We start from the raw sequence: 72,089 nt of genomic DNA, 5'->3' as shown, positions 1-72,089 counted from the left end.
AAGACACACCCTAAACCAATATAAGATGCATCGTAGTAAACTTTGAATCTCCCAACGTTGTCAGGGAGAATTAACACAAGAGCAGAGGTGAGACGGTGCTTTAGTTCCATGAAGCATTTACTACACTCATAATTTTAGACGAAAGGTACCCCCTTTCGGGTGAATCGGGTCATAGTGGCAGCAATCTTGGCAAATCTGTCAATGAATCGTTGGTAGTAGCCTGCTAAGCTAATGAAACTATGCACTCAACTATATTGGTGGGCAAAATCCAATTGACCACCTTTTCCACCTTGCATGGGTCTACAGAAATCCCTTCACTTTAGATTACATGACTGAGACAAGAAACTAGATCCAACCAAAAGGAGCACTTGCTTCGTTTCACATACAGTTGGTTTTGGTGGAGAGTCTCCAACACTTCAGCCAAATGTATAATGTGTTCCTCACGAATTTTGGAATACACTAGAATGTCATCAATAAAAATGATAATGTACTGATATAGTCCATGCCAAAAAACTCGATTCATTAGAACCATGAAAGTTGCTCTGAACGGTATCACCCTTAACTCATACAAATCGTACTTGCACTGAAAGATGATTTTTAGAATATCTTCTTCTTTAATCTAAATGGCTCCTTGCAATTGATCGAAGAGACCATCGATCCAAGATAAGGGGTACTTGCTTCTAACGGTCACTATGTTGAGTTCCCTGTAGTCCACATAGAGGAACCATCCTTTTTCTTTGCGAGCAACACCGGAGTGCCCTAAGGGGAATGGTTAGGGCGAATGAATTTTCAGGTGATAAGGTTAGAAAGGTGATGTTCCAGCTCTGTTAGCTCAGTGCGACTCATGCAATACGCGGGCTTCAAGATTAATTGGGTCCCATGCAACAATTTAATTAAGAATTCTACCTCACGTGGGGAAGGTAGACCAGGAAGTTTAATGGGAAAGACATCCGGAAAATTGCAAAATATTTGGTATGGAACACACAATAGGATCAACGTCCATATTCCTGTTCATACAACCGTTAGAAAAATGATAACAATAACTTTTATTTCTTTTTTGGGGACTGTAAGGTTATAATTTCACTTTTACAGTCTATTATAGCTCTATACTTTTATAACCAGTGCATTCCTAATATTACATCAAATCCTACAAAATCTAATAGTATTAGGTTTACACATACCTCTATCTCTGAAGTTTTTATCCTACAATCCTTATATACACAATGAACTTCTAGTATTCTTTTAGAGGGAGTTTCCACCACTAGCATTTTTCTTAATGCTTCTGGTCTAAATTCTAGGTTACAAGCAAATGTATCAGAAATAAAAGAGTGAGTTGCACCAGTATCAATCAAAGCCTTAGCAGAAGTATTATGAATAGAAAGCATACCCTGGATGAGGACAGGAGCAGGAAGGACATCTGATTCGTCTAAGTGGTACACTCGACCTTGTGATACGGGTTGGGCTACATCATTTGATCGCTAAGGGAGTCTTTTATAAGGTGTTGTGTGCTTCTGCACCAATAGCAGATGTTATTGATATGCCGACATGGCAGGTCACCATACGAGCGACCACAATGTTGACTGGGTTGGTTAGCTCGGGCAGGTGGAGCTGTAGGTTGGGGCAAGGCAGGAGGAAGGACAATTTTGGTTCGTTTGTTTAGAGGGTTACTTACTGGGTCAGGTAATCTTCTTATAAGTTATTAGGTTGGACACAGACTCAAGCAAAATGTTGCTGCTTGGACGAGATAAGATCTTTCGCTAACTGGGCATGTTCAAGCACCTCTGCATGCAAGCTAGGTCTCAGCATCGCTACCCAATCATAAATGTCAGCACGAAGGCCCTTGAGAAACTTTCTAGCTTTTCGACTTTTGGGGGTGACTATCAAAGGGGCAAACTTAGATAGTTGAACAAAACGGGGTGCATATTGGGCTACAGATCGGCTTCCTTGGCAGAGGTACTAGAACTTCTCCTCTTTCTTTTTCTTAACATAGGTAGGGAAGAAATTATCAAAGAAAGCATCTGTGAAAATTTCCCAGGTTGTAGGGGTAGATAGGACTTTTTTCTTAAGTCGCCACCAGTGTTCGGCTTCACCATTTAACATGAAAGTTGTAAGGGGGACCTTTTGTTCTTTGGTCAAATGTAGGATAGAGAAGAGCTTCTCTATTTATAAGATCTAAGCTTCGGCTACTAAAGGATCAGGGTCACCTTCAAAGTGTGGGGGGATTAAGTTTCCTAAACTCTTCTCTATTGTGGGAGATAGATCGATCTGTTTTTTCAAAATTCAGGGGCAAGTGGTGGACAAGGGTTAGCCTAGTTCTGTCCTATGACTGCAGTTAATCTTTGGATGGCAAGAAAAAGTTCTGCAAATTCATCCTTGGTCGGATGATCCAGGGCTTCAAGTCACTCAGTACACTCCACAGATGGTCTTTTTCGCGTCATTCCTACAAAAGAAAGACACGAGATGGAGTTTTAATCTTTGAAAAAATGAGTTATTTCTTTCCTAAGTAGTCTAAAAGGTTCATCTACGTAAGGCCTCAGTGCAAGGGATTTGATCCGCGAAATTCTGCTTTGATAGCATATGTGACATCCCAAATGCTAATTAAGGCAAACGGGTGTCAGATACATATTCAAAATAACAAGTGCATGATAAAATTTATGCAGCAGAATAAAATCATTACAAATCCCTTACAAATATATATGAGTTTCAAGATATACATAAATTGAGATCAGAAGTAGTTGCAAAATACAAAACAAAATATAAGAGTCACTTCTTTCACTATGCTATTTGGACTCATCAGAGTGCGAGAACAATCAAGCACTCAGACTTGTGGATCCACAGGATCCTCATAGACTTCCAAGGGTAAGTCAGATGGTAATTCCTCACTTTCTTGCTCAGCTGGGGGGGGGGCATGGAAAAAGTGAGTTCCATATGCTCAGTTAAAAAAATAGTATTAAATTAACATTGTAAGATTTCAAAAGTTAGTTATTTCATCTTACCATTTAACTTCCTCACTTACTTATCTCACATTATGAAAAATCATTTATTTGTTAAGAAAATGACACGTTAATACAGACAATCAAACATATATCATGCTAAATAATAGAGAAAATCAAATAAATCATGAAATGCTCAGATTTCTATTCAGGTTCGAACTGCGCGCCGTCCGCGCGGACGGGACGGGCACGCTGTGTACACGTTCCGTGCGTGCGTGCGGAGGGGACCTGCATGCTTAGCGCACATCCTGTGCGTGCATGCTTGTAGAAGGGACGTGCGCGTCGTGGGCACGTCCCGTGGTAACTGTGCTCGCATGCGCGCGGGCAATCAGATTTCTTGCTGGATTTTTCCCGCGAGAATTTTTCCCTTTTCGCTGTTTTCAATTTTTTTCTAAATTTTCATTTTTAATTTAATTTAGTTAAATTAAAATTATTTAAAATAAAATAAAATTATTTAAAATAAAAATTAAATAAATATAAATCAACCAAAATTACGAATTACGATAAATGTTAAATAGTGTAAATTAATAAAACTTAAAGCACCTAAAGGCCCAAATAAATAGAGTTTTCAAATCATTTTAGCACAATGATGGGTAGGGTGTTACAAGGTTGCAGAAAAAACAACTAGACATCTCCTCGAAGTGGTTCGAGCCATATTTTTTGAAGCCAATATGCCTCTTCATTATTAGGGAGAATCACTTACTACACATTTTACTTGATAAATAGTATTCCATCCTGTAGCTTGGACTTCCATACACCTCTTGAAATATTAAATCACAACCTATCTTCATAACCCACATCAAACCTGGCTCCAAAAGTTTTTGGTTGCATTGCTTTTGCACACATACCAAATCATGCTCACCATAAACTTGAACCATAAGCTCTCCGATGTGTCTTTGTTGGGTATGGTATCCATAAGAAAGGGTATCAGTGTTTCCACCCACCAACTCATAACTGTATGTTACCATGGATGTACAATTTCATGAACACCAGATGTATTTTCTTTCAACCTAAACTATAAGTCAGGGGGAGAAGAGTATTGACCTACAGTCTCTTAAATATAAAAAATAAGAACATGATTCATACTTTAATTAAACCTAAAACAACAAAACCCACTAAACTTGATCTTGAACTTCGTGAACAAGCAAAACCCATTGAATCATCTAAACAAATAGATTCATAACATGAACTTGAATAAGCTGAACAAATAGATTCAACAACTAACTCGACAATACTTGAGCTTAAACCATGTGATCAGTATAATATAGCTAAATCAGAAGTATTGATACAACTTGAGAACAATGGTGTAATCCAGAACTCATATAATACTCATTAACGCACCAAAAAATTAAATCCTATAAAAATCCTCCGTACTAAACCCGTTATCAATAGAGTGATAGGAACTAAAATCATTGAAATTTTTTTTAAAAAGAGCAAGAATAGTAACAACGCCACAAGAGATATAAGTTGATCCAACTCCTTGCTCAACAATAAGGATGAAGACACCTTACTAGTTGAAAGAAACTTTATAATTTTATTAATTGAAACTTGAATGATTACAACGAGAATATGAAAGCCTATTTATAGAGTAAGCCATGTACAATACAGGAAAAAATAAATCTCCTAAATTAATTGTAGGAAGTTACATAAGAAATTAAATAGGAAATTAAATATAGACTTAAATGAGAAAATATTAAGAATCAAGAGGATTGCAATCAAAATAACTTAGATATAATATGCCATCTTTTAAATGGGAAAGATCTTAATTAATTATGGAGATGATTGAGGGAAGAATTAAGAAAAAAATTGACTGATTTATGAAAGGATTAATTGCTCCCATAATCTCCCCAGAGTCCATGAGATTTCAATCTTTCATTAAGGCATGAGAATTGATTTCCTCCTCTTGATTTTTTATGTAGTTTAGGAAGGAAATCCTCTCCTTGGCTGACCCTCCCTTTAAGGGAGAAGATTGTTGGCAGGTTTAGGAGAAGAAATCCCTTATGGGATCTTCCTCTTCCACTTGGATTGAGGTGTGTAACACTCCGAATTTTACACGTTAGTGTATGGTCAAAATTCTATAAATTTGGGCTTAATGGCCATTTTAAACTTCTAACAGTAATAAATTTTCCATTATTTTAAATTTTAATATTTTCATATTTTAATTGTTATCATGTTTTATTTTATTAAATTTGATATTTTTTTATTTAATTTAAATTTAGTATTTGGTATTTGTTTATTTTTTTATTAAAATTGGTATTTGTTCGTCTAAAATATTTAAATTTGATTCTATCTTTAATTTATAATTATGAGTTTTCAAAAAAGTAAAATAAAAATAGGTATTTGTCTAATTGAAATTTTAATCTTATCTTTAAATTATATTTTTGAATTTTGAATAAAATAAAAGATGAAAAAGATAGAAAAGAGTGAAAAGAAAGAAAAGAAAAGAAAACCAAAACAGAGGAAAAGCCACATGCTTTCCATTCTTCCCCCATGTCGCGGGTCCCATGGACATCATCATCTCACTCACCTTTTCTCTTCCTTCTTGGATGCTTGCAATATGGCGCACATTTAAGCCTTCTCAATGCCTATTTAAAGGGTCTCTTCTTCCTCATTTCCCATACTTCATTTCTTCTTCCATTTTCACTTTTTAGAGAGAGAGAATTTTAGAGTGGGAAAGAGGAAATTTTAGAAACAGAAAGAAGCAAGAAAGAAGGAGAAAAGTAGGAGTTTTGCAAAGATTGTCCAAGGAAAACTAGAAGTTCTTTCATCCCCTTTCCAAAAGACTAATCGAAATGGTTACGGTAAGAGATTTTTTAGTATTTTCATCTACATTTCTAGATGCTCTTTTTAGTTAATTAATTTTGTAAAAATGAACATCTGTTGAAATGGATTTGTATGCTTGTTTGGTGAATTATTTTTGTTAATCATTCATGATAAATATATTACAATGATGATTTAAGATACACGTGGGATTGACCCTTTGTCTTACCATTGGTAATGGTAAATAGGGTTGTTTTAAGGAGCTCCGGCTTTAAAGAATAACTTGATGGTCAAATTCAAGTATAATGGGCCTTTGGCTGAACATGTTATTGAACCCCCACCGGGTTCTAGACATGAGGTATGATACATGTTAGTGTGTCGTATGACTGTGATGCATAAATTCCTACAAGATGGATGTTTGGTATTGTTGAATGTATTGGATTGATATCTAAGTCTATAGTGATTGATCATTGTTTAACCATGAAAATATAATGATTGGAAATTGCATACGGGTTTGTCCCTTTACCTTACCATAGTAATCGTGAATTGGTTCAAAAGAGACCCAAAGGTCAAGTCTAGGTAAAATGGGCCTTCTAGCCAGAAACATGAAATGAGCATTCGGGTTGAACATGAGACTTTAGGCTGAGTATCTGAAAAAGAGGCCTACGGGCCGATAAGTTATAGAATCCCTATGGATTTGGAAATGGTTGCATTGAACATGTAGTATGCATATGAAAAGAATATGAAATTGTTGTGAGCATGAAATATACAAGTAAAAAGAATGGAAAAATTTGTTCGACCATTATCTCTAAGGGGTTTTTGTTTCTCCCTTCTCTGAATAAGTGTTCATGAACCACTCCCTGTGATGATCGACGTTTTCTTTGACGAGAGATGATACACATTACGTGAATATAGGGTCCCCATGACCAATGGATAGGCAGGGTTAGAGTCTAGATAGGAAAATGATAAGGACCTGAGAATGGAACCTTGATTCATAATGGTAGTTAAAGATCCCTTCTATCCTCAATTGATATATATTGTAACAGTTTCGTGCAAAAGTCAGTAAAAGACTTAATAAAACATACATAAGATTAAGGATATCTTTAGAAAACTCCATGATGATCTGTACAATGCTTCTTCTATTTACTAAGTATGCTACTCATCGTAGTTGAATCTCTATAATGATTCGTTTGATGCTTCTTCTATTTATTGAGTATGTTGCTCCTCCTATTTGAATATCTATAATGATTTATACAATACTTATTCTATTTATTGAGTATGTTGCTTGTACTAATTGAATCTGTACAATGATTCGTATGATGCTTGTTCTATCTACTGGGTATGATGCTCGTACTAGTTGAATCTCTACTATGAATTGTACAATGATTCTTCTTATTACTGAGTATGTCGTTTATACCAATTGAATCTCTATGGTGATTTGTATGATGATTTTTTTTTTACTGAGTACTTTACTTGTAATAGTTGAATCTCTATGATGATTTATATGATGGTTCTTCTATTTACTGAGTATGTTGCTTGCGATAGTTGAATCTCCATGATGATTTATATGATGGTTCTTCTGTTCATTGAGTAGGTTGTTCATTTGACTTCTATTGGATAATTGATACATTTGAGTATGTCAAATGTGATATAACATACCTGTCTAGATGTTGAATAATGGTACTCATAACTTGGTTATGTAAGCGTTTCATAAGATTTTCTTAATAAAGGCAAAAGAGTTTTATAAATGATTAAATGACTTCATCTTGCGACGATTCTTTGAGGTAAGAGGTACATAAAGTATTATTCAAAGTTATTTACTTTTTAAACCTTAGTTGTGTGGTGTAAATAACATTTCACTTACTGAGTTTACATGAAACTCACTCCTAATATGTACCCTCCAAATACTGAGGAAGTTGAGGATTAGCCCTCTCTAATTATCTCAAAGTTTGATTAGAACCATTCACGGATCCTCGTAAATTTTTTAGGACATAATTCGAGTGCAATAATTATTCTTCCTGATGTAAAAATCCTATAAGGACTCTACTTTTTGTATCTGATACTTAGGATTGCCAATGTATGGCTCTTGATGTAGATTTAGTTTGTTTTGTAAGAGATTTCTAATTTCCACTTCAAAGATAAAAGTTATTTTTGCACTTGAAACTACTTAAGTAGTTGGCTCCCTTATACCTATTACGTATTCGGGATGTCCCAAGGTCTATGTACCATAATTTTTTTAGATTGATGGACTCATTTTCTTCATCTTTTAAGCTTCTCTAAATAATCCAGACCTATCCCCCTCATTGATCCACTCTTGGATGAAGAGTTGAAAAGCTTGTTGTAATCTTTTTACTCTTACTCTAGTAATGGGCCTACTTGATACTATGATATTTTCATGGTCCATGCTCACATTAAATATCATAACAACAATTGTCTCTACTCGATGCTCCACTTCCTCATGATCATCATCAAATGTAAAATCTCAGGTAAACCTTAAACATTCACTCTAAGTATTTCCCAATCGTACCACAAGAGGAATTCCTATAGCTAGTTATGAGTCTGTTCTTAATTCTACCCCTAAAAATGCATTAAATAATTATATATCTTATCATTGGTTATCAAGGACATGTGAATCATTTACAAATCAATTATCTATTGTACATATTTTTAATAGTGTACAAGAAGCCATAAAAGATCCTAGGTGGAAGGATGCAATGAATGAAGAGATGAAATCATAAAAAAAAATGCAATATGGGAGGTTTTTGATTTACCTACTGAGAAAAATTATTGGATGCCGATCAATTTTTACACTAAAATACAACGCTGATGGTGATATTGAGAGATTTAAAGCTTGACTTGTGGCTAAAGGATACAATCAAAACATATGAGATTGATTATGCAAAAACTTTTGTACAGTAGCCAAGATAAATATAAAATGTATTCTCTTATCCTTAGTTGTAAATTTTGATTGGCCAATAAATCAATTTGATGTAAAGAATGCATTCTTGCATGAGGATCTCCAAGAATAAGTTTATATGGAGTTACCTTCAGGATGTAGGCTGTAGGTTGAAGGAAGTAAACAAGTTTGTAAACTTAAAAAATCATTGTATAGTTTAAAGCAATCAGTGAGAGCTTGGTTTGACATTTTTACAAAGTCAATAAAGGCATTTGGTTATCAACAGAGTAGTTTTGATCATACACTTTTCATAAAACACAATGAAGGAAAGCTAACAATACTAATTATATATATTGACGATATGATTGTGGCGCGTAATGATGTTACTAAAAGGAAAGCCTTATAGACTTATCTCTCTAGTGAATTCAAAATGAAAGGTCTCAGACCTTTAAAGTATTTTCTATGAATCAAAGTGTTAAGGTATAAACATGGAATATTCCTGTAAAAATTGAAATATATAGCTGATTTACTAAATTAAGTTAGCATGTTAGCTTACAAACTGAGTGATATACCAACAACTGAAAATATCAAGTTATGTACATTTTCATATCAGATTTCTATGAATAAAGAATGTTATCAAAGGATGGTAGGCTTGTTGATGTATTTTTCACATACTAGACCTGATTTGGTATATTCTTTTAGTATCCTTAGTCAATTTATGCACTCTCCAAGTGAAGAACATATGAAGGTAGTGATATGTATCTTATAATATTTGAAGTCTTCCCTGGGTAAAGAAATTATGTTCGTTAACGGAGATATTATATCTATTGAAGGCTATACTGACGCAAATTGGGCTGCTTCGATTGACAATAGGTGTTCAACTATAGGATACTTGATGTTTGTTGGGGGAAATCTAGTTACATGATGAAGCAAACAACAAGGAGTTGTATCTAGATCTAATGTGGAAGTGAAATACAGAGGCATGGCTAAAGGTGCGAGGGAGCTATTATGGATTAAAAATTTATTGTGAGAACCTAAGATTTCACTAACATCTCCTATGAATCTATATTATGATAACAAGGCCTCATGTGACATAGCTCATAATTCTGTTTAGCATGCTTGAACAAAACATGTGGAGATTGATAGATGTAACACCCTGAAAACTTTCGCACTTAATTGTTGTGTAAAACCTCTACTTATTCGGGTCCTAAGGCCATTATCTCTTTAAAGTTTAATTTATCTTATTTTATTTAAAATTTTGAATGAAAATGGGTTTAGCATGTTAATTATGTACTTCACGAACAAATTTAAAATTTTCACATTTATTTTGCCTAAATATGTGTTTGTTTTTTACCACTACTAAATTTTAAATTTTTGGGAAAAATGGAGAAAGAAAACAACAGAAAAATCCCGAAGAAAAGGCTGTGGGAAAAGTCTTCCCTGTCTGTGCAAGCCCCCCATGCTGCACGCACATGCACGTGCGCCCGGGGCAAGCATAGGACTTGCGTTAGCGCATACATCCCATTCATGCGGGGTGGAAGACACGCAGTCTGTGCATGTCACATCACGCGTGCAAACCCTCGGTAAGCTTGGGCAGTGTACGCCGCACCTTGGGGGCCGTGCGCCGCTAGTTGGGCAGTATGTGAAACCCTGCACCTTTTTGCTTCATGGGGTACTAAGACTCCATTTTATTCGGGCATTTGACTATTAAATTTTTGTGGTGTAATATTATTTCGTTTTATTTTATTTTGAATTTTTGTTGTTTTTTCCTAATTTATCAAAAAGTTTATTATTTTATAAATTTAATTTATTTATTTTATTTTATTTCATTTGTTAAGGTTTCCAAAATAAAAAGAGAAAGGAAAACTTTTGAGAGAAAGCCATAGAAAAAACCTAGCCAGCGAGGGCTTGCCTGCCTGCCCGCACAAAAGTGCTTGCACGCAGTTCGCTTGTGTGCATGAACGCCACGTCGAATGTGCATGCACGCATGCACACGACCCATCAGCCGAGTGCTCGTATCGCGCCCTGTCTGCGCACGAATCTCGTGTGCAGTCGCACTCGTGAGGCGCACGTGGTTCTTTGCTCGCGGATCTAGTGCGCAGAGCTGTTGTGTCAGTGACGGGCGTAAGGCAACCAAGGCACTCGCAGGCCCTACCTTGTGTGCATGTCAGCACATCATCTGGGGACGGTAGACTTGGGAGCCATGCCTCCCCCTTGGCCGATTGACATTGATGATATCATGATGACATCATTATTTTCTCTCTCCTTACGGATTCGCAACACTAGTCACCAATCCATCAGTTCTCTTCCATTATAACTAGAGACCTCGTCCAAACTCTTCCTCACCCATTTTCATGCTCAAAGATCGAAATTCTAGAGAGAGAAAGCTAGAGAGAAAGAAGGAAAAAGAGAAGAAAAGGGGACTAGTTTACCAAGAGTCGTCGGAAATCGGTAAGGGATTCAATATTTTCTTGCACATTCTAAGAGTCATTTTAAAAAAATAAAGAAATGAATATTGATTTTATTGCATGATTGTGGCATGATTTTTAAAGGAATGAATGTTTATTTTATTGCATGATTGTGGCATGATTTTGATGGTGTGATGAGTTATTAATTATATTGATTTTTTTAATTATACATGCATCGTTTAAAGGCTTAGTTGGTTATTTCATGAACGGATTGAAATGTAATTTATACAAGAAGGGATCACATGGAATTGTTAACATGATATGAATAGATACATTAAACATGAATTAATCCGTTTGATTATTTTATCTACTTCTGTTGTCTCCATCCTATCTGAAAAGACATGAGATGACCACTCCCTGTAGATGACAGCACAAAAGCTCATAGGAGATCCTAGGACCACTGTGGCAAAGTACGGTCGTGGTCATAGTCTTTAGCATCACAATGGTTGGCATGACCATGGCCATAGATCGTGTTATGGTGTGCCGAGCTACAAATTAACTATGGTGTGACAAACCACAAATAAGCTATGGTATAAAGAGCCATAAATATACTATGGTTGAGCAAGTCGTAAATTACCATTAGTGTCACCACAGTGGTAGTTGGGAGTCCGTATTACCTAATAGATAAAAAGTCGTAACTGGCTTCGCGCAAAGTATGGTAAAGACCTAATAACAGTTATTGTTATGATTTGTTTGATTTTTTGACTTAATGAGTTATTTTTATGTTATTTGATGATCATGATATTAAATGTTTTCTTATATCAATTCTACTCCTGTGGATCATTGTAAATGGCAAACAAAAAAATGTATTTTTTCTAAACGCTTTTAATTTTATAAAATTTCCTAATTATTCAATTTAATACTGTATGCCTTACTGAGTTTCATTGAACTCACTCTTTCTATGTTGGGCCCTCCCAGATGACATGGATGAGGATGTTTGCGATGCATTGTTCACCTAGTTACCTATTGAAGCTTGCCTGGATCACGTGGATCCATGATCGTTGATGAGTGCATGTCTTGTTCCGCACTATCATGAGTCCGTTTATATAGTGAAAGAAGTGGCATTTTTTGTATTTTGTATTTTGTTACCACTTTTGGCCTCAGTTGTATATGTAATTAGAAACTCATATTTTTTAAGGGATTTTATATGAAAAAATTTCTACTGCATATATTCTATTAAATGGATTTGTATTTTGTATGGGTATCTGGCACCCTTATGTTGCAATCAACATTGGGGATGTCACAAGTGGTACCAGAGCAGAATTCGTGGAAAATCCCTTACACTTAGGCCAATCTAGAGTTAGGAAAAATCTTAGCGTATAGGAAACTTCTTTCTAGAAATCTTATTTAGGAACTTCCTTAAAATACCTACTTATTGTCTCCCTTTTCATTTTATAAGAAATGATATGGTGGAGACCATTTGCAAAAAGAACCAAGGCCCAGGACACACCAACCAAGGTCGAATTTAATGAGTTTTTCCAGCCATTCAGGGCTTGACAATTGCTACTGTGAATAATCATACCAATAATTGTCAACCTCCTCCACCTCCTGAGTGTTGTCCCCTTGATCGTCCTATCTCCCAATACATCATGAAATTCAAAAAACTAAAACTTCCTCACTTTAACATCAACCCCGATCTTATGGTTGCTGAAGCTTGAACATAAGAAATGGAGAAGCTCTTCACAGTTTTAGATGTGACGGAAGAGTAAAAAGTTTCCTTGGCTCACTGGTGGCGAGTGAAGAAGGATTTATTACTGACTCCCACCACTTGGGAAATATTTATGGAAGCCTTTTATGAGAATTTCTTCCCAGCTTATGTACGAGATAAGAAGGAAGAGCAATTTATAGAACTTCGATAAAAAAATCTGACGATTAGCTAGTATGTAACTAAGTTTATTAAATTGTCAAGATTCACCCCGCTATTGGTATCCACCAAAGCTCGGAAGGCCTAGAAAGTCTTGAAGGGTCTTCGCCCAGATACCTTTGATCGAGTCACCATGTTTAAGCCCAGTTCTTATGGTGAGATGCTGAAGAATGCACAATTGGCTGAAGACCTTATCTCAGCCTGCAACCAGTGCATCATCCAGTTTTGTAGTAGGTAGCAACAGTAACAGAAGAGTAAATTTCCCGACTTTGACCTAACCGCTCAGACAAGAGACCTTGTGTTGTCCCAGCCCCTACTGCTTTGCCCTATCCTACTAGAGATCCCATTCAGACTTCTCCCCCTTGCCGACATTGTGATCGCTACCATGGTGACTAGTCCTATCGATGCCCGAACCAATCTTGTTACAAGTGCGGGAGTACACAACATTTGGTCAAGGATTACCCACAAAGGCCCAAGGACCTCGTCACGCCTATTGCCTAAGGATGTGTTTACCACCTAGATGAGCCCGATGTTCCCACCACACCTACTATCATTAAGGGTATGCTTTCTATTCATAATACTACCGTACATGCTTTAATTGATATAAGTGTCTCTCACTCTTTCATATCTTGTAATTTTTCTTATAAATTAGACCTTTGTCCAGAACCCTAGGAAACGATTTTGGTTGTAGAGACACCCTCTAAGGGACTATTAAAAGCCTTTTATATATACAAAAATTAAAAAGTAAATGCCTTAATGAAAGAAATCAGTGTAGATCTAATACTATTAGACCTTCTAGGTTTGATATCATCTTAGGTATGGACTAGTTAGAGAAATATAGAGCAATTATTGATTGTGAGACAAAAATTGTAAAACTACATTCACCTAGGCAGTAAACTTATCTTGTTTTGTATAACTTATGTAAAATAACTAAATAGTGTTATTTTTTAAAAAATTTCATTGCTTGGACAAGAACATGGATTACGACCCGACAATATCTTCAATCCTTGTTATATGCAATTTTTTGGACGTCTTTCCATAGGAGCTACCAGGTCTACCTCCTGAATGGGAGATAGAGTTTTCGATTAACCTGATTCTAGATACTTAGCCAATTTCAAAACTCCCTTATCACATGAGTCATGTAGAACTTGCAGAATTGGAGCACCAACTTTTTGGACTATAGGGATTGAGGTTCATTCACCCTAGTCATTCTCCTTGGGGTGTGCCTGTCTTGTTCGTCAAGAAGGACGGATCCCTCCGCATGTATATTGACTACCATGAACTTAATCAGGTGACCATAAAGAGTAAGTACCCTCTATCCCATATAGATGATTTGTTCGACTAGTTGCAGGGTGTTTATGTATTTTCAAAGATTGATCTCCGATCTAGCTACCATCAATTGCAAGTGAAGGAAGATAACATTCTTAAGATGGCCTTTCGGTGCTGGTATGGTCAATCTGAGTTTAGAGTTATGCCCTTTGGACTGACCAATGCCCCCACAACCTTTATGGACCTAATGAATAGAATTTTTTGCCATGCACTAGATCAATACGTCATCATCTTCATCGATGATATCCTAGTGTACTCAAAGAGCCCAGAGGAGTATGCTGATCACCTAACCCATGTCATGATCACCCTTCGTGAGCACCACCTCTATGCCAAGTTTAGTATGTGTTCATTTTGGTTGAACCAAGTGTCTTTTTTTAGCAATGTGATTTTCGGTGCTGGAGTTTCTGTCGACCCTTTTAAAGTTAAGGCAGTTGTGACTTGGAACCAGCAGACTAATGTCACCGAGATCTGTAGCTTCTTGGCTGGCTATTATTGGTGTTTTATCGAAAGCTTTTCTAAGATATCAGCGTGCGACCCTTTTGACTTGCCTCAACAAAAAGGGAGTAGTCTTCTATTGGACTAGGAATGTGAAGAATCTTTTATGACATTGAAGCACCCACTCTCCACTGCTTCAGTGTTGATCCTCCCCAATAATACAGGAAAATTTTAGGTATTCGGTAATGCCTCTCATTTTAGTTTGAATTGTGTCCTTACGCAACATGGATGGGTAGTCACATATGGTTCTAGATAGCTCAAAATCCATAAGCATAACTACCCCACTCATGATCTTGAGTTAGCAGCCATTGTGCGTGCCTTGAAGATTTGGTGTCATTACCTCTATGACCAAACCTTCGAGATCCACACCAACCACAAGAGCTTGAAGTATTTATCCTCGTAAAGAGAATTAAACATGAGGCAAAGACACTGGATTGATTTGTTAAAGAAATATGAATGCAGGATCCTTTATCACCCCGGTAAAGATAATGTAGTCACTGATGCCCTAAGTCAAAAGGAATCAGCCATGTTAGTCTAGATGATGATATCTAGTTAGAAGTTAATAGACTCTCTGCAGTCTCTCTGTCTAAACCACTATGGTAATGGTGCTTACCTTACCAAGATTTAGGCCCTACTAGACCTTTTCATTAAAATTTGAGAAGCCTAGTCTACTAATCCCGAGCTCGCCTAAAACCTCAATAAGTCCACCTTGGATGATTTCCCTGATTACATGATGTCAGACGATGGCCTATATCAATTATAAAATCGTGTTTAGTTTCCTTCTACTATCAGGGATGATGTTCTTTAGGCAGCTCATGCATCTAAGCTGTCTATCCATCCAGGAAGCACCAAGATGTGTCGTGAATTAAAGTGTCAGTACTAGTGGCCACAAATGAAGAGGGGCATTGTGAATTATATCTCTCGGTGCCTCATCTATTAGAGGGTTAAGGTTGAATATTAGAGACTCGGTGGGTTATTGCATAACCTTCCCATTTCGGAATAGAAGTGGGAACATGTGACCATGAAGTTCATCACTGGTCTACTAAGGACCACTAATGGTTGCGATACAATTTGGGGCATTGTGGATAGATTAACCAAGACAACCCATTTTCTTATCATCAAAATTACTAATCCTGTAAGTAAGTTAGTCAGTTTGTATGTTGATTAAATTGTTCGACTTCATGGTGTACCCTCCTCTATTGTGTCGGATAGAGATCCCTAATTGACTTCCTACTTCTGGGATAATTTTCAGGAGGCCTTAGGCACTAACTTACATTTTAATACTGCCTATCATTCCCAAACTGATGTGCAATCGAGATGCACCATTAAAACACTGGAAGTAATTGGAGTAAGCACCTCCCTCTCTGTGAGTTTGCCTACAACAATAGTTACTACTCCATCATCTGTATGACTCTATTTGAGGCTCTTTATGGAAGGCCATGCTGATCCCCTAACTGCTGGAACAAGATTAGGAACAGATAGTATAAAGGGATGGACTTTATCCAAGAGACAATTGAAAAAATGGATCTTATCTGGAAGAACCTCCTCATTGCCCAAAGTAATTAGAAAAGTTATGCTGACAACTGTACAACGCCTTTAGAGTTCGTTGTTGGTGACCAAGTATTCGTTAAGGTCTTTCCCTTCAAAGGAGTGATGAGGTTTGGGAAAAAAAGGAAGATGAGCCCTCGATATGTTGGCCCTATGGAGATTTTGGAGCACATTGGCCCCATGGCATACCACCTTGCTTTGCCCCAAGAGTTCACCATTGTCCATGACGTCTTCTATGTCTCCATGTTAAAAAGGTACCACCCTAACCCTAATTAAATTGTTCCAATTCAAAAAACTCTTGTTAGCTCTAACTTGGCTTACGTAGAGTACCTAACAGAGATACTAGGATAGACTAACAAGGTGTTACACAATAAGAGGAACCCGATGGTGAAGGTTTAATGGTAGCATCACACCCTAGAGGAGGCTATGTAAGAATTAGAAGATGAAATGTGGAAGAAATTTCTGAACCTATTCATAACAATTTTGGAGGACCAAAATTTTTAAAGGGGGAGGGAATGTGACACCTCGCGCCTCTGTGGTTCATGTGGTATTAAGACTCCATTTTATTCGGGCCTTTGACCATTAAATTTTTGGGTTGCAATATTATTTCATTTTATTTTATTTTTAATTTTTGTCATTTTTCCTTAATTTATGGAAAATTTTATAATTTTATTATATTAATTTCATTTACTTTATTTTATTTAATTTGTTAAGGTTTTTAAAATAAAAAGATAAAGGGTAAATTTTGAAGAGAAAAGTCGTGGAAAAAACCCAACGCATGTGTAGCACGACGTCCGAGCTCACAGACTAGCTACGCACGTGCACTAGGCCTACGCTACCACGCACGGTAGACTTAGGTTGCATGTGGCACCTCGAGCCTTACATCACCGCCGCCGCTGCTGCCGTCACCTTGGGAGTCGTGCCTCCCACTTAGTCGATTGATACCGATAATGTCATGATGATGTTATTATTTTCTATCTCCTAACAAATTCACAATACTTGTCACAAATCTAATGATTCTCTGCCTTTATAAATAGAGACCTCTTCCACCACTCTTCCTCACCCATTTTCACCCTCAAAGATCGAAATTCTCAAGAAAGAAAGCTAGAGAGAGAAAGAATGAAAAAGAGAAGAAAAGGGGACTAGCTTACCAAGAGTTGTTAGTAATCGGTAAGAGATTTAGTGTTTTCTTGCACATTCTAAGAGGCATTTTTAGAAAAATAAAGAAATGAATGTTGATTTTATCGCATGATTATAGCATGATTTTTAAAGAAATGAATGTTGATTTTATTGAATGATTGTGCCATGATTTTGAGGGTGTGATGAGTTATTAATTATGATGATTGTTTTAATTATACATGCATCATGTAAAGGCTTAGTTGATTATTTCATGAACGAATTAAAATGCAATTAATATAAGAAGGGATGGAATTGTTGACATGACATGGACAGATACATGAAACATGAATTAATTCGTTAGACTATTTTATCTACTTCTATTGTTCCCACCCTATCTGAAAAGATGTGAGATGACCACTCTATGTGGATGATAGTGCGAAAGCATGTAGGAGAACTTAGGACCACTGTGGCAAAGTACGGTCGCTGTCATAGTCTTTAAAACCACAATTATTGGCACAGTTGTTGTCATAGATCATGCTATGATATGGCAAGCCGCAAATCAGCTACGGTGTGGTGAGTCGCAAAATAAGTTATAGTGTGGTGAGCCGCAAATCTACTATGGTTGAGTAAGCTATAAATTGCCGTTAGTATCACCACAATGGTAGTTGGGAGTCCATATTAGCTAGTAGATAAAAAGTCATAACGGGGTTCGCACGAATTATGGTAAAAGACTTAATTACAGTTATTGTTATGATTTGTTTGATTTTCTCACTTGATGAGTTATCTATATGTTATTTGATGATCATGATATTAAATATTTTCTTACATTAATTCTACTCATATGGATTGTTGTAAATGGTAAGCAGAAAAAGGTATTTTTCCTAAACGCTTTTAATTTTATAAAATTTATTGGTTATGTCAATTTGATACTGTATGTCTTACCGAGTTTCATAGAACTCACTCTTTCTATGTTTGGCCCTCCCAGATGATGTCGATGAGGATGTTTACAATGAGTTTCCACCGAATTACCTCTTGAAGCTTGCCTAGATCTCGTGGATCCATGATCGTTGACGAGTGCATCTCTTGTTCCGCATTTTGATGAGTCCATTTATATAGTGAAAGAAGTGGGCTTCTTTTATATTTTTTATTTTGTATTTTGTTGTCACTTTTTTGCCTTAGTTGTATATATAATCGGGAACTTATATATTTTGGAAGGGATTTTGTATTGAAAAAATTTCGCTGCATATATTCTATTAAATGCACTCATATTCTGTATAGGTATATGGCACCCTTATACTGTAATCAACATTGGGGATATCACATAGTGTGCCTCCGATTTTCACATCACCGTCGCATCACCATCATTGCGTCAGCCATCCATCAGTTGCGTCTCTTAGTCGTCGTGTTGCATCAAGTCACTTTTTTTCCTCCCTTTCTATAACACTCTGAAAACCTTCGCGCTTAATTTGTAATGTGAACTCGTATTTATTTGGGCCCTAAGGCTGTTTAAAACTCTTTAATATTTTGTATTTTTAATTTTTCAGATGAATTTCGTATTTTGTATTTTAATTCCATATTTTATTCAGTTAAATAATTCTTGCAATTAATTATTTTATTTTATCATAAAAAAATTTCATTTTATTATTTATTTAAATATATTTCAAGGGAAAAAGGAGAAAAAGGCAGAAAAATCCCACGAGAATGCCCGCAGGAAGGATCGCACCTACGCAGGCTCAACCTGCTGTGCAGGATGTGAACGTCCCATCTGCATAAGGCACGAGGCATAGTCTACGTGCAATCGTGCAGATGGGCACGAATCCATGCGCATTATACACGCGCTGTCCGCGCAATAGACCTGCACGCACAGGCTTGGCCAGTGCGCGTAGCAAGCTAGGCTTGCAGCGCGCGGCAGGCTGGGGCGTTGAGCACTGTCTTAGGTAGAGTGTACCGCCCCTTTGGGTCCTGACTGCTGCCTTCGTGCGGTGTGTCGTTGCTAACTCGGGAAGCATGTCGCTATCACTTGGGCATCGTGTCGTTGTCGTTTGGGTTGCATGCCTTCGGGTTTCGTGTTGTCGTCACTTTGTGTTATCCATCTGTCGATCACATTCGTTAGTTGTCACATCTCACTTTTTCCATTGACTTTTCTCTCCTCACCAGATTTTGCCACTTAGCACAAATCCAACGGTCCCTATTTTCTATTAATAGGGAACCTCCCTTCACCATTTCCTCATCACTTCCATTTTCATTCTTCCATCCTCCAAGAGGTTTAGAGAGAGGGAGTGATCTAGAGAGAGATGGAGAGGAGGAGAAGAAGAAAGGGCGTAGGAAAACTTCAAGGTTTTGGTAAAGAATTAGTATTTACTTCTAACATCTTAAGGAGCATTTCTAGACAAAATTAACAAGGTTAAACTAAATTTTTTCATAATTATTTTATATACTTGAGTAAGATGATTTACGTTGTTAATTACATGTTTTATGAAAATATATGAACTGATTCTTTTGGCTTGTGAAATTTAAATGATTAAATGTTTGGGGTAAATATTGATATGTTATGCAATTGATGGTGGAAAAATGATTAAGCATGAAAAGATACATAGACATGAGAAATATTTATTGGTATTGGCTTGCATAATTCATAAAGTATTTTGTTAGACTTTTTATCTCTGTGGAGTTTCTATTTTACCTCCATCTAGTCTAAAAAGATGTGAGAGGACCGCACTCTGTGGATGATGGCGTACCCTTTGACGAGAGTGGTAACGCAATATAATTGTAGGGGTCACCTTTGGCGAAGTATGGCCATGATAGTTAACATGTAGGAGCACTGTGACTGGCACGAACGTGGTCATATATCGTGTCATGGTTTGGCAAGTCGCAAATTGGTATTATAAATGAAATAAATCAGTATTCCATATGTGTAGTCAGGAATCTGTATTGCCTTCAGTATGACATGATTTGTTTGATTTTCTCTATTTAATTTCAGCATTTTTGATATGATTGATAGAATTTGATATGATTATGACATGATTTGACATGATTGAGTTGATATTTTCTATAAAATAAAGTAAACTGCTTTCATAATTGTTGAAATGGACCTCTGACACGATTCTCGATGATGAGTAAATAAGGTACCTTTTCAAATTTGATTAGTTGTAAAATTTTAGTGATGTTATTTAAATATTGTTTTCCTTACTGAGTATGTGGAACTCACTCCCTTCCATTCCCCCCTCAGATTAGGACGATAGTGAGGAACTGATCATTGACCTACCTATTGAAGCTTTTAAGGATCTTGTGGATCTGTGAACCGTTACGAGTGCATATTGTTTTTTGCTCCATCTTTTGTAGAGGCTTGTATTTAATTTTGTTTTGCCTCAATATTGTAAGATTTGGAATTCTATTATTATTTTGTATGGGATTGTAATATTTTATTCTACTGCATATAATTATTTTAAATGCGCTCGTATTTATTTATGTATCTAACACCCTTATGCTTTAATTAATATTTGGGATGTCACAACAGACATTTTATTAAAGATCAACTGGAAGCAAGGATAATTGGAGTTCCTCATATTTGATCTCAGAATCAACATGCCGACATTCTCACTAACGATGTATCAAGTAAAAACTTCCATCAAGTTTTAGACAAGTTGGGTATGCAAGATGTTTATGCACCAACTAGAGGGGGTGACACGACGGGGAATGAGCAAGCATCGTTTTAACTCCTGGAACCTTGCACAATGTAATACCAGAAAGCTTAACCACTTAATTTACCCTCCCTACTTGAAACTACACCCAATAATATGGAATACAAATTCAAGGTAACTGTAAAAACTAAAAGAATTACAAAAGATGGCATGGCTTACGCGATAAATTATTTTTGAATTCCTTGGTTCAACAAGGCTTTTAAAGCTCCCTAACTTTAAGACACTTGAAGAACATGCAATAAAATTATTTTTGCTAATTTTTAAGTAGCAACAAAAAGCTTGAAACTTTATTTATTTTTTGAATTGATGAATTGTTTATACAACCTAAGGATTGAAGCCTTTATATAGACTTCATTTTCTAATACAAATAAAAGTAGGATTAAATATTCCTACTTGAACACTTAAACTTAATTAAACTAGGAAACTTAAACAAAAATAATTAAATAATTAAATCCTAATCTATACTCAATAAAATATTAAAAATAAACTCTAGATTACTTGAACATGACTCCTTTCTCTTTTTGATCGAATCTCCTTGATCTCATCTTCCTTGGAATTCAAATTTGAGTAGAAATCCTTCTTTAATTTCAGCATATTATTCACATGTGGAATTTAGGAATTTGCAAAAGTCCTTTGTAGCTTGGTTTAAATCTTCAATGGTCTCTGACAGTAAGTGCTATTGACTATAAAGTTAATGGCATTTTCTTAAAATTAATGTAACATTCAAAACTTTAGTAGCATAGTTTAAATACTATTTTTCTTACTGAGTTTCATGGAACTCATCCAAATCCATCTCTTAAATGATGTGGAAAGTGAAGATTCGCTCCTCAAGTTACCACTTGAAGCTTGCCTGGGTCCGTTTGCAGACTGGTAGATGATGAGTCCATTTGGATATAATGTACTTTGATGAACATATTTTTGTATTTTGTAGAATTAGTTGAACAATATTTTATAAATTTATAGCTAATTACTTTGCTTCAATGATGTACACTTTTATATTTTGTAAGGAATGACTTACTTCCGCTGTATAAATATTTTTAATGCACTCGTATCTATTATATTACCTCTTACCCCTCCAGATACCAAAACATCACAAGTGATATTAGAGCAAGATTCTCGGACATTCCTTACACTGAGGCCTATGATCTAGACTTAGAAAATTCAAAAATTTTATTAGAAACAATAATAGCCTATAAACCTTAGGGAACGACATCTTTACTAAACCATTGTCTCCCTTTTGGAGGAAAACAAGACTCGAGGGAGACCGTCAATAGAAAGACCTGATGCCCAGAATGCCTTGACTCGAGTTCACTAAATTATTCCAAACTATTAGGGTTTGACCGTCACTGTGGGCCATAACCTTGCTCATAACCTCGGATGCCCACATCATGCGGATGACCACTATCACCTTGACCATGTTATTTCATAAAATATCTATGAATTCCACTAGTTGAACCCTCCTCATTTTGATGTGGACCAGACCCCATGGTTGTCGAAGCATGTATTATGCAAACAAAGAAACTTTTCTCAGTTATTGAGCTCACTAAAGAGCAGAAATTCCCCTTATAGCCTTCATGTTCACCGGAGAGGCTAAACCTAGTGGCATCTCCAAAGGACACTTTGCTTATTTCGACCACTTGGGACCATTTTATAGATGTTTTCCTTAATAATTTCTTCCCAGTATATGTTCAGAAAAATAAGGAGGAAGAATTTTAGGACCTACGACAAGTAAGCATGTGAGTAAGCCACTGTGCTTCCAAGTTTATTCCATTATCTAGATTTGCCCCAGAGTTTGTAGCCATCAAAGAGAAGAAGTTTTAAAAATATTTGAAGGGTTTGAGAGCTGATATTTTCATTTGGGTGGCCATAATGAAGCCAACCACCTATGTCGAGGCCTTAGAAAATGCTCAGTTAGTCGAGGAACTCCTTGCTGCCAAGTACCGATATATCCACAATGTCAGGGGAGAACATCAATAGAAGATGAAGTAGATTAATTAGGGTCATGGTGACAAATAACCTAGGACGGCTCCTGCTGTCATTGCGGCTCAACCACTGCCTTCGTCTCCAGACAACCCTCCTCTGGCTACCCACGTATGTCAACACTGTGGTCGAAGTCATGGTAACCGTCCCTACTACAAGCTTAATAATGCTTGTTATAACTGCAAGAGTACATAACATTTTGTGAAGGACTACCCTGAGAAGCTTAGAGATGCTACCAAACCCATTGTTAGAGCAAGGGTCTTCCACCTCGATGAACCTAGTGCTGTGGTGACTCCAATTATCATTTAGGGTACCTTTTTTATTCATAGTTCCGTAGCTCATGTTTTGATTGATGCTAGTGCCACCCACTCCTTTGTGTCTTGTGAATTCACCAAGTGTCTAGCAATAAAACAAGAATCCTTAGGATAAACTTTGATCGTAGACACCCTCTAGGGGACTCTTAGAAGCTCATGTAGCGTACGAAGCCTATAAGGTAAGAATTTCAGGTAGAGAGTTTACCATAGACCTAATATTCTTAGATTTTCCAGGTTTTGATGTTATTTTAGGTATCGACTGGCTGGAAGCCTACCATATTGTTATTGACTGTTATGACAAAACAATAACCCTCCATCCTCCCAAGAAGAAAGGTCCTTAAGGGAAATGTTTAAAATTTTATTTTGTGTAAACTTCTATTTTGTAATTAACTAGATGTTTTGAATTAAAATACTTGATATTTTTAATTGACATGTGTGTTAAAATTTAAATAAATTATCTGTCCTCTTTTCTAACCTCTTTGATACATAGGCAAAGGGACTCTGAGAATGCCATATAATCAATCTTAGTTATCTATAACTACCCAGGTGTATTTTTCTGATGAGCTTCCAAGTTTGCCACCCAGACAGGAGGTCGAATTCTCCATTGACCTAGTTCCAAGGACACATCCCATTTCCAAGGCCACCTATCATGTGGGCCATGCAGAACTTTAGGAATTAAATCATCAATTGATAGCACTACAAAAGAAGAGATTTATCAGACCCAGTAATTCTCCATAGAGTGCCTCAGTGCCATTTGCCAAGAAGAAGGATGAGACCCTCCATTGTGCATTGATTACAAAGAATTCAATTAGGTGACAATTAAGAACAAGTATCCCTTGCCTTGCATCAACAACTTGTTCTACTAGTTATAAGGTGCATCGGTCTTTTCCAAGATTGATCTCAGGTCGTGTTATCACCAGTTGAGTGTTAAAGCCCAAGATATACCTATGATGGCATTCTGCAAGTATAGTCCTTTTAAATTTAGGGTCATGCCCTTTAGACTAACCAACTGTCTTGCAGTATTTATGGACGTCATGAACAAGATTTTTAAGCCTGCACTGGATAGTTTCATCATTATTTTTATTGATGACATCCTCGCATATTCCAAAGACCAAACAAGAACATGCTGACCACCTAGTTCATGTTTTGAAGACCTTATACTACACAAATTGTACGCCAAGTTCAGTTAGGGCTCTTTCTGCTTGGAATATATCTCTTTCCTTACTCATATTATTTTAGGTAATGGTATTTCTATGGAACCCTCAAAGATTGAGGCAGTGATTAATTAGAGTAAACTAACTAATGTCACTCAGATCTATAGTTTCTTGGGTTTGGCAAGATATTATTGCCGCTTCATTAAAGGCTTTTCTCGCATTGCTGCCCCATTAACCCACCTCAACAGGAAGGGTAGTTTTTTCTATTGGGACCCTAGCTATGAAGAGAGCTTTTTCGAGCTCAAGAAATGATTGTCTTCTATTTTGGTATTGATTCTTCCCGACAGTATTGATTGTTTTCAAGTTTACTTTGATATCTCTTACATTGGTTAGGGGTGTGTGTTCATGCAACATGGTCAGTTAGTAGTTTATGGTTCTAGGAAGCTAAAACCGCATGAACAAAATTAACCCCCTCACAACCTTGAGTTGATAGCCATAATCTTTGCTCTCAAGGTATGGTGACACTATCTATATAGTCAAACCTTTGAGATCTACACCGATAATAAAAGTTTGAAGTACTTTTTCTCATAGAAGGAACTTAATATGAAGCAGAGATGTTAGATGGACCTCACAAATGACTACGATTACAAGATCGTATACCACCCCGGTAAAGGTAATGTAGTTATCGATGCTTTTAAGAGGAAGAACTCGACCTTATTAGCCTAAATAATTGTTATGAAATGGAGGATGCTTGAGACAATCCCAGGTCTCTAATTGAACCATTATGGTGAGGGCGCCTATCTTGCCCAAATTTGGATCTAGCCCACTCTCATTAAAGAATCAGAAAGCCCAATCCACGAATTCTGAAGTAGAGAAACATAAGGAAAATATAGAAATAGGAGAGTAGTTTGACTTTAAAATGTTCGATGATGGGAGAGTAGGTTCTGAGATCAATTATGAGTGCCTAATGACCCTGAACTTAGGTTGGATGTTTTGAAAGAAGCTCATGCCTCTAAGTTGCCTATCCATACAGGAAGCACAAAAATGTATCAAGATTTGAGGCTCCATTTTTGGTGGTCAGGTATGAAGTGTGGTATAGTCAATTTTGTCTCTAGGTTCCTTACTTGCCAACAGGTCAAGGTGAAACATCAAAGACCTAGTGGTCTTCTACAATGTCTTCCCATCCCAGATTGAAAGTGGGAACAAATGACGGTGGACTTTATCACCAGGTTATCAGGAATAGGATTTGCACCCAATGGGATTTGGGTCATAGTTGACAGATTGACCAAATCGGCTCATTTCTTGGTAGTTAAAACCACAAATTTGGTTAGTAAGTTGGCTGGGTTATATGTTCAAGAGATAGTTAGACTCCATGGTGCTGCAATTTCAATGGTGTCTGACAGGGACCCTCGATTCACATCCTAATTTTGGACCAATTTTTAGGATGCTCTAGGCACTAATCTATCCTTGAACACTACTTACCATCCACAAACTAATGGTAAGTCCGAATGGACCATTTAAATGCTGGAGGATATGTTAAGAGCCTGTGTACTAGATTTTGATGGTAGATGGGATAGACACTTATCACTGGTGGAGTTTGCTTATAACAATAACTATCACTCCAGTATTGGTATGGCTCCTTATAAAGCACTTTATGGCAGACCTTTTCGATCCCCTACTTGTTTGAATGAAGTTGGGAACAGATATCTCCCAGGGACATATCTCATTCAGGAGATGATTCACATGATTGCCATCATCCGCAAGAACCGCACCACTACTGAGAACCAATAAAAGAGCTATGCTGATAATTGTAGAAAAGACTTAGAATTTGCAGTGGGTTTCAAGGACTTTCTGTACAAAGGGAAAATGTGAGTTGGGAAGAGAAGAAAACTAAGTCCTCGCTTTATGGGACCCTTCAAGATACCAGAACATATTGGCTTAGTGACATATTGTATTGCTTTGACCCCAGAATTCATGGGTCTACATTATATCTTTCATGTCTCAATGCTTAGGAAGTACAACCATGACTCTTCTCACATTATTTCGCATCAAAGACTCCCAGTTCACTTAGACATGTCCTACTCGAAGTATCCCATCCTTATCATTGATTGATAAAGGAAGGTTCTTAGAAACAAGACAATCACCATGGTCAAGGTTTTTTGGGAATATCACTCCCCTAAAAAAGCTACGTGGGAACTCAAAGACGAGATATGAGATAAACATCCCGAGACATTTTGAAATTTCAAATTTGGAGGCCCAAATTTTTGTATGGAGGGGAGGATGTGACACCCCTAAACCTATTTAAATATCATATGCATGTATTTTAAATTTTTGATTTATTTTAAAGTGATGCTAAAACTTTTTTGTGCGTATTTATAATTTTAAAACTATTCTAGTAGTTGTTCAAAAGCTTAAAACAAAAGAAAATGCAACACCCAAGAACCTTTACGCTAAATTGTTGTGTAAAACTTTAATTACCTGGGTCCTAAGGCCATTAACTCTTTTAAATTTATGTTTTAATTTTCGTATAAAATTAGGTAAAAATTTTAAATTTTATTTTATATGCTTATTATTCATTTTATTTCACTAATTTTAAAATTTTAGGGAAAACAGTGAAGGAAAACGACAAAGAAATCCTGTGGAAAAGCCACAAAAAAATTTTCCCTGCTCAACGGGGCCCACACACCGTGCGCATACACGCGCTCATTGCCAGCATGAATGTCACCAACGCGTACATTACATCCGCGTGGGGTGCAAAGTATGCAGGCTGCATGCGCATCACATTGCATGCAGATAGCACGCGACTTTGCGCACAGACCTTTGACCAACGCATGCGATAGGGTTGGCTTGCGCACACCGTCGTTTGGCCGATGAGCCGCCGCCATTCGGCCAGGCGAGTCGTCATCATTTGGGAGGCATGTATTGTCCCTCAGCTGGTGCGCCTTCAGTCTTTGTGCCCTCGTCGCATAGATGTCGTCTTATCAGTTGTCCATCAATCACGTTTGTTAGTTGTTGCATCGCATCGATCACTTTTTCCCCTCCCTCTCTCCTCACGAATTTGTGCTACTTGGAAAAAATCCAATGGTACCCTTTTTCTATAAATACAAACCTTCCCCTGCACTCCTTCATCATTTCATCGCCATTTTATCATTCACCAAAGCAGTCTAGAGAGAGAGAGAAAGAAGAGGAAGGAATAGAGGGAAGAGGAGAGTAGGAAAAAACTTCAAGCGTTCGGTAAGGAAACTTGGTATTTATTTGTACGCTCTAAGAAGTATTTCTAGATTAATAAAAAGAATATTGCATGAATAAGAGATGCCTTGTTACATGTTTAATTACTGTTATTGTTTAACTATATTTACATAAAAATTCCATGTTATTGCATGATTTGTATCGTTTTAATAAGTAAATAAGTAAACATAATGAATATGATGGCATGATGATACAAAAAGCATGATGTTATTTAATGAATATATGGAAGGAATATTGACGTTTGTGTGCATGGTACTTAAATTAACATAATTCGTTAGTCTTTTTATCTTTGAGGGGTTCTATTTCTCCCCCATCTAGTTCTGAGAAGACATGAGATGACTGCTTCCTGTGGATGACAGCGTACCCTCTGATGAGAATGGTGACGCAATATGATTGTAGGAGTCACCTTGGCGATGTACAATCATGACTATAGTTTACATATAGAACGACTGTGGTTGGCACGACCGTGGTCATAGAATGTGTAATAGTTTTGCAAGCTGTAAATGCACTGTGGTTTAATAAGCTACAAATATGTTGAAATGATGTAAAATGAAATTGTCATTCCACAATGGTAGTCAATAATCTGTATTGCCCTCAGTACACAGAGGTCGAAATGGCTTTGTACAAAGAATAAATAAAAGATGAAAGGAAAACATGATATGATATGATTTGTTTGATTTTTTCTATCTTATACATGACATGATTATATGTTTAATGTGATTGACTTGATGTTGACATTTTTCTGAAATAAATAAAATATTTTTTTTATTATTGAAATAGACCCATATGCACGATTCTTGAGGACAAATGATTAAGGTATAATTTCTAAGTTTAAATTACTTTTAAAATCTTTGTAATATCGATTAAATATTATTTTCCTTACTGAGTATATAGAACTCACCATTTTCAATTACCCCTCCTTCAAATGAGGATGATAGTGAAGAACATTGAAGACTTTGAGAATCTCGTGGATCCATAAACCATTATGAGTCCTTATTTTGTTTTCGCACTCTAATGAGTCCAACTTTTGAAGATGCTTGCATTTACTTTTATTTTGCCTTAGTATTGTAAGATTTAGAACTTCAACTTATCTTAAAAGAGATTCTAATATATTTTATTTCGCTGCATATAATTATTTTAAATGAACTTATATCTGCTTCTATATTTAACACCTTTATGCTTTAATTAGTATTTAGGATGTCACAGAAAAACAAGAGGAAGGGGAAAAAAAACCCTGTGGGAAAAATTTATGGGAAAAGAGCTCGTGGGAACACACACGCACGAGCATGCACACCTCGCAGGCAAACGACCAACCCGTGAGATAGGCCCGTATGCCTACATGCCTACAGAACAGTGTCTGCGTGCCTCTCACGGGCCAAAAGCTAACCTGCCACTATTCTGCCTGATCTCTTCTGCCACTTGGCAAGAATGTAATCTCCTCCACCAGTGTCGGTCGACCACTTAGGCTGATCAATGACCATCTTCCTTTGTATGTGATCCAACGGATCATATTGCTTTAACTTGATATTTAAGCTCCTATCTCCTTCATTCCCTTATTCTTCTCTTCTACTACTCACAAAAAAAGAAACAGAACTACCGAGAGAAACAACTAGCTTGAGAGTAACGAAGAGCCACCACATCCTCCTTCGTTCTTGAAGGCTTGCCACTGAGCCTTTCTTCCTCTCCTCAAGTAGTAAGCCTCATCATTCCTGTCTTTTCTTCCCTTACGGCGCTAATGCACCTCATATGCATACTTTTCTTTCTTCCTTGATTGTAGAACATGTTCTACAACTCATCGGACAGCCGTTGCAGCTATCTTCTTCCTCGAACCTGTGAAGCATCTCCATTTTTTAGGAAACCCAACACCTAATGGTGATATGTAAGGAATTTGGTATTTTTCCTTATGCTCCTAATGGATTTTTATGATCTTAACTATTTAAACTTTAAGGAAAAATGCATGTATGATGTGTTTACGGTACATGTATGTTGAGTGGTTTTTATTTGCTATTTTGTCAATCGTTTGATGTTGCCTTAAACGATTTTTTTGTTTAAATTTTTATGTGTGTTGGTTTATGTTTATAAAATATAGTGTAATGCGTGGAATAGGAGAAGATCATACGAGAAGGGAAGTGATTGTTTAGGTTTAGGCACCAAGGTGCCTAGGAGGGTCTATAGAACACAGCTACACTGTGTCTATGTGCTCGAGAGACATTGGCTTGGCACGCCTAAGTTCTAGGGCAAGGCCCTCAACTTGTTGTGTGCGCACAGCAGCCACACACAAAAGCGCAAGTTCTGGGGGGCATGCCAGCATATTGAGGGGACTTGTTGCGGGAGCTGTGTGTGCATATGTGCATTTGTGCGTTCATGTGTGTGTCCACGCGCGTGGCCTGGTCCGTAAGCCAAGAGCCCCGTGTGCGAAGGCTTAACACAAAGCGGGCCTTTGCAAGATTCCCTGTTGCACTACCTTACCAGGTAAACACACACATTATGCGCATGACGGCCTACCCCGACACGCCCCATTGCCAAGACAGCTTGTCGAGGCACATTGTTTGCGCAATGTTGTGTTGTGGAGGCTTTGCGAGCCATGCTCGTGTGTCGTGCGGACCTTGTGAATGGGCCTCTGCCCTGCCCTACAGGCGAAGATGAAAAGGGCTTACCCTCTTGGGTCTTAGCTTATAAGGGGCCCCGATGGCCCAAGTTGGTTAATGGGCCCTTATTAGGTCCAAGTTAGTTAATGGACCCCATCGGGTCCGGGTTAGGTTAATGGACCTCCATCAAGTTCGGATTAGGGTATGGACCCCTAATGGGCCCAAGTTGGTTAATGGGTCCCTAAGGTCTCAAGTTGGTTAATGGACCCCATAAGGTCTATCTTAGGTTAATGGGCCCCCATTGGGTCTAAGTTAGGTTAATGGACACCCATCGGGTCCATATTAGGTTGATGGACCCTATTGGGCCCAAGTTTGTTAATGGACCCCTCCCGGGTTCGGGTTAAGGTAATGGGCCTCATGGGGCCTAAAATGAATATGGATCGGAATAGTTTAAGAGATTAGGAACTCAAAAGGGTTTGAGAGTAAGTCTAATGGAGCCAATAGGTCAAACATAGATTTGTGGATCAAAATTTGGTCTAATCCCATACTCAATTTTAAAAATAAAGAAAAGTTGAAATCCTTTTGACCGTTCTTATTGAGGGGTGACTTAATATGACTGTTACCGACTGCTGGTGAACAACTCCCTATGAATGGTATTAATTTTTCCTTTGACAAGAGTGGATCACAATTGATTGTAGGGACCATAGTGGCAAAGTAATACCATGGTCAAAGCATTTTATTAAACTATTGTATATTTATTTGAATTGTTTTTCCATTCACAGTTATAGTTTGGGATCCCCTTTGCGCTATGTTGATATAGGTCTAAACAATTTTGTGCAGAGATTTGTAAATAGTGATACTAAATCTAGTAACATGATTAGTATAATTAGGACAATTGCTTGTTATGCTAGGTTTTCTAGATAGCTTTCCTTGTATTGATTATGTTTCTCACTGTTTTGTCATGTTGCTTATGGATTGAGACATGTGTTTCAAAATAAATTTCATACGATCAAAATTATAAAGTTTTTAGTAGTTTCTTAAAAATAAACATAACTGTACTAGGAAATCTTTAGTTAGTCTCTGACGATCAGTGTTGTTGACTGTAGAGGTAATGGTATTTTCTTAAAATTGATGTAACATTTAAACCTTTAATAGCGTAGTTTAAATATTGTTTTTCTTACTAAGTTTCATGGAACTCATCCCAAATCCATCCCCTAGATGATGCGGAAAGTGAAGATTCACTCCTCGAGTTACCACTTGAAACTTGCTTGGATCCACTCGCGGACCAGTAGATGATGAGTGCACTTGGATATATTGTACTCTGATGAACATATTTTTGTATTTCGTAGAATTAGCTAAACAATATTTTGTAAATTTTTAGCTAATTCTTTTGCTCGGTAATGTACACTTTTGTATTTTATAAGGGATGACTTAATTTGGTTGTATAAACATTTTTAATGCACTCATATTTGTTCTGTTATTGAACCCTGTTACCCCTCCAGATATCGGGACGTCACACCGAAAATCCTAATTACTACAGGATTCATCATTGATGTGGGATTACATCATTGGAACAAAATTTGATCCTCCTAGAATCATGTCACGGGGAGTTTAGAACATTGTCATAATATCTCCTAGTTAGTTAGGATTAGATTGTCATAATTATCTCCTAATTTATTGTGATTAGATTTCTCTATCGGTCTTTTTATTTTTTATATACAATGTTTATCTCATATTCTTTATAAGCAAGTATGTACAGATGGCTTTAAAATGTCGTGTATCTATTGTATCAAATATAAATGAAAAACCATATCAATTTTCCCAGATTTTCATATAGGCTGCTTCTAGATTTTTAGGTAGGTTGCCTCAACTTTAGAAGGGTCCACAAATATAAAATCCTTGGATATTATATGTCCTAGAAAAGAAATATGCTCAAGACAAAATTTGCACTTGCTTAGTTTCACTTATAGTCTTTCTTTTCTAAGAATTAGACATGTTTACCTTTGTCTTTGGAGTAGATCAAGACGTCATCTAAAGCCCATTTTTGGAGGTGTCCTGGCCACCTGGCAAAGAGGGCTAGCTATGCAGCTAGCTGTCAAACTTTTGCCCTCCTCCCTACATGTTGTCAGCCGTATCAGGCCAGTAACACCCAAGATTGCTTGCAAGAATTCTAATGGCCCAAAGATGTTGCAAATCTCGCTTAAAAGCCTCCATTTGATTTCCTTCTTCTTCATTAGATCAAAGTGAGAGAGAAACAGAAGAATTGAGAGTGAAAAACAAAGAAATTGGAGAGAAGATAAAAGGGAAATCGAGTGAGAAAGAAGGAAATTGAACTTGTGTGAGGGAAGTTGAGTGAGTGTGTGACAGAAAATTCCATTGCTCTAGATAAGGTAAGCCACCTTCCTCTTCTTAATTTATGTTCTTCCATTCTTCCTTAATATCTGAACTCCATTATTAGCAGCTCCAAGAACCTAAACAATTATTGCTAGCGTTAATCCAAAGCATTCCTCCTACTGCACTTGGACACACAGACCTAGCAAGTAAGCCTATTGTTTTCTTTCTATTTCCATTTCTATCTTCCATTCATTTCAATTTTGTGTAGCTAGTAGGAGCCTTAGGAAATAATTTTAGCAGTAGAACTGCTCATAAAACTAAAAACTAATCAAAAACCCATACTAACTTCACAAATAATCCTCAAGCAAGTTGTAGTGGCCATTTTAAATTTTTAACAAATTTCCCCATGCATTTTGAGCGATATTTCATGCAATTGACAGGTAAGAAGAATGGTAATTTAGTTTATAGATGCATTGAGATTTATATATGCATTTAGATTGTAAAATTGCATGAAATTGATTGTTGCATGCTATTAAACTGAATAGAAAGGTGAGTGCATTCAAATGTGTTTTTCTTGATTAAATTCATGCTTTTGTGATGATTTGTGTGACACCCTTGAACCTTGTTAATGAACAGATGCTTGTGCTTTAAATTTCAAGTTCTAATTTGATAATTAAAATATTTACATGTGTAATTGCAATTTTTATTCTTGTTCTAAACATGTTATTTAAAAAGGTATAAAACAAAAGGAAGAACAAAAAAAATAGGGGTAGGCATCTCACGAGAAATAGCCTGCGGATACATGCATGCCCAAACACTCGTACACCCACGAGCCTGCACGCCTGCACGTCCGCACACTTGCCAAACAATGCCCGTATAACTTGCGTAGGTAAAAGTTGCCTGCAACAATGGTTGACTGCTACTGCGAGCCCTTAACAGGCATATACAGCCCTCCTCACCTATCGATAAGCCACTTAAGCCGATCAATGGCCCAAAATGCACGCATATGATCTAATGGATAACACAACCCCTTCTTTTGATATTTAAGCCTCTTTTCCTCTTCATTCTTCATTCTTCATTCTTCTTCTCTTTTCTTCTTTTTCTTCACTTGACAAAAAAGAAGGAAAGCGTGAGAGAGAGAGAGAGCCAATCAAGGCACCAAAGGCTCCTTCTTTTTTCTTCATGGAGGCTTCACTATGCATTCTTCCCTTAGCTCATTTAGTAAGTCTTCTATACCTCGTTTTCGATCCTTTTTTTCTCTTAAGGTGCCAAGACACCTCACTCGTAATCCTTCAATCTTCCTTAAATTATAAAAGACATTCTGCAAACTTCTCGGCCAGCTATTGTAACTGTCTTTCTCCTTCGAACCAGCTTGAAGTTTCATCATTTCCTTTTGGAAACCCGAGCATTAAATAATGAAGGTCAGGGCTAGGTATTTCTTCTCACTCTACTAATGAACTTTCTACATCTTAAAACTATTTAAAAATTAAAATGTGTGCATGTTTGTTGATTGTTTCATATATATAAGTGTGTGGTGCTTGAATTTCTACATTTTGCAATGTTTGATCGAATTTTTGATGCCTAAGTGTCAATTTGTTTATGCATGCCAAAAAGGGAACTTAAATGTTGAAATGTATAACTTAGGACAGTGAAAGATGATCCGAAATAGTTTAGGGCACCAAGGTGCCGAGAAAAATTACAACTCGCAGCTGTGTCACGACTGGGTGCATGAGGGACACTGTCTTGACATGCCTATATATCTAGATAGGTCGTGCACAGGAGCACAAGTTTTATTAGGCGTGACAACACGCAAGGTGTTCTGCTCCCTGTGCGTGTGTGTGCATGTCTTCATGCAAGCACGCATGTGGCCTGCTAGGTGTGTCTGTGCACTGAGAAGCTTGCGCACTCGAGATTAGGTGAACACATCGTGCTATGCTACCCTGCCAAGCGTGCATGCATTTGCGCGCACTGTGCGTGAGGGCTTGTCTCTGTGCGACCATGTGCGCAGGACGGCTTGCCCAAGGCATGCAGCCCCCGCAATATGTTACACAATGCGACTGCTTGGCAAGTTTGCTTACTAAGCAAGCTGTGCGGGCTGGGCCCTTTGCCTTGCCATTTAAGCGAAGGCCAAGAGGGTTACCCCAATTGGGCCTCAACCTTAGAGGGGAACCCGATGGCCTAATCTAGGTTTATTAGCCTCCAAGTGGGCAAGGTTAAACCTATGGACCCAGATGGGTTAGGTTCTATTGATGGAACCCCACCGGGTCCGAGTTGATTTAGTTACTGGGCCCTCACTGGATCTGGGTCAATTTGATTAGTGGACCCCCACCAAGTCTGGGACGAGTTGTAACACCCCAGAACCTTCGTGTTTGATATGTTGGGTAAAACCTCTATTTATTTGGACTCTAAGGTCATTAACTATTTAAATTATGTTTTTAATTTCTATATAATTTTTGAGTTCATTTTAAAATTATTTTATTTACGAGATATTTTCATTTTTATTCACTAACTTTTAAATTTTAAGAAAATAAAAAAAGACAGCAAAAAATCCTACAAAAAAGCCACAGGAAATATTCCCTCACCTCATTGAAACCAAGAAATATAGGCCTACCTGCCATCCACACCAGAATAAATCGAGTTTGCGTGGGTCTTGCCTGTCGCGCACACCCATGCATGCGACCAGCCAAGTGTGTGCCTACACACACATCCTGTCGGCACGAGGAGCAAGGCCCACAGTCTGCACATGCAGCTCCACGCGCCTGTGTGCAAGCCTGCGCACACAGGCACCTCAACAAACAGGTACAAGTGTCACGACCAATGCGTGTAACTGGCCTCAACCTGCGCACGTCAGGCCTAGGGTAGTCACGTTGTCCTCGGGCTGTGTGCGCTGCCCCTTAGGTGACTTGCACTGTCATTGTTAGGCTGGTGCAGCGCTGTCATTTGAGAGGCATCCACCATCCCTTGATCAGGTCTCCACAACCTTCGAGCCACCATTGCATTTATTGTCATCTCGTCAGCTGTTTGTCAGTCACGTTTGTCAGTCGTTACGTTGCGTCGGTCAACATTTTCCCTCCCTCTTTCCTCATGGATTTGTGCCACTTAGCAAAAATCCATCTATCCAATTTTCCTATAAATATGGACCATCTCCCACCTTTTTTCCCCACCACTTCTTTTTCATTGTTCACTCATCAAAGAATATGAGAGAGAAAGAGAGCTAGAGAGAGAAAAGGAAAGGAAAGAAGAAAAGGAACGTAAGAAATACTACAAGCTTTTGATAAGGGAAATTTAGTATTTATTCCTACATTCTAACAAGTATTTTTTAGATTAATAAATGAAATATTAAATGATTGTGAATTGACATGATGTGTGTTTACTATTTGCTAAAATTTGAGAATACATGGACATGTAAACTATTATTTTGCTTGATTAATAATGTACTAATGCTTAAAAATAAATGAACAAATGATATGATTATGATGATATGATAAGAAATAGTACGTTGTGATTTTTATTCGAGAAGCATGATATTATTTGACAAATATGTTAAATGAACAATTGAATATGTATGCATAAATTTAAATTAATATGATCTATTAGGTTTTTTATCTTTAAGGGGTTATGTTTCTTCCCAATCTAGTCTGAAAATACGTGAGAGAACCGCTCCCTGCAGATGACAGTGTACCCTTTGATGAGAGTGGTTACACAATATAATTGTAGGGGTCACTGTTGCAACGTATGACCGTGACTATAGTTTATATGTAGGACCACTATGGTTAGCATTACCATGGTCATAGAACGTGTCATGGTTTGGCAAGTCGTAAATGTATTATGGTTTAGCAAGCCGTAAATGTACTAAAAATAAAATGAATCTTGTCATTCTACAGTGGTAGTCAGAAATCTGTATTACCCTCAGTAGATATAAGTTGGAACAGTTTCGCGCGAAGAATATGCAAAAGATAAAAGAAGTCATAACATGATTTATTTTATTTTCTCTATTTTGTGCAGGATATGATTATGACCATGATGTGATCGTTTTGATGTTGACGTCTTTTTAAATGATATAAAATTAGTTTTCTAAATTTTTAATGAAATCGTGATATGACCATGTGACGATAATCGATTAACGATACGTTTTTAATTTAATAAACCTTTAAAATCTTAGTAATGTTATCTAAATACTATTTTTCTTATTGAGTTTATGGAATTCACTCATTTTCATGCCCCCCCAGATGAAGACGATAGTGAGGAAGTACTTGTTGACCTACCAATTGAAGCCTTCGAGGATCCCGTGGATCCATGAACTGTTACGAGTGCATATTGTCCCGCACTCTGATGAGTCCATTTATTGAGAGCCTTGTATTTATATTTATTTCTGCCTCAGTATTGTAAGATTTGGAACTCAAATTTATTTTGTAACGGATTGTAATATATTTATTATGCTGTATATAATTTATCTTGATGCACTCGTAATCTGTTTCTATATCTGGCTCCCTTATGTTATACTTTAGTATTGGGAATGTCACACGGGTTGATGGGCCTTCATTGGCTGGGTCAGTTAATAGACCCTAATCAGGTTTAGGTTTGTTTAGTGGGTCCCAATTATGTCTGGCTTTAGTTAGTGGGCCTTTATTGGGTCTTGGTTTAATTGTTTGTGGGCCCAAATGATTGGGAGCAGGGCAATTTAAGAAACTGGGAAACTAATGGGTTTTAAGGATTGATTTGATGGACCCAATGGGCTTAAATGAATTATGTGAACTATAATTTAGACTGTGATCTCGTGATTGTTAAGAACAACGTAAAAGACTGAAATTAGTTTGACCATTATCACTTAGGGATAACTGAATATAATTGTAATCAATCGTTGGTGAACCACTTGCCGTGAATGGTACTTGCTTTTTCTCTTACAAGAGTGGATTGCAATTGATTGTAGGGGTCATAGTAGCGAAGTATTGTCATGGTCAGAGTCTTTAATTGTATTATCATATATCGAATTGAACTGCTTCCCATTCACAGTGGTAGTAAAGGATCCCCTCTACTCTATATTGATATAGGTTAGAACGGTTTTGTGTGAAGATCTGTAAACATAAAACTAAACTGAGTAACCTAATTTTGTATAGCTAGGACTGTATATCCCCTCCTTATGTTGGTTATGTTTCTCATTGTTTCGTCTTGTCATGCCATATTTTATATTGTTTTTCTGTATTAGATATGTTTCTCATTGTTTTGTTGTATTGCTTATGATTTAAGACTTGTATTTTAAAATGCATTTCAAGAAATTAAAGAAATAAGGTTTTCGGCAATATTTAAAATGAATTTAATGATGTGATGGAATCTGTAGTGGTATCTGAAGGTAAGTAGGATCAACTATATAGGTAATGACACTTTTATTTAAAATAAATGTAATTTTTGAAACTTTAGTAGCATAGTTTAAATACTATTTTTGTGACATCCCACACCTTTATGCTTCATGTGGTACTATGACTCCATTTTATTCCAGCCTTTTGCTATTAAACTTATGTGGTGTAATATTATTTTATTTTATTTTTAAATTTTTGCTATTCGTTTTAATTTATCCAAAAAAATTATTTTATTTTATTTTATTTTATTTTACGTTAAAAATGTTGAGGATTTTAAAAAAAAGGACGGGGAATGTCATGGGAAAGCAAGCCCGCGCGCCCTCGAGGAAACGCGGATGCGCCATGCACCGAGGCACACGCACGCCAAGACAACTAGACATGCTTGCAGGTGCACATCCCATCAGCTGAATGCCCATGCAACTCCCAGTCTGCGCGCGGATCCTGCGCCCAGACACGCACGTCAGGCGCACAGCTCAACACTTGTCCTACGCATGTGGATCTTGTGCGTGGATCTATCACATCAAGTACGCCAGAGGTGCGCGCTTGTGCAACATGACAGTGCAAGATGGCCTGTGCGCGTGGACCTCACCCTGCTCGTGTGTCAATGCACCATCTGGGCATGGAGATTAGCCTATTGCATGTGGCAGACTTGGACAGCGCTCGGTGCCTTGAGCCTCGCACACCGCTCTCTTCGGAGTCGTGCCTCCTCCTTGGCCAACTGATGCAGATGACACAATGATGATGTCATCATTTTTTCTCTCCTCACAAATTTGTGACACTCATTTTAAATCCAACAGTTTTCTTTTTTCATAAGTAATGGACATTCTCCACCCATTCTTCCTCACCATTTTCACTATTAAGACCAAAATTTTAGATAGTGAAAGTTAGAGAGAGAAAGAAGGAAAAATAAAAAAGAAAGGGGACTAGTTACAAGGAGTCGTCGGTAATCAGTAAGGGATTCAATATTTTCTTGCACATTCTAAGAGACATTTTTAGAAAAGTATAGAAGTGAATATTGATTTTATTGCATGATTTGTGGTATGATTTTGAGAGTGTGATGAGTTATCTCTTACAAAGTTGTTTTAAATATATGCATTGTAAAGGCTTACATTGTTATGTCATGAACAAATTGAAATGCAATTGAAACAAAAAGGGATTATAAGAAATTGTTGACATGGCATGAAAAATAGGAATGAATACATGAAACATGAATTAATCCATTAGACTATTTTATCTACTTCTGTTGTCCTCACCCTATCTAGAAAGACGTGAGATGACCACTCCCTATGGATAACACCGTGAAAGTGCGTAGGAACTCTTAGGACCACTGTGGCAAAGTACAACGGTGGTCATAGTTTTTAGGACCATAGTGGTTGGCACGGTCGTGGTCATAGATTGTGTTATGGTGTGGTGAGCCGCAAATCAGCTATGGTGTGGCGAATTGCAAATCAATTATGGTGTAGCAAGCCGTAAATCTGCTGTGGTTGGCAAGCAGTAAATTACCGCTAGTTTCACCAAAGTGGTAGTTGGGAGTCTGTATTAGCCAGTAGATAAAAAGTCGTAACGGGCTTCACACGAAGTATCGTAAAAGACTTAATAACATTGACTATATTAATTTGTTTGATTTTCTCATTCGATGTGTTATCTGCATTATTACATTGACTTGATGATCTTGATATTTCTAAATTAATGTTTTTCTTACATTAATCCTACTTCCATGGATCGTTGCAATGGTAAGTAAAGAAAGGTATTTCTTAAATACTTATAAATTTAAAAAATTCTTAGTTATGTCAATCTAATATTGTATGCCTTATTGAGTTTTATAGAACTCACCTTTTCTACGTTGAGCCCTCCCAGATGACACGAAGAAGATGTTTGTGATGAGTTGTCCACTGAGTTACCTCTTAAAGCTTGCCTACATCCCGTGGATCCATTATCGTTGACGAGTGTATGTCTTGTTCCGCACTCTAATGAGTCCAATTACAAAGTGAAAGAAGTGACCTTCTTTTATATTTTCTATTTTGTATTTTGTTGCCACTTCTGACCTCAGTTGCATATGTAATTGAGAACTCATATATTTTGTAAGGGACTTTGTATTGTAAAATTTCAACTGCATACATTCTAAATGCACTCGTATTATGTATTAGTGTCTGGCACTCTTATATTGTAATCAGTATTGGTGATGTCACAATTTTTCTTATTGAGTTTTATGGAACTTACCCTAATCTATTTCTCTCAGACGATGTGGAAAGTGAAGAATCGCTCCTCGACCGAAGCTTGTTTGAATCCATTCACAAACTAGTAGTGGATGTTTTAGTGTCACGAAAATCTGAGCATTTCATGATTTATTTGATTTTCTCTCTTGTCTAGTGTGTTGTGTGATTTATTTTGATTGTTGACTATAACGTGATGCTTTTCTTTAATAAATAAATTTTTTTCATAAAGTAAGATAGGTTTACGACTTAACTAAATAGTAAGTGTTTATGTTAGAATTATTCACCTTTAAAACTTTATGATGTTATCTAAATAATATTTTCCTTACTGAGCATATGGAACTCACTCTTTCTATGGCCCCCCTTCCCCAAATGATGAAGATAATAAGGAACTATCAGCTAACCTACCCATTAAAGTTTATGAGGATCCCATAGATCCACAAACCTTAAGTGCATGATCGTCTCTGCACTCTGATTAGTCCAATAGTAAAATGATAGAAGTGTCACTCTTTTGTATTTTAACATTGTATTTTACAGTCACTTCTGGCCTCAGTTATATGTCTGTAATTGAAACTCATATATTTTTAAGGGATTTTTATTAATTTGCTCCATTGCATATAAATTTTATCATACACTCGTAATATGTTTCTGTATCTGATACCCTCATGCCTTAATTAGCATATGAGATGTCACAGTTAATACAAAAAATAATAATTAAATACTCTAAAAGACAAAATTAGGCAATAAAATATTAATAAAAATTAATAATATATTATTTAAATAAAGCTCCTCATTTTTACCAAATTTCTCATGTGTTTTTTTGGACTTCAAGTTACTACAGAATTCTTTTTTGAAATTTAAACATGTAAAATGCATGTGGAAAAAAAAGAAGGAAAGTCCCTCTTGGGTTTAAACTCCTTGCCCGCATCCTTCACTCGCATGGCCAAGGCTTTCTCATACATGCGGGCTACTCGCATGTGCGGGCTACTCGCGAGTGCGGGCTACCCATCCTACATAAGCACATTTTCCCACATGCGGATAAAGGCTTTCTCATGCAACATAGTCCAACCCACTCCCCTTTAGTGCAGCGTCCTTGAGCCATGGCCCTCCTTGGCTGTGGGGCCTTGATTCTTTCTTGTCTTGGACCAAGGCTTGGTCCTTCCTTGGTCCTTCTCCTCCTGTGTGAGTCTCTAAGCCCATAGGTTCCTTCATGGGCCTCAAGCTCATTTTCTTACCTTATTTTGGGCTTACCTTGTTGATAATCCTATTTAGGAAAGTGTTTAGGGATGTTGATACTTTCCTATTTAGGATAAACCAATTTAGGAAACGAAATATTCTCGAAATCACTTGACTCTTCGATGTGAACTTGGTGCGAATCCTTACGGACAATCTCCATCCGCAGTTACTTCCTAATGCACTCTTCAGGCATACTACCACATAATCACTTACAACCTCTTATCATCGTATATTCGCGGATGCTTGGGTTGCAGGAATGTTCCCCTCTGTGGAATTCCCAATTATTGCGAGACCTCTCTTCCATGATCACATCATAATTACTTTACCATTTTGCATTAATACGTATCCCAACCTTTATCTTGAAGCATCAGTTTACATTATGAACCCTCTAGTGCCTTCTAGAATAATTAACACTAGTGTAGTAGTTAATCGCTTTCAACTCTTGAAAACTTTTCTCATATTTATCAAACCACTCAAACTTCACATCATTCCTCTTGAGTTGAGACAACGATGCCACAATATTGGAGAATCCTTCTATAAATCTTCTGTAGTAACTTGCTATTCCCAGAAAGCTTTTAATGTTTGTCACTATTGTAGCCCTTTTCTAATTGATCATGGCCTTAACTTTCGCTGGATCCATGGAGATGCTATCCTTATGAACTATATATTTTAGAAATGCAATTTTTTCAAACCAAAATTCACAATTCGCAGACTTGACATATAATTTCTTTTCTCGAATTATCACAAAAATAGTAGCCAAATACTCAACATGTTCAGCCATGTTGCGGAATAGACTATTACGTCATCTATAAAGAAAAAACATCTTTGTCCAATAATGGCTTGAATATTCTATTCATAAGTTCATAAATGTAACTGGACCATTGGTTAATCCAAATGGCATCACTAAAAACTCGTAATGCCCTTACCTTATTCTAAAGCCAGTTTTGGGAAAATCCTCATTCTTGATTTTTAATTGGTGGTACCCTGATCTTAAATCTATCTTCAAGAATACTTGAGCTACTTACAATTGGTCAAACAGATCATCAATTCTAAGCACTGGATACTTGTTCTTTATTGTTACTTAATTCAACTATCTATAGTCGATACAGAGCCTTATAGTACCATCTTTTATTTTTACGAACAATATCGATGCTCCCCACAGGGGGTCTTATGAATCCTTTATCTAGTAATTCTTCTAGTTGTTTCTTTAGCTCTTCTAGTTCAGCTTGACCAATTCGATAAGGAGCTTCTGATATAGGACCTGTTATAGGAACCACATCAATAGCAAATTCAACTTCTCAATTAGGAAGGAGACTCAGAAGATCTTCAAAAAACATATATGGGAAATCTTTTACTATTTGTATCTGCTACAAATCTAATTCACTATTTTTTTCTTCCACCATGTATGCTAGGTAACCTTCATATCCTTTTTCTAGCAATCAATTGGCTTGAATGCTAGAAATTAAGCAATGAATCTGGGGTTCTTTAATTCTCTTAAACTTGAAGGGTTTGTCATTAGGAATATTGATAGTTACTATCTTCTCATGACAATCCACATTAGCATGATATGTGACTAGCGAGTCCATACCCATAATTATATCTTCATATATATCATGCAAAATTAAATCTACCTCTAATTCTCTACTATGAATCTTTATAATATAGTTCCAACAAAACATATCATCAATTAGTTCATTATTTAGTGGTGTAGATACTACTAGTATGCAATCTAACTATGCAGGTTCAGCATTTAATTATAATGCAAACTGATAGGACATAAAGAATGTGTTGAACGAGGGTCTATCAAAACTTTTGTTAACTGTTTAGAAATTTAAAATCACACCCTATATCACTGTAGCCTTCGCATCTCTCTTAGTGATTGTGCACACCCTTCATTGTGCTTTGGTCCTATTTTGCTTTTGTTAGAGAGGACAATCTTTAATCAAATGTTGCATATTGTCATACTTGAGGACAACCTTTGATCAAATTTTTGACATGGCTTATTTCCCATGGTTCTTCCCATGATGTGGAAAATTTTATTTTAATATTGGACCTCTGTGTGCAAAGACACCACTCTAGGCCTTTTATTCGGTGCCTCATCTATTAGGTTTTTTTTTTATTGTTGAGCACAAACTTTCTTGCCCCTATTGGATGAGACCCTGGCCTTGTTATTTCCTTGATAAGCTAGGTATAATATAATGCTTTTTTGTAGGTGTTCAATCGAAGTATGGAGACCATATTCTATATCTCTCTGCTTAGAACCTATTGGAACTTCTTGGTTCTATTATCTTCATCAACAACCAGGTATGAGGCAAATCTTGCCAAATTAATGATCTTTTTAGTGTATTCTCTTACGCTCACATTACCTCTACTTCAGCTCAATAAACTCCACCCCTTTTATCTTAAATATACCAAGGGATATACTCCTCGTAGAAGGATCTCAGAAATACCTCCTATGTGATTAGAGCTCTGAACATCTCTTTCTTCATATTCCACCAATGTTCAATGGCTCCCTCGAACGTGAACTTTGCTAGGTGTACCTACTACTCCGAGGTTTGTTTGATTATCTTGAATAGTTTCTTAATTTGTATTACTTATTGTTCCACTACCACTGGGTAGGGTCCTCATTGGAGGTTAGTGGTCTGAGTCTCTTAAACCACTTTAGTATCTTTCTATTGATTTTTGCCACTATTTGCGCATTCTTGTTGTTAATGTTAGAACCTATGTTATTGTTATTGATAGCAATCCAGTTCTGGATCACCTGTTGGCTTACTATGATAGCCAACCCTTCCACAATTCGTGGATGTCTATCCAAAGTCTACTCAGTTCTATCTTGTGGTACAAGTAGCATTCTTGGCCTCACCATCTTTCTTACATCTAGAATATTTCGGATAGAGTTTCAACTATAATATACTATCCTAGTCTAAGTTTTGTGTATCCTTAAGTCTCGTATTAAGGGATGTCCAAAAATTTTGCTCTAATACCACCAATTGTCATAACCACCTCATATAGGGCATGACCGCAATATAATCTTATAAACGGTAAAATATTTATTATTACAATAATGTAGAAGTGTTTCCCTCAAAACATATGTATATTACATACATACAGTACGAAACTCTAATTTCATTACAACTCTTGAAAATATTAAACAATAACCTAAAATTACAAATGTGTTCAAAGTCTAACTTCCAAAAAAGCCCTCCACCAGCACTACCTGCTATTCTGCAATGATATCTTCTATATCTAAAAAGGTAATATATGGGTGAAACACACCATCTCTGTGGCGTCCCGAATACCTAATGGGTAGAAGGGAGCCAACTACTTAAGTAGTTACGAGTGCAAAAATAATTTTTGACATTGAAGCAAAAATTTAAAATCCCTTATAGAATAAACTAAGTTTTAAGAACTTACATCAAGGGCCCTAAATTGGCAATCCAAAGCATTAGATACAAAAAGTAGAGCCCGTACAAGTTCTTTACATCAAAGTGTGGAATAGCTATTGCACTCGAATTATGTCCTAAAGAATTTTCAAGGATCCATGAATGATTCTAATCAAACTTTGAGATAACTCGGGAAGGTTGATCCTCAACTTCCTCAATATCTGGGGGCACGAATTAGGGGTGAGTTCTCTGTAAACTCAGTAAGGCGAACATTTACATCACACAACTAAGGTTTAAAAAGTAAACAACTTGAATAACACCTTATGTACCTCTTACCTCAGAGAATCATCGCAAGATGATGTCATTTAATCATTTATAAAACTCTTTTGTCTTTATTAAGAAAATCTGGTAAAATAATTACATAATGAAGTACCATTATTCAACATCTAGGCAGGCATGTTATATTACATTTGGCATACTGGAACGTATCAAATATCCAATAAAAGTCAAACAAACAACCTGCTCAGTAAACAGAAGAACCATCATATAAATCATCACAGAGATTCAACTATCACAAGCAGCGTACTTACTAAACAAAAGAACCGTCGTACAAATTATAATAGAGATTCAACTATTACGAGGAGCATACTTAGTAAACAAAGAATCATCCTAGAAATCATCATATAGATTCAAATAGTATGAGCAACATAACCAGTAAACAGAAGAATCATCGTACAAATCATCATAGAGAGTCAACTGGTACGAACAACATACCTAGTAAATAGAAGAATCATCATACAAATTCAACTGGTATAAGTAACATACTCAGTAATTAGAAGAATCATCATATGGATCATTATTGAGATTCAAGTAGTACGAGCAGCATACTTAATAAATAGATGAATCATCGTACAAATCATAGTAGAAATTTAACTAGTATGAGCAACATACTGAGTAAATAGAAGAAGCATTGTACAAACCATTATAGAGATTCAACTCGTACAAGCAGCATACTTAGTAAACAGACTATGCATCGTACAAATCACTATAAAGATTCAACTAATACGAGCAACATACTCAGTAAATAGAAGAAGAGTCGTACGATTCATTATAGAGATATAACTAGTACGAGCAGCATACTCAGTAAACATAAGAAGTATCATACAAATCATTATAGAGTTTCTAATAATATCCTTAACCATATGTATGTTTTATTAAGTCTTTTACTGACCTTCATGTGAAACTGTTGTGACATATATCCATTGAAGGTAGAAGGGATCCCCAACTATCGCTATGAATCACCGACCCATTCTTGGGTCCTTATCATTTCCCTGTCTATATTCTGACCACGGCAAATCATTGGCCATAGGGACCCTATATTCACCTAATGCATATCTTCTTTCATTACAGAAAATGTCGATCATCACAGGAAGTAGTTCACCAATACTTATTCAAAGGAGGGAGAAACAGAAATCCCTCGAAGATAACAGTCGAACGAATTTCTTCCTTCTTTTCATTTGTTTAATTCATGCTCACAACAATTTCATGTTCTTTCATATGCATACTATATGTTTAATGCAACCGTTTCGAATCCACAGAGATTCTATAACTTATTCGGCCGCTAAGCCCCTTTTTCACATATTCAGCCTAAAGGCTCATGCCCAGTCGTAAGGCTCATTTCACGTATCCGATCTGAAGGCCAGTCTTACCCATACTTGATGTTCAAATCATTCTCTTGAACCAATGTCCTCTAGAATAACCCTCTTCACCATTACTATAGTAAGGTGAAGAGCCGAACCCGCATGCAATTTCCAATCATCATATTTTCATACATCATATTTACTATTTTCATGATTAAACAATACTAAACATCAATCCTTGTAGGAATTCATGCATCATAGTCATACAACACACTATCATGTATCATACCTCACATCCAGAACCCGATGGGGGTTCAACAACACATTTGGCCAAAGGCCCCATTTTACCCCGATTTAACCATCGAAATATTCTTTACGTATCCGATCTGAAGGCCATTCTTACCCATACTTGATGTTCAAATCATTCTCTTGAACCAAGGTCCTCTAGAATAACCCTCTTCACCATTACTATAGTAAGACGAAGGGCCGAACCCGCCTGCAATTTCCAATCATCATATTTTCATACATCATGTTTACTATTTTCATGATTAAACAATACCAAACATCAATCCTTGTAGGAATTCATGCATCATAGTCATACAACATACTATCATGTATCATACCTCACATACAAAATCCGATGGGGATTCAACAACATATTTGGCCAAAGGCCCATTTTACCCTGATTTGACCATCGGGATATTCTTTAAAGCTGGAACTCCTTAAAACCCTTTTTTCCATTATCGATGGTAAGACAAAGGGTCAATCTCACATATATCATGGATTATTATCAAAATAAATTACCAAATAAGCATAGAAATCCATTTCGACAAATATCTAATTTTACCAAATTAATTAACTAAAAAGAGTACTTATAAATGTAGATGAAAATACTAAAGAATCCCTTACCGTAACCGTGTCGATTAGTTTTTTGGAAAGGGGAGAAAAAAACTTCTAGCATTCCCTAGACAAGCTTTGCAAAACTCCTACTTTTCTCATTCTTTCTTACTTTTTTCTCTCTCTAAAAAATTCATTTTTCTCACTCTGAAATTCTCTCTCTAGAATGTGAAAATGAAAAAAGAAATGAAGTGTGGGAAATAGGGAAGAAGAGAGCCTTTAAATAAGCATGGTGAAGGCTTGGATGTGCGCCACATGACAAGCATCTAAGAAGGAAGAGTAAAGTTGAGTGAGGTGATGATTTATGTGAGACCCGCGACATAGGGGTTTATGGGTATAATTAGACTAAACTCCCAACTCCCATAGGCACCCAAACATTCCCAATAGACCCGAACATAGAACTGGCATTTATGGGTATAATTAGACTCTTGGCATGGTAAAGTTGGGTTTAGAGTATTGATGGCACAGGACTTCCCCCATAATGACTTATGAACACAATTTGAAAATCTTGTTTTAAAAACAAATTCAATTTTTGATTAATTTTTGGAATATTCATACATTAATATGATTAATCAAAATTACTAACTTCCAAATAACTATATTATTAATTCATACTCAAGTATCAAAATCATGCTAACAATACCATAGTAATAACTTACCTTGACTCTCACTAATTTTTAAATTTTCTTTAAACTTTTTTATTGTCCCGACATTGTAACATCCTATTCAGGTATCATTTTGGCTAGAGTCTCAAAATATTCTATATCTATATAATACCTCAAAAAATATCATGACTATATTCTAAATAATATTCTAAAACTATTTCAAAAACTAAAACTCAAAATTTACAAAAATATAAATTTTTGATACCTCCGAGACTCCTCTAATTTAGCCTAGTTACTTCACCTTTTAAACATTGAGTCCTTATGTTCTTTTTTCCTCTTTCTTAGCCTCCTTCTTAAATTCCCTCAAAATTTCTCCAAAAGTATCCCATAATTTTCTCAAATTTTCTTTTCTCACAAAATATTTTTTTCTTAATTTTTTTCTTCTATCTCAAAACACTCTCTCATTTCTTCTTCTCTTCTCTTTTTCTTTCTTTTCTTTTCTTTCTCTTGCTACCACTAAAGCACTACCCTTCATTTTCCATTCCTATTTATAAGGAATGGAAACCACTCAATCAATGAGAAGTTGGGGGGGGGGGGGGGGGGGGGGACATCTCCATCACAATTTTTCTCCATAAATGGTTACCTCTTCACCTGTTCTTCTCCATTCGTCATATCCTTCTTATTTTACCATGATTCATCTTCCACTTCCTTCTTTTTCTTCCCATATTCAACCACCTGGAATCCACTTTGGTATCCGTTCCTTTTGGCAACAAGAAATGTCCACATCCTACGATTAATGAGGCCACCTCATGCTCATTTCTTTTTTTCTTCATGGTCGAGAGTTTCTATCCCAATTTAGTCCATAAATTCGACTAGATTCATGCTTACACATATGTATATTTATATATATGTCTATATAATAACCTGTCCTTAATGGCCTCCTTAATTCAAGGATGCCACTCTGTGTTTCTCACTTTCCTCTTCCTAAACCCGACCTCAAAACATGATTTTTTTTTCCATTGTTTTTGCCACACAGCAGTTGATATGCTCTATTTGGTCATTGCAACATGTTCCTACCAAATTCATGACACATGGCTTAAGGGGAAAATAAAAGAGAAAAAAAAACCTGAAGGATAATTTCTCTCCTAAGGGATTTTCCCCTTCTCGCAGGTTTTGCTCGTTTTCTCTCGTTTTTTACCTCAAAACTTTTTCTCTTCCCAATACTTCCTTTTCCTATGTTAACTTACCTCCCTTAATTTGGGCTTTAAATTCAATATATTTTAGCTTCGGGAAAGATTTTAACACATTAGGATTTTTTAGGGATAATTTTACTAATCTTCGTTTCTCTTCCATTTTTTTTAGCTCCAAAAATTTTTATTTCTTTACAACATTCTTCCTTTATATATTAATTATTGTTTTCAAATTTTTCAACCTCAAATTCCACCATTTTTGTGTTCGAGAAGTGTTTTACTCCTAAGAGGTCACTATTTTCCTTAATTTGAGGAGTTTTCCTCTAACCCTAATTTTTGTTTTCTCTCTTTTTTTCACTTTAATTCTTTTTCTCTTTCTCTTGGAATGTTTTTAATGTCTTAAGACCTCATATAAGGTTTGGAACCAATTCTAAAGTTCAAGAGCATTTGATTCCCCTATTGGGGAAAATCTCTCATTTAGGGGACTATTTCTCCCTTAACCTATTTTTTCCTTTATTTTCTTTTCTCAATTTCTGATTTTTACTCTTATAATACATTTCTATGTACCTATGCACACTTAATACTTACATCATACATAAAATTGAGAAATTGAGAAATTCAGGATATAAGATACAAGACCTATATCTTAGTAAACAAAGAGGGCAAAGAACTTTGTGCCCAACAAAAGGAAGCCGTAGGAGTTGAGGCAGCCAGAGAAAAGGCCAAGAATGATGCCTGCTGCACCTAGAGCTCTAGAAGCAAACTAGAATTTCTCTCATTATGGGAAGAATCACAAAAATAAATCTTGTTACAAGCTGATCAAAGGATGCTTCAAGTGTGGGTGCATGTAGCATTTGATTAGAGACTATCCCAATAGTAAAAAGTATAATAAGGCCAGAGCTCAAGGGAGGGTCTATGTAATCACAGAGATAGATAGAGAAGCTGCACAAGCTGTGATCTAGGGTATGATTTCAATTTCTAATCAATTAACTAAAGTTTTGATAGACTCTTGTTTGACACATTCTTTTTTGTCCTATCAGTTTGTGTCACAATTAAATGTTGAACCAACACAATAATATTGCACACTAGTAATAACTACATTGGAAAATGATGAGTTGATTGCTAATACAGTTTGTCAAAAGTATATTATAAAAATTACTGATAGAGAATTAAAGGTACATATAATTTTGCTAGCTATGCATGATTTTGATAAAACCTTGGATATGGACTAGTTAGCACATAATGCTAGTGTGGATTGTCATGTGAATTGTCATGGGGAGGTGGTAACTTTCAAAATTCCCAATGACAAACCCATCTAGTTTAAAGGTATCATGGAACCTCCAAATCTTTGTTTGATTTGTAGTATTCAAGCTCACTGGTTACTCTAAAAAGGTTGTAAGGCCATATAGCATATGTTACGGGGAATAAGAGTGGTGAAATGGATCTAAAACTGATACCTGTAGTAAAAGATTTTCCATATGTATTTCCAAATGATCATCCAAATCTTCCCCTGGATCGAGAGATTGAATTTTTCATTGATGTAATCCCTAGAATGAGTTCTATTTCTAAAGCTCCTTATCGGATGGCTCAACCTGAATTAGAAGAATTGAAGAAGTAGCTACAAGAATTGTTAGATAAAGGATTCATTAAACCTAGTGTATCTTCGAGGGAAACACCGATATCGTTCATGAAAAAGAATGATGATACTATGAAGTTGTGCATCGATTACAGACAATTGAATTAGGTAACGATAAAGACTAAGTACATATTGCCTATAATTGATGATCTTTTTGATCAATTGCAAGGAGCTCAAGTATTTTTCAAAAATAGTTATGAGATCGGGATATCATGAGCTGAAAATTAAGAATGAAGATTTCCCAAGAAATTATATGTTAAACTAGTCTAAACTCATAAGTTAAATTTGATTCAGAGTTTGTAACTAAATACAACGTATAAATTAAAGAGAATAGAAAAGAAAGATCGTGAACATAAGTTATGATGTTTAACCACCAATCCCACACTTACTTCTTCTCCCTAAAAATCCTACTTGCAAATCCCTCTCCTATTTTCAAATAGTATATGCCCACTATTTTAATTTGGTGCTAGCTCACCATTACAAGTAATTTTTCACAAAAATATTCACGAAAAACCATCATAGGAGGTATCTACACCTCTGAAAAGAAAGAAACTACGAAGATTTACTCTTTTTGAGTAGTCAAGTAAATAAAGAGCAAAAATAACTTTTTAAGTATTGGTTTAAGAACAAATTTTTCTTAAATCTCTAGAAAATATGCCTTGAGTTCTTATTTAAAAGCTATAAATATGTTGTATTTTTAAGCTCAAGAATTAGCTAGCTATTTTAGATACAAAGATCTAATAATTTGGAGCATTATATACTCCCAAAGTTCAAAAAATCAATTGCATACCGTTTTGTCTAATATACTATAACCCATTACATATTGAAACACATGTAAAAGTAAGAAAGAGAGCGAACATTAGTTTGATCTTGTTATCTCAACAATCCTGATCTCTTAAAGTGCTAGAATAGTTGCTAAAAGGGGCCAATGATAGTGTAATATGTTTTTTAAATTCTATTTGCAATTAATTTATTTCTTATTTGTTGTAATCTAACTCTTAAAAATTGTTCTATGAAATTGTACTATGTATGTCTAAAGACAGAGGCCTCATCTAATCATTAAAAGCATCTCATATTTTTTCGAAAATACTTTTGTTTTCTATATATTCCTCTTAAATCATATATATAAATATATATTCCCCTTGTTATTTCAAGTTATTCCTTATATCGTATTTTCTTATTGCTTGTAACATTAATGATAAATAAGTCTTTCTCTCTTAGGTTGCAAAAGGAAATTAGAGAGTTCAATCATAAAGGTTAATGACAAAACTAAAAATTTTTATGTAAAAGAGAGGAAAAGTTTTCATGAACTTGAAAGAAAGTTATCGCAGGTTATAAAGATTAATCAAAAGCATTCAAGAATAGTGCAAATCCATTTAAAAAAAAAAAAACAGGATGCATAAGATATATATATTTTTTGCCTTTTAAAATTAGCAATACTTAAATGTTATTTAGTTACTTATTCCTCATAATAAAATGACAAAAAGAAATAAAGAAAGAAAAAATGAGTAAATGCAAGTTCAATATTATGGGTCATGGTCCATTTCCTATGGCTTTTTTCCAACAATAGCAACAACTTCTTTTCATAGTAGATTCAATTAAAATGCGGATTTAATTTTTATGGAATAAAATCAACTCAAAAAAATTCTTTCCTATTAAGAACACAAAATATATAAATTATATAATTGTGTCTTCTTTTACATATATATTAAGGTTAAAAGACCATTTTAGTTTATATACTATTTATTTTTGTTCAATTTGTCCTTTGCCACAATTTTGCATTAATTTAATCTTTATATTTCTAAAGAATGTTCAAATTAGTTCTTCATTGTTATTAACATCTAATATTGTTAACTTCAGATGTCATACATAAGATTTCTTGACACATAAAATTTTTTGATAGGCTATTAACACAATTAGATGTCACATAGCAGCTGACTTTGTAAAAAAAGTATGCATATGGAGTGGTTCAGGCTAGTCAACACTAAAAAAAGTCCTAAATAGTAATCAATGGTAATCGTTATTTTCGTCTTTTCACCATGTGTAGTCTAAGCACTATCACTACTATGCTCATGTCATAAAAACTAGCCCAATCACTAGATAGCCACTTATTTTTTTATCTTTGCTCGCAATCCATCTACTCAAAAAAAATAGAATATCCAATAACAAACCTTGAAAAGCGAGACTCATTGTATATTTTTCTCCTTTTATGGGATCATCAACAAGACTAAATCTCAGCTAAACCTTTTTTTTTTTCCTAAAGCACTAGTGACTCTCTTTATCTATTCTCTCTTTGTTACTTCCATGCTCTTTCTTGGCCACCTTGGCGACCTATACCTGGCTATCGACTCTCTTATTATTTTCTTTGCTAACATCACTTCTTGTAATTTGGGGTATTCGAAAAGATTTCCTTATGATATAAGAGAAAATAGGAGGCTTTTTAGAAAGGAGGAGAGGAATCAGATAAGAAATAGAGAGAACAACCAAGGAAGGGGAAGAAAAAAATTAAGAAAAAAAGAAGGGTCGAGGGAGTTATTAAATTAAGCTATCTCAAGATTTATGGGTCCTTTTTTTGGTAAGGTTTTAGAAACCTTATATTCAATTATGGAAAACAAATAAAAAAGAGAGTCATTTGCCACTAGCCTACTAGTAAACATAAATCAAGTCGTACTTTTTGCACAAATTGTTGTCGTAAAGTGTTTGGCCATAAAAGTAATTGCACTCAACATTCGGAACTCCATCCTTAACCTCTACGTCTTGTCACTTTTATTGACCTTGTGGAATTGGAGGACAAAAAGCTTTAGTACTTACTTCTTGTGCTTCTTGGCACCTTCTTTGAGTTGGAGCACCAGGTGCGGGATGGACTTCGACAATGTAGTCCACAAAGATTGTTGGTTCAGTGAAAGATCGAAGTCCTTCACATTGTCGATTGTACTTGTTGACCAATCTGAACTATTTTACATGGATATGTTTTGTCACGTCAAATGCCACATCTAACTCAATTATTAGCCTATCAAAAAATGTTAAGAAATTTTTCAAGTGGCATCTGAAGTTAATAGTATTAGACATTAATAATGGAGACAAACTAATTAGAATATTCTTTGAAAATATAGGGACTAAGTTAATACAAAATTGAGATAAGGATCAAATAAAAATAAATAAATAAATAATGTGGAGACAAAATTATGTTTTAGCCTCTGTAATAATAGTAGAATAGATGTAAGTATTAATTTTTTGAATTTTATTAGAGATTTAAGCTATGCTCGGTCCATGAAAGCGTTTTATAATACAAGTTTTACATAATTCCATAGATGAAAATATACAGATATAAAAAAAAAATAACGTTTAAAAAAAATAAAATCCAAATTAATATTAATAAATAAATACATAAAGACACAATCTTTGAATCCAGCAGTAGTACTTATCCATCTCCAACATAAAAAATGTATATACTTTTTGTAAAAAAGAAAATTTATTTACACAACCAGACTAATCTTTGAACAATTACATTTTTATGCATTTCTAAGGATCCAATTTTTATGGGTTAAATACGATGTGGTCTAAATTGAGAAGAACGCAAATAGAAAACCACATAAATATGGGCTTTTACTTGGGAGTGTTTAGTTTTTTTTTTTTTTTTTTTTTTCTCATTATCATAAATAAACTGGTATGAATTTGGTAAAGACACATAGACATCGTATAAACTATCAATTCAATGAAAATGACAAAAAAAATATATAATTTTATTATTTTTTATTTGTAAAATTATCTTTTACTTCAAAATCATTTGTTTATATTTTATACTAATTTAAAACATAAATTAAATGTAAAATAATATTTCATTTTTAAGTATTTATTTTTATTTTGTATTCATATTTATTTATGATTTTTTTCTATGTGTTGGAAGTTTTTTTAAAATTGTTAAAGAATATTTATAAGAATTTTTGAGTTGTCTGACTAATAAATTGTGAAATGCGTAAAAAAATTTTAAAACGTTGTTAGAACATGATACAAAAACTAACACAGCCTATTGTTTAATATATAAATATGTACATAAACATTTTTAAAAGTTATCTGTAAAATTTCATCTTAATTTAGCATAAAATAAATTACTAAAGGGATCATGACACAACCAAGGGACTAGTCTCATTTGTTTAATTATGAAGATTGGCTCCATGGTTAATAAAATAATTATTTTGTGACAGCCTGTAGTCCCATTGGGGAACTACAGTAGGTCAAACAAACACCGACTAAATTATGACTTACTTGAAATTAAGCGAAACACAAATATTCTGATTCAAAGACTAATATACATCTTCCCTCGTCTGAAAAAAAATAAAAAAAAAAAAAAAAAAAAAAGAGAATTTGAATGGAATAAGCATGTACAATGTAGTAGATTATGCCCTATGCATACGCATACAAGCACACAATCAAATATACATGTAAAACTGATCTTATCTTTTTAGAAAACAATGAGTTTCATACAAGTAGATTTTTAATCCTAATCTATTTTTCGAAAGTTTTCGTATTTCTAACATTTTATTTAACATTTGATGTAAATTCGATTTTCCTACTATTCTTTCTAATTTCAATTGTTAATTTCTAATCACATATATAATGACTAACATAACAAGTACCAGTTTGGCATCTGGATCTCCACTACCTCATTGAGTACGCACATAACAAATCATACAATAATTGGTCACAATAGTCTGTCACCATGTGACTCATAATAGAACATGCATCCCAACTATATCTGGAAAGGCTTTCATCTATTCACAAGTAGGGTTCACCCACTGCTGAATTTTAGTCATACTGTTCCGATGCATATTAAATATTTTGTTATGAGAAGTTCTTTGTGCTTTTCCTTTGTTTGTATGGTTGTATTAATTTATTTTGAATTTTTATTTACATTTTACAAATCTCGGTAGGCTATTTATATTCTCAATGACTTTACAATACTTCTTTATGCCTCTTATCCAATCTGTACTCTATTTTAATATTTTACCTCCTTTACATTCCAAACAAATTTCCTCATCAGCTCAACTTTATTATGTTTGGTAGATTGGAATTTCATGTTTTAAATTCGTCATTGAATTTGTTGATTGTCGTTTTGTTATTTGATTATTTTAAGTTAGTTTCAAGTTTTTTCTATTTGAAATTGCAATTTTTTTTATTTGTTATTTGAATTTTATTTAGTGATTGTGTTTTAATATTTTATCAAACTTATTTACTCCCAAACTTAATTTTCCTCATTATTTCCCTTTTCATTCCTTTTATTCTATTATCTCATTCTTATCATCTAAAATGTTTATCCTCTCTCATTTCTTTCATTCTCATCTTAATCACCTTAATAATAATTTCCATTCGCCATTTTAATTTAATTTATAAATTTTGTTTTTAAATTTATTAGTTACTTCAGCTTCAGAATTCTATTATTTATTTATATACAAACCATTTCCTAAATACTTTACATTTCCATCTTATACCATTCTTAATAATTATTCATTTGTTCTAAACATAATGATTCATCATGCAACCTACATACTGTCCTAAATTATTCAAAATCATTCTAATCACTTTCATCATCACATGACTCATCCTCATCACCATCATCAACACATTCGTTATCATCACATTCATCATCGCATTTCAAACGTAACATAGACATGCATAAATCAATCATACGACACACACATGAATGAAATCCATTATTTCATGTTCCTTGTTACCAAGTTTGATTATCAATTATCAATCTCTTATTTCTTAAGCCCTTATCAAATTCCTTAAATTTTGATTTTAGAAAATATTTTATTTTAAAAAATATGTGGTTTCAGGATAGCTACTAGATATACTTACCTCACCAAAAGACTAAGACCTGATATCGCTCTTTAACATTCTCTTCAAGTACAATTCATTATACGTGAAACTATACATCATTATTAGGAGAATTTCTAATACCAGAATTAAATATAATAATTTATAAACTACGTATTACATTTTCTAAATCTAAACTTCAATTTACCCAGTTAAATTTTAATCAAACTTAAGCGAGCTAACAACACAAGATCATGAATTTCCAAATTTTACCTTGAACGGGGTTTGGGATTCCCAAAGGAAACATATCCTGGTTCATCGAAAGACATAGTTAGACCAGTTCGATCCTCATGGTCACCAACACGATAACCCAAAATGGTATCGGGCTACGGTCCTCTCTCAATCCCGACTACCTATTCGAATATCTTCCTTGTTCACACACAAAATACATGCATTAAATGATGAATAATTTTAATTAAAATACGAAAAAGGAAACTAATTTAACCTGAAACATGCAGCCCTCTGGTCATTGGAGTCACCACGCACCACCACGTGCCACCTGTACGATCAAACCTACGTCGTCGACATCGCCACACGCTGACCCATATGCCACTACTAAAATCAACACCACCAGTAATGCACTGTCACCATGTTACAAGCGTCATATCTAAAATAGATCAAACATTCGTTGCGTGCGGCACACCAGCACCAGGTCGCGCCATGTTTCTTTCTTTTTTATTTCTTTGTTTTGTAGTTTTCTTTTCTTTTTTTTTTCCTTTCTTCTTCTCTTTTTTTTTGCTTTTTTTTCTCTCTCTTTTTTTTTTCTCTTTTTTTTCTTTTCTTTTCTTTTTCTTTTTTTCTCTCCCTGCGGTTACTCTCTCCTCCATAGCATGTGCCATGGCCACCGCGCCGTGCGCATATCCTCCTTTCGCCATGCACACAAAACTGCTTGCACCTCTTCCTGCCGAACGGTTCGCTCACTCTTGGTCGCGCACGAATCTTGATCCCCCATGCACCTGATCTTTTTCTCCTTCTTCTTTTTCTTCTTCTTCTTCTTCTTCTTCTCTTCTTCTTCTTCTTCTTTTTCTTCTTCTTCTTCTTTTTCTTCTCCCTCTTCTTCTTCTGTCACGCCTGTCGATCTCCCTTTCTCTCTCTTGCTCCCTCGCATGATCCCATTCTTCCTTTTTTTTCGATCGGTCGCCGCTCTCTTCTCATCGGGTTGCATCAGTTTTTCTTCCACCAACGCACAAATCTCCCCTTCCATCGTGTGTTGTGCCCTCTTCTCTCTCTTTTTCACTGCAAGTGGTAACTCTCGGTCACCTTTTCTTTCTTTTTTTCTTTATTTTTCTTTTCTTTTCTTTCCTTCCCCGATAGGCCCTGGGTCAAGTTGGGCATGGTTGGGCTTTTAAACTAGCCCTCAACAAATTTAGACCGCACAATCTTAACATATGTGGTTGCATGCAGTCCATTGGATGCGGCTTCATTAATGGCAAAATCATAATTTTGCCCCACATGATTCTCAACAATTAGATCGTGATTCTCTTTAAACCAGAACCGTCTGTGCACGTGGCCATTGGATCACCTAAGAATGCACGTAGGTCGTTCGCTTGACATCTTGTATGTGAACTATTGGATTGCAATCATTACCCTCTACAAGCCTGCACGCTGTTGGATCCCTTCCTCGTGTTCATCACCATTCGATCGACCCCAAATGCATGGGAATGTCGGATCTGATTACAGCAGGTGTCTGGTGGCTGACCACGCGTGCAAGTAAGCTAACACTTTGCATCCCCTGGGTGGTCTGCGACCACGTCAACCGCTTAGGTGTCCCAAGTTCTGTAAATTACGTAATGGCCCATAAATTTAGTTTTTTTTTTATCTGAGTCGTGAATTAAATTTTAATTCAGAAAAGACTCCAAAGGTCCCTAATACTAATTATTTATATGTTTAGGGACAAATCTTAATTTTAATAATTTTCTTAGGGTTTAAATTATGCATTAATTAATTATTTGACTAAACAAAAACATAAATTAATAATTTAAATTTTGAGGTATTACATATTTGTTATAAATTATTATGTTCAACAATATATTCATAATAATACATAAATTACAATTTATAATTATTTAATCTATATACATAAGTTTAGTATAATTTATAATTACTAAATTTTCTGTAAAAATAATTTTGTGAACAATATTTCTCATGAGATACCCAAAAAGTTTAGCCTTGATTTTTCATTAAAATCATGACTAATATAACTCAAAAAGATACATCAAGAAGCATACAAATGCATTGCCTGCAGCCTGGAGCCTGAAGGCAAGTTCTTACTCCAAACTGTGAAATACAATTTCTATATAATTTACATATATCATTACTGTAACTCGAATTGGTTTTCTCTTCAGATCTACTGCTTCAATGTCATTGAGTCATCTGACTGATGTAGGTTACCTTGTGAATTGGTATAAGGTCTAATGAAAGCTCTCCTCCACCAAACCTCAAAGGCTCTCTGCAAGTTTGGGCAGTTATCACCAACTTTCAGAAAGCTACCCAACCACGAAAGCAAAATACTCTGCTGCTCCTCAAGTGGTAAAGTGAGAATTGTCCTACCGATTCCTTCCTCGACGACTTTTCTGTCGAACGACCTACACCCGTGTTGCAACCAACTGTAGTCATTGATCAAAGGCTGCAGCCAGGCTTGTAACAATATTTGACGAGTATCCTTTGATGGTAGCAACTCCCCTCTTCCAATACCAACAAAAAGCCTTGCTGTAATGCGGTTAACATGGTATCGAGTCACGATTGGCAGCTTTTCATGCAACACTGATAATTCTTGTTGGCTAGCCCATAATAAAGCAAACTCATCTGCTGCTTGCTTGTCAATCAAAATCTCAAGTAACCATGAGAGGTTATCAGATTCTAGAGCTATTTGCTTCACCACAGGTTCTTTGGTGTCCATTAATTTATCAGCAAACTTGGGTTCAATGGCCTCTTTGAATAGAGACAACAGTGAAGCCAAGCAGCTTTTGCAAGAGGCATAAATTGTTTCATTAGAGATGTCCGCCGAACCTGCGTGACTAGGGAGACTGTTGTGCTCTCTAAGGAGCTTCAGGACTACGGATTTCATTTCACGCCGTCCTTTCTCCTCATTACTTTTGAGAACAAGTTCCATTATGTGGGAAAGTGTGTCTCCAGGTGGATTAGAGAATTCAGAAGCAATTCGTTTCAACACTGGGTTGACCCCAATTCCCTCACCCTGCAGTCGTAAAACTGATGAAACCACTTTTTCTTCTTCCTCTTCCCCAACCCAAGGAACTGCTTCTAAATATTCCAAGCATGACTCAATGCATGAGTTGAAGCCAAGTGTCTCAGCAACCTGCAGATCAGTTTTATGCAAGTGAGAAAAGATTTCACAGGCTATTAAGTGCAAAAATATGAATGGTAAATAATTAGAAGATGATTCATATAATGAAATCAACAGTTTTCTCTTTGATACTAAAAAAAATCTGTTAATAGACGAAGAGAAATATAACCTTGGAGCACAAAGAATCCTTCCTGAAGAAAGAAAACAAGACTAAAAGAAAATGAGAAAAATTGCTTGCTGACAAAAATTTGCTAGAAACGAGATCCCAAGATGAGGAAAGACCCACTTGAAGAACTATTAAGATCCAGGAGAAACCAATTGGTGAACCATTGTCTAGGACAAAATAGATGAATACACACACATTGATGTCAAGGAAAGAACTGAAGGCAGGGAAGAGGTTTAACTGACTGACAATGCATTTAATCAATTTATATACAGCTTGGTAGTTTGTATTAGATAAACAGATCAATCAGAGAATTTAGGAAAACCAACTTCCAGCACTGTTTTCCTCAGTCAGGAGGAGAAATTCTCCAGTGGGAGACTCTTTCTGAATGGTCAATGCCCAGGTGGTGGGGGTTTGAAGGTTGAGAGGAATTTAAATGGCTGGGAGGAGGAAAACATTTGGCTGTTTCAAAGACTTGAATCCATACAAGTCTCCAAGTTAAATCGGAATATGCCAGCATGCAACCTTTCTTCTAAAGGGACTTTTCCCTAAAATTGTTTTATTTAACACCACTCATACCTCAACCAATAATTCTTGGTTCCCCTGAAAGCAGATTTAGAGGAGAAATGCTCCCTAAAGTATCTATTTTTGCATAGATAACTGCAAATGGGCACATCCTCATTATCAACAGCCTTATCAAGAAATGCAAAGCTATGGTGAATAGTTGTTGCTTGTGTAATCATATTCAAGATATAGATCATCTTCTACTATGATCATGGTAAATACATGTTTTGTAGTTATATACACATATCCTCCACACACAAAACACATTGATAATATCATAAAGATTCTATGGGAAATGGAAGATATATAAATGAGGCAAAGGAAGATTAAAGTTTATTAACAGTGTAGACTGAAGGCTTCTCCAAAGAGCCGATCACACCCAAATTGGAAGGGACCAACACCACAGTTTTGGTCAGTAGCAACAAATGTCCAGATAAAAGGGACTTTCCATATTCTTAGGGGACTGTTTACTTGCGGGTGTCAGACCATCACCAGAGAAAGGATCTCTTAACAATAATAATCAATCTTCTAATATTACATCAAAATCCATAGCTAATGGTGAAGATGTTACATAAGGGAGCTATTACATATAAAATAAGAAGTCTGGCTGTAATAGAGGCTGATTTCTCATAATAAAATAAAATAAAATTGAATTATGTAGGAACAAAATAAAGAAGAAATTGTTCCTTCTAATCAACGCAAAATCCTAATTCTGCTTGTTTCAACCTTACTAAAACCATGGCTTGATCTACAATCTGGGTTTAAGAAATCTATCTAACGGCTCAAGTCACCCACTACCAATAGTTTGGAGCTTAAACCTTTGAGAGTCAATAGTTCAACCCTGAAAAATTGTTGACCAAGTAGCACTTAGGTCAGGAGAATTATACATGGTACCAAAGTATATATGTATTAGCTAGATGATTCGGCAATCGTGCACCTTATTGGACCTTGTGGCCCTTTGATTGATAATTGTGGTGGGTTGTGATTGTGATTGATGTACTCTTGGTGGGAACATCAATCATCTAAGTCATGAGAATTGTAATAAAGCAATCTAATATTGCAAAACCAATGATTAGCATGCTCTATAAAAAGCCACAAGTTACTCACTATCAATAATTTGCTCCTAAGAGTTTGAATACAAATTGTACTTGAGCCTGGGGCATTATATTTATGTATGTGTGCTAACATTTGTGCTTTGAAATGTAGTACGGACTCTGAAGAAGCATCATGTGAGATCTATCAAGCACATGGGTAGAGGCAATCCTAATGAATAAATAAGCCAACAAATGCCAGACCTCCACTGTCTCCTTCACAAAAACAGCCTGCTTTAGGCATGTACGAAATTGTTCTGGTTATGCTACTCAGCCAAAATGCTCAGATGAAAGCCATAGCCACCTTTATGAAGAGCAGGCAAAAACACAGTCTAAATCATTGTCCTTTAGGATTAGATTACAGTTGAGATATGTGAAATCTAGGGTTTAGACATCGTTAGAGAGAACCACCAATCTCTAGAGTTAAGGTACTCTTAACTTTTTTTAATTAATTATTCTCTTATTGATTGTATTAATGCAAACTGTTTGCATCTTACAGGAATGCCATATCACAAGCTTTCTTTTTCAACACAAGTTAATAAACTTTTAGTCCACTTTTAATAGTTTTTTTAAAAAATATAGTCCATTCTAAATAATGCTAACTATAGTAAATACTAAATTTTTAATTTTAAGGTTCTTTAGTTCATCTTGTTTCCTTATTAACATAAAATAATTCTTATTCTACCTATTTTGAAACTCCAATCTGTCCTAAATATCCTCTATTTCCGCATTGAACCTGAACTAACAGCAATAGTGGAATCAGCTCAGACTTACTCAACTATGGGCAGCCGCACCTAGACCATTATACTCTTCTGCCACTTTTTTTTTTCTTTCTTCTGCAGTTTTCTTTTCCTTCAATGATTATTTGGGTCAACCATCTAGCAAGAGGTGTCAACTAATCCCTTCATTCATCCCTACCCTCATGACATCACTACAACAAGCAACAAAATCAATGATCTTACTACTATATAATTTACTTGGATAAAATTATATATCCATATACATACAAATTTGTAAATAATAAAAATAACAATGACAACCTTTAAAATAATAACAATAATAAAAACACTAACAATAATAAAAACACTAATAGTGACGATAATAATGATAATAAAAATAAAGTACTATTTTAAAGAACATAATACATTATTTAACTTAAATTTAATATTATGTAAGCTAGATATTGTTTTTAAAGTAAATAATATCTGAATATTTAATTAGAAATACGTTAGATAAGTGAAACTCATAATTCAAAGTAAAAAAAAAAGAATATATAATTTAAAAAGAAATATATATATATTAAAATTAAACAAGTTTACCAAGTTCTGATACATAAATGTTTTAAATTTAAAATTTTACGTAAAAATAAAAAAATTTATCTTAAAAAACAACTTATTTAGTACCAAATGATACTAGTATTTCGACCAGTTTTGACCCAATCAAACTATGTCTTTACCACTCATTATTATAGCAGTTCAGTTCATACAAGTAAATATGAACCAGTATGGTATTGTATTAACTTCAATGCTTCTGCCTCTTCTTCTCAGTTTTTTACGACTTTTTCTTTGTCTAAGGTGGTAGAAGCTCTTAAAAATTGAGCACTTATAGAATCTTCCACATCACTACAGGACTATTGGCCATATAGATTGTAGCAGAAGCAAAGAAGTGGGCATGATGGATTAACACCAATCCCATACTGATCAGACTAATGGTCTTAATGCATTATCCATCTCCTAAATTCAATGTGTTGTTGAAGTCAAGAGTATATTTCATCATGTGATTCCAAATGGCCAAAATTTAGTTTCGATGATGCAATCCTGCATCAAGGAGGAACCCCGTAGAAATCAAGATTCCAGCGGGATAGTTAACCACAAGAACGCAGTCACACAGAAATAATGTGCAGCGCGCACAACACGCACGCATGCAGCACGGGAGCCGCATGCGTGCAAACACATAGGCTCCCCAAGCACGCGTGCCACACCCAGCACGCGGGTGCAGACCCACATGCACAACAAAAAGAAATTCCCGTAGGGACTCCCGCAGATTCCGTTCCAAACAAGCAAACAGTTTCAAATTCTTTTTGTTTCCTAAACGGGATTATCTCAAAGAGGAAAGTATTATTACATCCTTAATCACTTTCCTAATTGGGATTATTCTAAAAAATGGGCCAAATTTGTTCAAAGTGGACTTGAGGCCCAAGAAGAAACCCATGGTATTGGAAATCGCCTAGGAGGAGATGGACCAAGCCTTTGTCCAAATCAAGGAAGAACCAAGGCCTCATGGCCAAGGAGGGTCATGGCCCAAGGAGACCGCAACAAAAGGGAGCAGGTCGGGCTAAGCCGCAGCCTTGGGGAGCTGTTGCTTGCACGCGGGAAGGAGTGTTCGTGTGGAAAGGACAGCCCGTGAGGCGTGCGGTATGGGAGTTTGATGCCGAGAGAGAGCCTTCCTTGTTCCTATTTTCACATGTAAAAATTATGGTTGATTTTCCAAGAAGAACTCTGCAGCAAGTTGAAGTTTAAAAGAAGATTAAAGCACATGGGAAATATGGTAAAAGGAGTCTTATCTAGATTATATTATATTAATTTTTAATTAATATTTTATTCCTCAATTTTATCTTTAGGAAATATGGTAAAAAGGAGAAGTCTTATCCAAATTATATTATATTAATTTTTAATTAATATTTTATTACTTAATTTTATCCTCAGAAATATTTAATTATTATTTTAGCATTAAGATTAAGTTGAGTCTAAATTTTATGGAGAGTATTAATTAAATTCCAGTATTTGTAATTATTTAGAATTATCCGGGTAAAAGTCTATATAAAGGCCTCACCTTATGTTGTAAACAACAACTTTCAAAATCAATATAATTACTAAGTTTTGTTTCTAAATTAGCTTTACTAATTTTGAAAGTGAGTGTTCTTCAAGAGAAGTTGATTCAACCATCTTATTGAGCTGAGAATTTGAATCGACCCATCAGGTAAGTCGTAACATCTTTTCTATTCCTTTTTATTTTCCTAGTTACCATGAGTTGCCGTCAAATTGCTGATTGTGATTGAAGTAGGAAGGGTTTAATTTAGGGAATTAAGTTTCTGCATACTAAGCACAGTAGGTCCATGATCAAGGTGTTTTTGATCCTGAAGCTCCCTACATCATTTCCTATAATACTAATGCTATGAGGCACATTCATTTTCGTTTATGGGTTATGTTCCATTTGAATGTGCCAATAAAACCTATCCAGAACCTAGGATGCATGTGTTGCAGGCATATATTCTGAGGGCTCTGCTATTGCAATGGATGGTAGGTATTGGAGGAAGTGGAGGATTATTAGGAAAAACTTTAGAGGGCAAATTCAAAAACTTAATCTGTAAGTTGAAGTTAAGAGAGGAAACTTTATATTCTAATCATAATATTTAGAATAGTTGATGTGGTGTGCAAGAGTTACAGAAAACTAGATAATGCGGAACTCAGGATCAACTAACATGAAGCATTCAGAATCTTTAAACTCTCAACAAATCCTTTCTACTTGACCTACATTCAACCCATGAATGTCAACCAAGGTAATTAGAATGATGATTTGAATTGATTAAATGCCACAAGATGGAACCTTGATAAGTGAAATTAATTTCAGAAAAATTAATAAAACACCATAAGAATTTATCTTAATAAATTGAATCAATTCCCATTCAACAAGAAGGTTGAAGAAAACCTCATTAATTGAAAACTAAAAACTCATAATTTTATTATTCTTAAATTTGAATAAATACAACTAGGAATTGAAAACCTATTTATAGAGTAGGTCAAGTGTATTACAATAAAATAAATCTTCTAAATTAATTGTAAAAATTACAAGAAAATTAAATCTTATCTTGAATGAAAAAATAATGAGAATTAAGAAGACTTTGTCTAAAATAGGATAATTAATTGTAGCGGAATTAGAGGAAGTAAATATAGCTAATTAAGGATGGCCATTAAAGAAGTAAAGAGGCCACCGATATCTTTCTTAAAATATGGGGTTTAGTTCTTTAATAAATGAGATTTGATTTTCTCTTCCTTTAAAATATCATATGCTTTAGGAAGAAATCTTCCCTCTTGGCTAATTCTTCCTTTAAAGAAATTATTTTCCCTTTATTTGCTCACATCACTGGATTACTGATCAGATGGTTGGGTTTCTAAACGAGCGTCAATAATGATGGTGATGGTGGAAGATACAGCAAGTTGACTATAATTCTATGACAAGTGTACTTGCCAGGAGGAGGGCCCTGGTTAGTCTCAAGGGGATGTTCAGTAACTGAAACCTCAAAACCACTACTTACAGGTGTCCTTTCCATGAATGCTCACAAGGAATTTGTAAGCCCAAGGTACGTTCATCCTGGAGCTGCTCCTAACATTACTGGATTTTCCATTGGTGTCACTGACCCCCAGTCACGCTTTTACCATACAAACTCCATTATGAATTTGGGCCATTCAACGGAAGCTATGATTCTTTGGTAAAACAAGTCTACCAAAGGATAAAAGAGATGTATATATATATATATATAATATTAATCAATATATATTTATAGCAAAAGCAATTTTCATTCTGCATTTTCATGTGTTCAGCAATTCGATGCATTAATCAGGAGCAGTTGTGGCAAACCGCTTTGAATATGAAGAAATCGCAAATCCCTACTCTGCTTGTCAGCAAAATAAATTGCCATAGACCAAGAAAATTATAGTGCTTAACTCTGAAATGCAAAATCTTTGAATTTCTAAGACCAATGCCTCAGTTCCAGCATTCCTATCTAGTCATGTTGTTAGTTTATTAGTATCATTTATCCCCTAGAAAAGCACATGACTTCCTGTAGTCCTAAGGGAAAGTTAGCCAACAGAGATTTCTTTGCCTTCCAGAAGCACTTTGCTCTAAAGCAATATCTTCATCTACAATCTCTGCGCCTCCTAGGAGCACTTTGCTCTAAAGCAGTATCTTCATCTATCAACAGTAGTAAATGCTTTTTCTTGTTAATTTCTAACAAACTTAGAATGGTAAGTTAGATCTCCATGACAAGCACCCTAGAGGTGAAAGAAAAGAACTCTAACTATCTGCTAAGACTATGTTTGGAATAAATGAAGTATAGCTATGAAATTCATTTGAAATATATACTTAATTCAACTAGATATGGAAACTTTTATTATTTTCCAAATTCATCAAAATATACACAGTTAGGTATTTAAAAATATACACATATTGGATATGGTAGAACTTCTTTTTTAAAAAAAATAAAAGAGATGGTAGAAAATTCTATTAGAAGAGAGATAGAAATTGACCATTTTTGTATCATGACGGAATTTTCACATGGATTATTTCAATCCCGCTTGAAACTCCTTAAGGGATCAATTTATCATTTTATAAAAGATTTTCAAACTTTCATAGTTAAATTGTGGATTTCTGAATAAATTCCACTAATGAAGTTTATATTTCCAAACATAGCCTAACCAAAGAAAATGAACTATTCTGCAAATTGAGGAGCTCAATACTCTAAAATGATGGTCCATTTTAACTCAGTGTGTTGTGATGTATGTGTAATAGCATCATAATAAATCCTGTCATCTATACAGTATCTAATCTAAGAATCAGTATACTAAGGAACAGCAAGAATCCACCGAATCTAGTCAGTCTTTCATATGAAGTTTTGCAGTGACTGCAGCCCATCTACATTCAAAATGAATCACTAAATTATAATATTAAATGTGTAGCACCTAATAACAATGATTCCTTAATTAAATAGTCGGTACTTCTCTCCTTCTATATGAGGTCATAGATTTAAGTCGAACTGTGTGTTTCGTGTTTTCTCATAAAAAAGTTATGTTGTGATTTATATGCATTTGTCACCTTACTGATGAAATATATAAATTTTCACTCAAAAAAACAAAAATTGCAGCACCTAAGGAATACAATATTTAGCTTGACCAGGTCTTTTCCTTTGCAATATCTAAACATATGCAGGAAATTCTACTAGACCCGTAACAGCCAAAGAACATATACTACAGACAATAACACAGACACAGATATATAATGCAATAAGGACTCAGAAGAAGGAATCCATGACATGGATTGATAAGTTACCTTGAGAATCCGAAGGACACGCGAAACATTTTGCTTGATCAACCGCTGCTTCATATCTTTGCAATACATAAGGCCCACAGTTTCAACATAAATTTCAATATCCTCACAATCATCCACTTCAAGACAAGAGAAACCAGACTCCTGTTTGGCAAGTTTATCTTTGAAAAAGCTGCTATGCCCTGCTAAAACATTTTTATGGACACTCAATTTGACACAAAATCCCTGCTTTCCAAGTAATACTACTTTCATATCACTGGTTCCAGCTTCACCAAACTCAATTGCCACCTTTCTTGGCAAGTTTTCTACCTTAGGTCTTGATGGCCTCTCAGGAACCACTGGTGGAGTAACGGCAGGTGTATCAGAGACAAAATTTTGTTGATCATCAGAGGCAAACCCTGATCTGATTGGGGTAGATGTTGACTTTTTCTCAGTCAAAGAGGTTTGTTTCTTCTGGACTGTAGTTTTGGGTGGTGGGGAGGAGGATTTAGGTTTGTTTAGAGGATTTTGTGCTTTAAGGGATTTCTGGAACACAACAGGAGAGGGACAACACCAAAAACCTTCTGGGGTTACAGCAATTGGCACGTTTCTAATCTTGGTTTGGCCTTGTTCTACCCTTGTCACTCTAATTTCAGCCATTTGCTTCACCAATAATTCACAGCAGTTCCAAAACCAAAACTTATATTTTTAAAAAAGAAAAAGAAGCTATTTAATTTACAATCAAAACCAAATCTTGCAAAAGAAAGCAGAGAAACGAAAAGCTGGGTAGTTTCCAGCTGATTTTGAAAACCAAACTAATTTCATTTCATCTCAATACTGCATATATCAATCGTTGTAAGATATTCCTTGCCAAGAAGAAAACAGTAAGCAAGCAAAATCAGGAGTTGCTTAATACAAGTATTTTACCAGCTACAAGAATGCTTGTATAACCAATTTCTTCGCCTTGTCTACTTGTAACAACAGATCAAATCCCAGACCTTAAAAGAAAAAAAAAAAAAAGAAAAACGTAATGGAAATACAGAAAACGCCAAGGAAGGGGGTTATAGGAAGTTTGAGATAACTAACCCTTGAAGCGCGTATATTTCTAAGCTTCTAAGCAAGTAAAATGATTGAATGAAAGCTCCCGTGTCAAGCATCAGGGGAACCAGGAACAAGTAAACAGATTAGAATAATGACTGCTAGCAATATCTCCTTTCTTTTAATTTCTAAAATGAATTGAAGGAAGTGAAAAAAGAAAAAGAAAAAGGAAGAAATGCTTTTGATGATTAAATGTATAGTGGGTCTCAATTGTTTTTTTGCATGCCTCTGCAAAAACCATACATATATATATATATATATTCTTTCTTCTCTTTCTCTCTCTAAAAAACAGTTTCTCAGAAATGAAACAGGGCCACCGCACGCCACGCCTCCTCATCATCATCCTTTGCTTTTCCCTTCTTTTCTTTCCTTTTCCTTTTTTTTTTTTTCTAAATTTTCTTTTAATTTAAAGACAGGTTCTTTATGTCTGTGTTGCTGGATTCTCTAGGCAAACTGCTCATTGGTTTCATCACTCCATGTGGACTAATAAGGAACGAAATGACTATTATGCCCTCTACTACTGCCAAGTCAATGGTCAACGTTAAGGGCATTGTGGGCAACAAACCATAACTTCGAAAACACTACAAATTTTGATTTTGGACGGAATTGGGCTTTCGTGAAAGTAATGGATGATACCCAACACTCAAAACCACATGTGCAAAGGGCCCCCCACAAATAATTATTATTGATTATTTTACAGTAAATATTCAATTTTTAATGAAAATTATTATTGATTATTTTATAAATTTTACCTATTACTTGAAATTTTTTGGATTATAAATTTTTACTTTTTTGAATTAAGAAAAATAATACTACTGTAATTCATTATTTTGTCCACATAATGTTAATGTTTTATTTATTTTTTGACTTCAAATTCGTCATGTAAATATTGAAAATATTTTAAATTCATCATGTAAATATTAAAAATATTTTAAATTCGTTATAAGATGTTAATCTTTCTCACATTAATTTTTGCTTGAACTCAAATTTAAGAAGAATACAACTAAAATTAAATTTTTATTTATTTTTTATTTATCTATTATTGTTGTTATTATTATTCTAATCTAAATTTGTCATTTACCCAAACATTTTAACTTTGCCCTCTTAATCCATTCTAATTTCTAAAACCAGTATAAAGTCTTTTTCTACAAGTCATTAGACCCATTTGAAGGAAATCAAATGAAACTAAATCTGAAAACTATAAATAAATTCGTACTGAATTAAAAAATAAATAAATACGGAAGCGTACCTGAATTCATAACGAAAGAAATCTTTGCATCATGCGATAAATCTTTCAAATCAACACTTAACTGTAAAAATACTGATTTTCACTACTTACGGGATAACAAAAAATAAGCAAAATGCACACGTATGATTTAGGAAGCATAACCGCTTTTTATATTGTCAATTTTTATTATTTTATCCATCGTAAAATAAAAAATTACAAATATAGTATCTGAACATATTACAAATATGATATCTGTCAGACCACCACGATCATAAATAATACGGTAGATATGACAAATCAGGTGAACATCTAAAACCATTTGCTAAATTCCTAGAGGAATTTGGTTTCGTCCTATAGTACACCATACTAGGTTCTCCTAGTATAAATAGTGTTGCTGAAATGCGAAACAGAACACTTAAAAATATGATAAGGAGTATGATTAGTCATCTTTTATGAGCTTTAGAGAGCCAAAAAGTCTAGTTTGAGACATTTACACATTTGGAAATGTCCAGCTAAGGGTAGGCCTTATAGGCCACATGAAAATAAATTGGATTTCAGAACGGTTAGTTATTATTTTGTTAGTTATTCTAAAAGATGCAGGGGTTACAAGTTTTATGATCCCACTATTAAGGCAATTTTTGAGACAGAAAATATCCAATTCTTTTGAGGATGTTGAGTTTGCAGGAGAAGAGAGAGTCCAGGACCTTATCTTTGAAAATGAATATATTGATATTCCTTTAATTGTTCTTGACAATGATCAAGATCAAACTCTCATACCTTGCATTGTTCAAGAAATAAATCCAAGTCAAGATAATATTACATAGTACCTCTCGTTCATACTTAAGAAGTTGTTTCAAAAGGACAAACTCCACAACCTCAAGAACTAATGTAATTAAGGAGATCAAATAGAGAAAGGAGAAGTGCAATTCCATATGATTATATTCTATTTCTCCAAGAACATGAGAATGACATTAGAATAGTAAAAGATGATCCAATTAACTTCCGTCAAGTCATGAAAAGTTCTAACTCTTAAAAATGGATTGAATGCCATGAATGAAGAAATTAAGTCCATAAAGGACAATGTCGTTTGGGATCTTGTCCCATTTCTTGAAAGTGCAAAACCCTTTGGTTGCAAATAGATTTTTAAGACCAAGAGGGATTTAAAATGTAATGGTGACATTGATGAGACCATTTACATGGTGCAGCCAAAAAAATTTGTATTAGGTGATGCGAAACAAATGGTTGACAAACTGAAAAAATCCATCTATGGACTTAAGCAGACTTCTCGTTAGTGGTATCATAAGTTCTATCAAGTTATCATCTCGTTCAGTTTTGAGATGAATATAGTAGAAAATTGTGTATACCATAAGTTCAGTGAGAGTAAGCATATTTTTTTAGTTTTATATGTCGATGATATGCTGCCTACTAGTAACGGTATAGGCTTATTTCACAAAATTAAGAGATTTCTAACAAAGAAATTTGAGATAAAAGATATTGGGGATGCCTATTTTATATTAAGGATTTAGATACACCGAGATTGCTCTCGGAGTATAATAGACTAACACAAAAGTGTTACATCGAACAAATTCTTAAGAGATATGACATGCAGGATTGTAAACCAGGTGACACTCATGTATCTAAAAGAGATAAGTTTATTCTAAGTCAATGCTCTAAGAATGACTTTGAGACTAAGAAGAAGCAAAGATTCCTTATGCTTTAGTTGTAAGGAGTCTT

The 72,089-nt window shown here is 35.4% G+C and overlaps 1 protein-coding gene and 1 long non-coding RNA gene across 2 annotated transcripts; both read right to left on the bottom strand.

Annotated features, from left to right (window-relative positions):
• Positions 1-56,833: 56,833 nt before the first annotated feature.
• LOC110820057 (uncharacterized) lies at positions 56,834-58,291 on the bottom strand. Its single transcript, XR_002540802.2, has 2 exons — positions 57,272-58,291; positions 56,834-57,191 (listed from the first exon to the last, which is right to left on the bottom strand). It is a non-coding gene; the product is annotated as an uncharacterized LOC110820057 (long non-coding RNA).
• Positions 58,292-58,977: 686 nt separating this feature from the next.
• Positions 58,978-69,505, bottom strand: LOC110820049 (BTB/POZ domain protein). Its single transcript, XM_022049422.2, has 3 exons — positions 69,116-69,505; positions 68,054-69,027; positions 58,978-60,142 (listed from the first exon to the last, which is right to left on the bottom strand). The coding sequence occupies exons 2-3, from the start codon at positions 68,687-68,689 to the stop codon at positions 59,174-59,176; spliced, it is 1,605 nt and encodes a 534-aa protein (XP_021905114.1). The 5' UTR covers positions 68,690-69,027; positions 69,116-69,505; the 3' UTR covers positions 58,978-59,173.
• Positions 69,506-72,089: the final 2,584 nt, after the last annotated feature.

The sequence above is a fragment of the Carica papaya genome, chromosome 4 (genome assembly GCF_054855325.1).
Source record: "Carica papaya isolate Zhongbai chromosome 4, ASM5485532v1, whole genome shotgun sequence".
NCBI classification, from domain to species: Eukaryota; Viridiplantae; Streptophyta; class Magnoliopsida; order Brassicales; family Caricaceae; genus Carica; species Carica papaya.
The sequence above is the reverse complement of the archived record's forward strand: the minus strand, read 5'-3'. Positions and strand labels throughout refer to the sequence as shown.

Excerpts from the sequence above, each read along its gene's own strand:
- LOC110820049 (XM_022049422.2), bottom strand. The coding sequence starts at position 68,689 with ATGGCTGAAATTAGAGTGACAAGGGTAGAACAAGGCCAAACCAAGATT. Across the intron at positions 60,143-68,053 it reads GTGTCCTTCGGATTCTCAAG|GTTGCTGAGACACTTGGCTT; the intron begins GTAACTTATCAA and ends ACTGATCTGCAG.